This window comes from Neltuma alba, unplaced genomic scaffold (genome assembly GCF_004799145.2).
Source record: "Neltuma alba isolate B1F8T4 unplaced genomic scaffold, ASM479914v2 tig00010858_pilon, whole genome shotgun sequence".
In the NCBI taxonomy this organism is placed as follows: Eukaryota; Viridiplantae; Streptophyta; class Magnoliopsida; order Fabales; family Fabaceae; genus Neltuma; species Neltuma alba.
In genome coordinates, this window is record NW_021635652.1 from 886 (window position 1) to 72,218 (window position 71,333).

Below are 71,333 nucleotides of genomic sequence, written 5' to 3' on the forward strand. Positions count from 1 at the left end.
ATGCAAAAGACTGGGGTAATTCAAATTTCAAGCTCCTAAAAAAAGGACCAGAGAGAGTATTAACTAGCTTGTATTATGTGCACTTGTCTTATTCTTTAATGTCCCATGCTGCTTAACGCCCAAATTAATACTAAGCTAACTCCTTTAATTTGTAGTGTAGTGGCCAATAATTTAAGTCGAATTCTCCTTTTTGAAATCTAGACTAATTAACTCTAAATGGAATTATGGACATCAAAGAACAAATTATATAACAGTGAGGTTTTGATTAAGAAAAATGAAATTAAATGCCAACTAAACTAATATTTATGAGTTTAATAACTTTTTTTATGATGAAATTGAAAGAATTTGACTTTATGAAATGACCAACCACGGGAGTATTGGCAACTACTATTGCTTCCAATTAATGAGAACAGCCGCCTCACTAGATCCCATCCAGCTTAATTAAACCATTAAGCTAGTGCTAATTAAGCTTTATATATTGCCACTCGGGCACTCACTGAAATCCTAACATGTTAATATAAAGTTTATACCAAAATTAAGTGCTTAAGGAATTCAACAATCAACAATTATGAAGCAATTAGCTTGCTTTTTCTTTCTTCTTCTCTCAGCCAAAATTTGAATATCCTAGCTAATAGAGGTATTTGGATAGAACTCAAACCATAATTTTAAAGGTAATTTTATAGTATACGAAGTAAATATATAAAAAAAATTTGTCTTGATTTATAAAAAGTGTTTCTTAAAAATATTTTTCTCAAATCCCAAACTCCCCTCATATGTGAAAAAGTTACGATCGATGAATACGACTTTTTATGGCAGACAAAACAAAACCATCACTTGGGGATGAGATCATCAAATTAATCTATTTTTTTTCAAAGGCCGTGTTCTCCTGACCACACAGTGAGCCCAATTGAGAGGTCCTGTCCGGCCCATTACCCATATCAGGCCCATCAGCAGGCCTTTTTTTTTTCTTTGCCTCCTGTCTTCCCGCATCAATGCCCGTCGCCGTCAAATCTTCGAACACCGCAAATCGCCTTTTTCTGAGCGCAGGAGGTCGCTTTCTTAAGGTTGCATGATAATGATGAGCAGTGAACGAGGACCAAAAAATTGTGAAATCTGAGGCAAAAATTTTTTTTTTGGTTATAATCCCATGTCTTTTTAAGATTAAAAATTAATGTTAAAACTAATTAAAGGTCAAAATTTAATAGGATACGTTTTTATTTTATCATGTACAAAATTTAAAATAAAAACAATATGCCAGCAGACATTTTAAAAAAGAATAAATTTAATCTTTTAAAAATTGACAAATAAAAAACTTTCAATTTAGATGATTTCAATCAAATTTCGATTTAGACATGGTTCAATTATAATCTCATTGCAGTGGTGACTTTTTGGCATAATCTCATAGATCAAGATTACACACACAAGCACACATGATGCTAATAAAGCCATTGATTATGTGATTTTTCTTGTGACTTCTTCAACCTTCTCGCTCTTCTTTACTCCAAGCCAATGAAATGAAGCTTCAGGTAGCATTAGGGATTATGGGATTGCAACTTGAGCATGGTAAGGTTATATATATATAATTGGAGGATAGATACGTGTTGACTGTAATTTTTATGGAGAGTGCTTATTAAGTTGTCATGGAAACACATTCTGTGACCATCATTAATTTTTTATTTTAAATAATGCTTTTATTTTAGTTTATGCAGAATCTAAAATAGTTGTGTACTATCAAACAAATAAACTTATTATTTAAAAAAATCAGAGATTTAAAATTTTAAATTTAAACCATTCAAATTAAATTAAAAAACCACATATTAAAAGTCGTAATTAAATGACGAATCCAAAATACCCTAATCCTACTTAGATAATAAATCTGGTTTTACCTTGATTTATTCTGTTTTTCTCATTTAATTTCCCCTCTAATTCTTTTTTGTAAAATCTTGTTTAAGAGTGTTTGAATATTAAATATATTTTTATAAAATTTTCCCCTAATTTATATTCTTTTATTTCTTCTCATATTTTTTAATTACATTTTTAATTTTTAATTTTATTATTAGTATTTTTTTCTTATTTACTATCTTATTAAATAACAACATACTTTAAGAAAATTCAATTTGTTAATATATTTATTATTTTTAACCAATTTTAGTTGTTTTCTTAAATTATATAATTTAGTTAAAAGGATTTTATTAAAAAAAGAGGAGGGAGTATTATTTTTCACAATGCCCTTATTAATTCCATAGTTTCTTTCTCTTAATTTCTCACATTTAAACCCTCGTTAAAGAGAGGAGCATTTTAAGACATACCTCTCTGATCTTATTTATAAGACAGAGAGATAAAATATTTTTAGTCATATTTATAGGATACTGAAATTTTTTTTTATATGAATGTATAATTTTATCCTTTATTTATTATTGTATTGACTTTATTTACATGTAGTATAATGTATATTAAATAGGAATAAAGTTGAAAAGTTATTAAATTTTAAATGAGAATTAATGAAATTTAAAGTTTTCTTTAGTTTGTGCGAAACAAAGTGCTTTATAAATAAAATTAACAAGAAAAAAATTGCAATTAGGTCCCACCCAAGAAAATTAAATACAAAAACGTCCCTTAAAATTATGAAATTATTTTGAAATCTCAAGAGACTTTTTTGTAATAAATTTTATTTGTTTAATTACCAAATTATCCTTCTTCTTTTTTTTTTAAAAAAAAGTTTGCATCGACAACTAAAAAAACAGTGGTTAACAACTTAGGATGTAAGGATTAACAACTATCGCAGTTGGTTTGACAACTTAGGGTGTGATATGTTGAGAAAATGTGTTGTGAATCCTTACACTTTAAATTGTCAACCACTGCTCTTTCAGTTGTCAATACAAACTTAAAAAAAAATTAATAATTAAACAAATATAATTTATTACAAAATTTTTTTTTAACACTTCATAATAATCTCATGATTTTAAAAGATTTTTTTATATTTAATTCATTTGACTGGGCTCTAATTGAATTCCCCTTTCCTTTCAGAGCCCCTCGAACTCCGCATACTTCTCCCGCTGCTGCTGCTCAGCTCGTGTTCTCAATCCCTCGGCTCGGCTCGCTGTCGCGTCTCACCGTCACGTTCGCGTTCACTCTCAAGTCTCAGCCTCTCTGCCGTTCTCGAAGTCTTATATGACTGCCGTTCTCAGCGCCGTTTTTGCCCTTTAGCTCCTCATTTGGTAAGGTTCTATTCTAGTTCCCTCCATTCAAGCCCACACGTTCATTGTATTGGTGTCTTCTCATTTGACCTCGGCCTTTTATCTAGATTTTTTAAGTTAAGAAATAACAATAAGAGTAAGAGGATGACAAAAAGGTGCGTGCTTTATAATATTCTGCAGTATTCGAATCGAACAGAAAATGAAAATGTACCACCGCTATTTTCTTGGCATATCGAGAAAAAGTCTAACTTTGGGCATATTTGGTCATCAAATTAAGTTATTAGCATATATGTGTGGGAAGGAATCATCAAATGTCATGGCATCTGAACAGAAAAAAGTAATTAGACAGCATTGGAGATTGAACAAGTGGCATTGGTTTGTAACTAAGGTGAGGTTGACATTCATGTTGCTGTAATTATCGTTAAATGCGGTTCTTTTTACCTACCTACAAGAACCTGTTTGTAAATGCATATGAATGATGGGAGAGGCAAAATGGGTGGTTAAGAAAGTAATTGGACCTTTCGGGGAAACTGGGGAAGAGTGTTTGGGTAAAGAGCTTTAATGATAGGAAAAGCATTTAACTTTCGCCAACGTATATCTTTTTCTTTTCTTTTCTAAAATGAAAGAAACGGAAGAGCAAATTAATGCACCATGTTAGAGAATTGCTGCAATCTCACAAATGAGAGGTAATCATGTACAAGTAAAAGCAAAGTGAAGGAACTGAAACAAAAGAAATGATGCAGCAGCAAATGTAAGGGTAACCATTATGAGTGTTTGATGCTGTCCTTCCTTGATGCTTTTTGTCTTCTTTGATGATGCTGTCTTTCCACATAAACCATAGGGACTGATTTCAAAATTGAGGACAAAAGATCACTTTTCCCTTACCCTATATTTATTTTGTTGACGCGCGCGCGTGTTTTTTTTTTTTTTTGGCATTTTCATTTGTTTTCAAAATGGTGCGGTATAGACTTTGCACGCTTTTTATTTTTGTCAATGCTTAAACCCCATTGCAGTTGAAGGGTTTTGGTGTTGAAGGAAGTCAAGATGGGTGAGCGGAAGCAAAGTGTGCCAGTTCTGCCATGGATGCGGGACCCTGTTGATGTGACTCTATCTGAAGAATGCCCTCTTGAATGTGTTCCTTGTCTTCACCCCAAGTACTCATTCATTCTATTGCCTTGCTTGTTTGCAGTTTTTTCTTAATTGTGCCACAGATTGTATCCTTTCAACTTTTCAATATTAGTATAAATAGAAGTGTTATTCTGCATGGTTGGGTTCTCTGGGTCATTTTTTCCTTACTAGGATATTACTTTCTTCTTTTGCCATTGTTGGACTTATTGAATGTAAAAAGCATCTCTTTGATGAACTGTTGATGTAGAGAATGCGGAATTAGAGCCTCCATGTTCTTGTTTGGAAGTTGCACTTTTGGGTCACCTTTTCTTTTCTTTTTTCTCTTTTTAGCAGTTTTCGTGTTCAATTTTCTTTTTCTTGTTAGGGATGGCTCATAGACTCTGTGATTTGTGGAGCGACTAACTACTGGATGGGCTCATATCAATCTGACCTTCCAGTTTGTAGGAGGGTTATTTTCATTGATTTTCAATGACATGTGATCAAATTCCGTTTCATGAATGGCCTATCATCATAAAATTGCTTGATATTCATGTTCTGTGGACATTTACTCTCTTTTTGGCACTTCGTTGCATTTGGCTTTAGCAGAATGTGGTCTCTGCTTAGGATAATTAAAGAAGGGAAAAGAAGGGAAGGGGGTTTCTCTAGAAATGACATGCCTATTTGCTTCTCTTGTTTTAAATGATATCATGAACTTGAGTTTTATATAAACCAGAACTTTATATTTGTATAAACCAGTATAGGTTGTTTTCTTGAAATGAAGGCATACACATGAAAACTGATGCAAAATATGACACTAAATGAATAATTGTAATTTGGCCGTGGAACATGATGATCTTCATTAAGACTGCGTGTTTAGCTGATGATTTGCACTCATATTGGTTCTTGAGCAATGGATGACATATGCTGAGGGGATCTGGGGCCTTGCCTTGGGTGAGTACCTGGACCAAAATCTAAAGTTTTTTAAAGGTCCAATGAAAGATCTTCTCTGCCATGTAATCATTCTAATCCTGCAAATAACTATTATCCAAGATTCTCGAATGCTTTTTGACAGTTTTAATCCCCCCATATTTGGGTTCCGTCAGTATCTCATTCCCTCTACTGCATCATTTTTAATCTCTGGAATAAAACAAAGTTGGTTCTGTTTCTTGTGAAGGCTAAGCATTCTATTAGTCCACATATGATGCTACTCTGAGTTTTCTTAGTGTTTTTACTTCCGGTTCATTTTGTTTTTGTTTTTTTATTACATACATCAGGCTGAAGTTGGCATTGCAGAATATGGGCATCTCTAGGCTCTTTCCTGTGCAAATTGCAGTTTGGGAGGAGACAGTTGGGCCTGGTAATTTTGAGCGAGACCTTTGTATAAATTCTCCCACTGGAAGTGGAAAAACTTTAGCTTATGCTCTGCCAATTGTGCAAATGCTTTCAAACCGTGTTGTAAAATGCTTGCGAGCTTTAGTGGTGGTGCCCACTCGTGATCTTGCTTTACAGGTTGGATAGCTTCCTTGATGTCCTTTTAAAAATATTTTATTTATTTTTATTTTTGGTTTTTTCCCCCCTCAATGCTACTAATTCAACCCATCAATCATGTATGTTCTTTTAAACATCAACCTTTTGCATTTCATCTTTGTTTGTGTTAATGTGAAATCAAAGATGAATAATCCATTTTGTCATTAAAATGAACCATCATATTATCCCTAATTTCCATTGTCACTCAGGTCAAAGAAGTTTTTGATGCCATTGCGTCTCCGTTAGGTTTACATGTTGGCTTGGCTGTTGGTCAATCTTCAATAGCTGATGAGATTTCTAAGCTTGTGGACATACCAGGATATGAGGTAGGCATGTGTTACGATCCAGAAGATATATCTCTTAGTTATCAACTGGGCTTCCAAAGTAAGGTGGATATATTGGTAGCTACCCCTGGAAGGCTCATGGATCACATCACCACCACTAAAGGGTTTACACTTGAGCATCTTTATTATCTTGTAAGTTGTGGATACATATTACTTCTAATATTTGTATGTCGCTTCTTGATTTTGTATTTCATTTTTTATTGCAGAAAGAATATTTAAGGACATTGTCCTAATTCATTTCATATTGCTTCTCATATTTTATTAAGTGACAGGAAAGAGTGCTTAAGGATACTTACTCCTTTCAAGAGAGATGAAAATATCAGATAACTATATGAAACATGATGTCATAAAGAATTTTTTTTTGTTGCATTTAGTATATTTGAATGTTAGTTGTGAAACTATCTATAAGGCCATAGTCAGACATTGAAGATATCAACAGCAATTTACTCTCTCTGGTCCTTAATATAACACACTTTTTTAATTACTTGTTACAGATTAAGGAAATTAGTTAAAACTTGAGAGTAGTTTGTATCATTAAAATTGTTAAGAATTATTACTACTTTCCACGATTATCCTTCAATTAAAATCAATCTATCTTAAGCACCTTTAATTTCTTTCTCATATCATCTCTCTCTAAAACACAGTCAATAAGGGCATTTGTGGGAAAAGAGGATTTAATGCCATTGACTTATTACAAAATTATATTTAGGGCCATAGAGACCTTCTAGAATGTGGCTCGAAATAACCCCTAAAGGCAATAGGAAACAGAGGAACACATAGGGCTATTTATTTATAATGTTTATTTATCAATTATTGTGTGTATGGAACTGTGGATGCAAATTGGCTATGAAAATGAAGCACTTGGCTATTGTGTATCATATGTAGAATTAAATGTTGATGTACGTTAAGTCGGAGTTCTTTCATTGTACATTGAACCATGTGAACCAAGTAAATTATGTCAGGTGGTTGATGAAACAGATCGGCTTCTCCGGGAGGCCTACCAATCGTGGTTACCTACTGTATTGGAACTAACTCGATCTAAGGACAAGAATAGTTATCCACTTGCTGGTTCAGTTCTTCGTAATTCATTTAGTGCATTAAGCACTAGAAGGAGATGGTAAGTTCTAAGTTCATTTACCTGTCTTTTGTTGTGTTCTTATCATAGAAAATATTGTCTCATCAGATCATAAACATGATTTTGGATTCTTTTCTTTAAAAAAATCTAGGTTAAATAGACAAATTGTAGTGGTTTACCTTGATTCTTTGAATTTGTGTTAATGACTATATTAGCTAGAAGAAATGCTTCCAAGATGTACAAACTAGAGATTGCCTTGTCGGTTGCTTTGTTGAATACTATATATTATTAATGTATGGTTTATCAATAACGTTTTAGTTATAATGGGGTTTATTTGAGAGATCTTATTATCTGGGTTCTCAGACTCTGCTATATGGGCTGTTTTCAAATAATTGAGTGGCAACAAGAAAAGAGTAAATAAACCATTCTCCACCACAAGACTATTCAAGTCCTGCCAAGATAATTGGTTGGTATAAGTCGGCCTTAACTATATTTTTAAATTATCTATTTTATGAATTATGAATCCTTCTTGACGCTTATCAGTCTGCTCACACTGTTACATATAGTTTTAAGCGGGACATGAAGTTTCTAGTAGTACTCTTGGGCCACTGATCCTGGAATGCTGTCACTTCTTGAACTATTGAAATCTTAGCGTCTTTTTTTTTTTTTAAACATTTAGCCTATTTACAATGTTAGCTCTTGTCCCTTTGTTATACTTTCTTCCCTTTGATACAAGAGAAATAATAGCTCATATATGTTCTTTTTCATAATATGTTTATTTTTATCTCCTGCAGTGGGGTTGAGAGGGGATTTAAAGATAAACCTTACCCCAGGTTGGCAAAGATGGTTCTATCTGCAACAATAACCCAGGACCCAGGAAAGCTTGTTCAACTTGATCTACATCACCCAGTATTCTTGAAAGCTGGGCAAATGCGTTATAGGCTTCCAGAAAATTTGGAATCACTCAAAGTGGTATGACATTAAAACATGAATATCATGTGTATGAATTTATGGCCATGAATTCATTTAAGTTGGAATCATTCCTGTATAATTTAATTTCCAGAAATTAGCATGGCTGCTTGCTTTTAGCTTCTTCTATTTCAAATTATATTTTATTAATATGGATGGTTGAATTTAATTTATAGGATGATATGTACCCCTCACCCCCGAATTCTTTGGAGTCATTCTTGAGTGATGGTGATCACTTGATAGCGACTCGCAATTTTAAATTTAATTTCTTCACTTCGTGTGTGTAGATCTGCGAAACAAAGGTCAAACCCTTGTATTTGGCTGCCCTTTTAAAATCACTGGGAGGAGAAAAATGCATAGTTTTCACAAAATCTGTGGATTCAACGCATCATCTATGCAAATTACTGAACTATTTCAGTGATCTTCAAATTAAGATCAAGGAGTATTCTAGTCTTCGACGTCAACATGTGAGAAGGTAAGTACACTGTTTTACTGTAAACTGTATTCTGAGTTGTGCATGATCTCATATCAAGCATTGACACTTAAAAACATGCAGAAATGCCCGTTGCACTAGAAACTTCACAAGTCACTTAAATTGTGATTATTCAGCCACATGGTGTCTTGGACATCCTTTGGAATGCCTTTATGAAACGGCATCTTTTGAAACCTCTTGTTCAACGACACTCTCCAAGCTAAATCCAGTTCATTGTTACATAAGCTTGTTGGGACAAAGGTGCAATCTTTTGTTTGTCTTGTGCTTTTAAGGAGGAGCAATGTGAGCGCATGTGTTACACATTTCGGCAAGGCTCAGTGAATGTGTGGGTTAGTGAAGGTAGGAAAAAAGGAGAAGGGGGAAAATATGAAAACGGAAATACCATGAGTTAGATCCGACTGATGACCTTAAATGAAAGAACGAGATAGTTTGGGGAAAGAAACTATGGTGCCATCTTTCTTGTTGTCATCCTCGTCATCATCAAAGAAGACTATATTTGAAAATTGATCAAACTTGGCGTGCTGGGAAAGAAATTAGCCCTCGTGAAAGAAAAACAAGGAAAGAAATCAGAGACTTTTTTCTTATAGTGAACTAAAAGGATTATATATTATTGTTTCTGCTTGTATACCATAACCCACAGTGTTCTGCATTCTATTTGCCACTATGATACAGATTATGGTTGAAATATTGTTTATTTTTTAGTTTTTAATAATTTTGGTGCATTTTATTATTCGGTATGCTTAGACAGTTATGAAAATTATATTCTATGTGCAGTAAGACATTGAAGGAATTTCGGAAAGGGGAGTTTCAAGTGCTTGTGTCTTCTGATGCAATGACTCGTGGAATGGATGTTGAAGGGGTGAGAAATGTTGTTAATTATGACATGCCAAAATACATAAAGACTTATGTTCATCGAGCTGGTAGGACGGCAAGAGCTGGGCATACTGGGCGTTGCTTCACACTGCTGTCCAAAGATGAGGTATGAAGTCATCTTCAGTCATGGTTGGTTGAAGAGTAGTTTCTTTTAACTTTGGTCACTATTGTTCATGTTCAGTCCATGTTGTATGGCTCTAGGATCCAATGGAGGAAGTTGATCTTAGTTTACTTAGGCATGTGTTCAAGCTTAAATGTAATTATTATATATCGGGCTTGATGAATTGCTCCTGGGAAAGGACGTCTTGGTGCTCCTTACATTTCCTGATAAAACTTGCAGGGGGGAAGAGTCCATATAGTTTCTTATGTTGTCCTTTTGATATTTGACAACTGCACCCATCTCAAAATGGTGTGAACTCATGACCATGTGGCAGGCTAGACGATTTAAGAAGTTGTTGCAGAAGGCTGATAATAGTTCTTGCTGTGAACACTTTCTGCCCTCCAGTTTGATTGAAGAACTACATGCTACTTACCAATCAGGTATATGTCTATTGATTCTTGTACTTTTGTCCTTCACAATCAAAAAATGGGAAATATGTCTTGACTTATACCAGAGTGATTCCGCTCATCTATGAGATTTGTACTTTTTCTTATCAGTGTTGTCAGTATGCCAGTGTTGATCTTCTGCAACCTTGTTTGTTACCTTAGAAACGCATGAAAATATGGTATTGCATTGATTTGGTTGAGAAAGAGCATAATTTCTTGCCACATTATTTTTATGTAACTTGGGCAAATCAAACGTTGCTTGATATTCTTTTACTTTTTGCCCTGGTGGGAGTAGCATCACCTTTTTCATTTCACCTTGGCTGTGTTTCTCATTCTCTGATGCAGCACTTGTTATGAATAAAGGGTAGTCACTAACTAACATTGGGTTGGTTACTTGAAGGGAGTGGGTGTTTTTCAGTTGGGCTTATAAATAGAACATTGTCGTACAGATCGTTCCTGTTGATGAAATAAACCTGGTTTTGATTTCTCTTTGCTCAGCGCTGAAAAAATTTAAAGAGACAGTTTCGGAAGCCCGAAAGAAACCCAAGATCAGTTCAGAGACTTCTCAAGCAAACAAAACAAGTGAAAAAGATCATAGAGGGGAATAGCTGCTCATCCACCGTCACATAAAAGAATAGCTTATTATTTAGAGAAAATCTCAGTAAGCCATGGAGAATGTCTGATGGAGTTTGAGATCCTATCCCACATGGCATCCCATGTGGCACTTACGTGGCAAGGGGCAACATATATGGCATGCAAATCAAGGGGCATTTGCGGAGATGAACAAGTAGGAGGTCCAATGACCAAAAGAGGCCCTCGAAGAACTAAGATGCTAAAGGGCTGTGTTCCCTAAAATATTTTTCAAGCTTCATGATTTTTCAAGTGTTGTTACCAGATCTAAATGGTATGGAGCACCATATAGGAATACTTACAAACAAGCTCAAGTATAAAAATTCATATGTTACACTTATTTTTAAAGTGTTTTAAGATTGTTGATAGAAATTTATTTCAAGTCCTTTATAGATTCTAAATAATTGAATTAAAATTTTTTTTAAAAAACCCCTTATAAATTCACACATTTATAATCATTAGATGTATTTTTCTAAGAAAACAATGATTTTATTTTTATCTTTAATAAATAATGCATAATTAATTATTTTGACCGGAAAATTCATTCAAAGTTTTGATAACCCTTTCCTTGTTATTGATGTGAAATAAACTTCATGTACTAATTGTGGTCCAGCAAAACTCAGCAAGCCCCTAGCGATGTGCATTAAATATCTGCTCCTATCAATCGTGGGCTGTATGAAAAACGTGGAGTGTTTTATTTTTGAGCAATTTTACAATAAATTGTGCTGTCAAGGTTATGAATCTAATGGTTGTTATTTGCAGCTCTTTCGCCAAGTTTATTTGTTGGTCCACAAATATTCAGTGATTTTCATTAGCATGACCACACTGACCACTGCTCTAGAAGTGTCTGAGATGTTCTCGAAACCACTGCTCTAGAAGTGTCTGAGATGTTCTCGAAAGTTTTGGCGGTGGCTTGGGAAAGAAAAAACAGGGATTTTGTCGAAGTAGTAAAATTGCTTCTGCTCTGATTCACTACAAAAGCATAAATATACTCATATAATATTTCCGCTCCTAATTATAAGGGTTAGTTGATTAATTTGAAAAGATTAAGAAAAAAAGTTTAAGTTAGTTATTTGTAATAAATAGGTGTTATCTTTCTTAAAATATCTTTGCTAATCAAATTTATTAGCTAGAACTATTATTGTTAGAAGGACTATTTTGAGAAAAAATACATAAATATGAGAGACAGTGGATTGGGATATTATATTTAGAACCAAAATAAAAATCAAACAAGGTTTTATATTAAGGACCGGAGATAATATATATATGTACACTTATCCTACACTTATATAGTACATTTAATACTTCTTTTTAAATTTTTCCTTTGTTTAATTTTTTTTTAGAAAGATGAAAAATGGAGACATATGAACATATATATAATTTGTAAATGTAAAAAAAATTTTAAATACGAATAAAACTGAAAAACTGTCAACTGAATGTATTTCTTAGTATGCAAGAATGTGTTAAAAGTGATACTCCTTTGGTTCTAAATATAGGACCTTACAAAAGAGGTCCTATATTTAGGACCGGAGGAGTATTACAGATTGTGTGTGTACGTATTCTACAACTTATACACAGTACAGTTGACAATCGGGATGTAAAGCAACAATTAATAGAACAGCCGACGGTAATTGAAAGTACATTAACAAGAAACTCGGGTTCTTGACAACTGGAGGGAGACTTTGTTTAATAATTTCCATATTTTCTCCTAAAATATCCTTGTCAAATCTCCTAATTTGTAAGAGTATCTATGTCTTTGACATCAAATAGTGGAGTATACGATTAGTTGCTTCGGATTGTTGCATGTTGCCTCTGTTTCTCTTTCTCTTCAGAGATATGATTTTTTTGGGCTGAAAAAACAAACAAAAAATTATAAGATTTAGTTTTTATAATATAATACTTCTGGTCATAAATATAAAAAACACACAATGGGTTCCGTTGATACTAAGTATAATATTTTAATTCATTTTTTCTTCTGAATTTATAATTTTTTGTTCAAATATCCATATTGATGACATATACTAAGAAGCTTCTAACCAAGAGCTAGCTCCAAAATGCATATAATGGAATAATTCAGAAAAAATAAGATACAATTAACTAATCTAACTAAATAAGTTAACTGTAACTTAGTTATGAGCGGAGGTAGTATTAGTATATTGACTATATTACATTGACAATGTTCAGTTTTCGTTTCTCTTGACCTCAACAGTGCGAATCCGAATTCTCTCTCTCTCTCTCTCTCTCACACACACACACATCTCTCCGAAAGGAATTAATGGCATTCATCTTCTGCTTTGGGACATATAACAGATAACTTAACTCATCAGGACTGAACCGTCAGGTATTCTTGTGAACGGCGAAGGAAATAAATGTGCAGATTTGCTAGGTAAACAATAACATGCATGTGGTAGGATTTAGATCACTCATCTAATTTGAACGTAAGCGAACTGGGTGGTTGTATTGTATATATCTCATGATATGCATAATAAATCGTGTATATGCATGTATGCCTCGCAAAATGTGTAATCAGCCAGACACTGATAATTAAGGCTCCTTTGATTCAAAGAGAAAAGAAAAGGAATTAGACATAAGAACAGAAAGCTATGATAAATAGGAAAGAAGAGTGAATCACATAGAACATTTCTTTATTCGATACCACTCTCCTTTGAATTACATGGCCGTAGAAGAAGATGAATTACTACGTACTATATTTGTTATAACATGGCTCATTGTGAAAAAAAAAAAAAAAAGGCCACCAAGTACATTATTATTATTTGGGAGATCCACTGAAGTAAAGAGTTCCTGATAAGTTTTCTGAAATAAAAAGGCAAGTACTGGAGAATTCATACTTTATGTCGGAGAGAAAATTTTTGTCTTATATATACAAAGAAGGCTGAACATAAAGTACTAGCTCTTTCTTTTCATTAAAGAAAAAGTTCAGAAACTCTCCTTTGCGAGGATTTGGATTGCGATATGAATCTCTCTGCCGGATCATCTTCTTCCAGAAGTTTCTCACTGGATTTTATCATCTCAGTGGTTCAAATTGGAGAGGGATCTATGAACCTCCTTGAGGAAGTACTTGCTATCAGCACTTGGAATTGAAACTGATGATGAAGATGCTGAAGCGGATGATGAAGCTTTAGGGAATAAGGATGAAGAAGTGGATGATGATGAATCATGAGAACGATGATCGTTGTTGGGACTTCCGATTTCCCTCTGGTCCTCTTCAGTAATCGTATCCAACGACATCTTGGAAGTTCTATGCCTCATCACAGTCACATACTGTGGTGGAGCCACCTCCATGATGAACCTGGCAATGCGTGAATTCGCCATTGCTATACTCAGATTTGCTGCAGAAGTTGATGAAGAAGAAGAAGGAGAAGAAGATGGAAGATATTGAAGGGCTAAAAGAGTAATGAGTGAATCTCAAGGAATGTTGTTGGAAGGTTGATTTGGTGGTGGATAGGCAGAAACACAAGACATGGATGGGTTTTTATAGTGGAACGAACGTACAGGTTCACTAACTAGGGTTTACATTGAGTTAGGTTAATTTTGATTTTACTGAATTGAAGTTTTCATTTATAAGTCAGTGCCGCCTTTGTCTTTTGATATTAATGATGAAGCCGAAGTGATTGAGGGGACAGCTCCGTGAGATAAACCTGAGAGCAGTGAGAGTGGGACTTTGTTTAGCAAGTGGCAAAACCTGGGTGGAAAATTCGATATCTCTAGAGATATGGTTTTTGGAAGCTTCAATGGCTTCTAAATTTACACTTTTCTAGGGTTTTGACGGACCAGACATTCACTCTGCCACGTTTCTGGAGATGAAGGGCCGATTTGAACTGTGATAATGGCTTCAATGGTTTTTCTCGCCGTTCCCTTCTTTTTCCGGGAAAATTTTTGGTTGGCTGAAATATAAAATCAATTTGAAGCCGTAAATTAGGCAAGAAAGAAAACAAAAATCTTAATATAGTCGGTCAAGCTGAACACTGGAAAGCATGCCAAGTGTGCCATTGGAAGTTGCTGAGAAATTGCAGCATTGATTATTTGATTTGAAGTTTCTTCTTCTCAGTTCTTGTCCTCTATAATATCTACGTCACAAAGTCATGGACTATATATTGGACTTCATGATTTTTGCTTATGATACGTAAAAATCATATATTTATAGGTTAAAAAAACATGATAATATATAAATTAAGATATAAATTAATTTCTTTTGGCCATTATAATAAATTGTTATTTGCAATTTACCATTAACGACCTAAAATTAGTTAGGGAGAAAAAGAAGCACATGTATCGTAAAAGGATTGAGGTTGACAGTGCTGCCCCTTCGTTATCACAGACCAACAAGGTACCGTGTGCTTCAAGGCATGCATACGCTATTTTCTTATGCCTATTAATTATTGTGGTCCTAAATTCTCTATTAAAAAAAAAAAGATTATTCTAGTTAAGATATCAATTCGAGGACTTTTCTATTGGGGTTAAATTACTTCTTTGACATTTAAATTTTTATTTGGTTTTGAGGAACCTGTGTTTCTAATTCATTCAGATTTTCGGTGGTTATGAGGTTTTACATATATATCTTGTAAAATAGAGGATATATAGTCCAAAGTATGTGATAGAATTCAAACATGAGATGGGGTACCTAGTTAATAATTAAGTTAGTTTAGGATTATGCTAATGTGGTTGGGCTGAGTAGAATAGATTTCATATGCCTTTAAGTTATGTTTGGTTCAAGGTTCAATAAAAGAAGTGAATTTCTTTTTTTTTGGGGGGGGGGGTTTAGGGTTTAGAGGAAGAGAGGAGCAGATTTCCTATTCGATTTTATTGAAGAAAAGAGAAGAGGGAGAGATTTTAGGGAAAATTTAGGAATGTAATATTATTATAATTAAGAATAATATAATCTTAAAATGTTATAATTAAAAGTGCCTCCTATAAAGATTTCAACTTTTATAAAGAGTTGCTTTCCTTTCCTTGCTTTTAAAAAAAAGTCACATCCAAATGAAGGCTCCCACCCTTTTCTTCCACGAACCTTAGCTTGCATTACGTTGACAAAGTCATAGATTTCTTCTGAGCTCCTCAATACCTAAATTTCATTTATTTGGCAATACCAAAGTTTAAAAATTATAAAAAAGTTATTTTAATTAAGAAAAAGCTTGATTAGTTTTTAAGTCTAAAAGTGTGGTGGAATATTATTTTTAGAATATGAAATCAAATAAATCTACATTTGTTGATAAATAAACTTAGAAGAGTTCTACTTACGTATATAAATCAATAAATCAATTTGAAGACCAATTCAAGATAGAATTGCGCACAAATTTTGAAGTTCCTTTTGTTGTGTTACTTAATGGCCGTAGTTGGGGTTTTTTTTTTTTTTTCAAAGTCATAACTCACACACTCATTATGTTCTTTATAAGGTACTAATCCAACCAAAATCTCATGCTTGAAAGAGATTTAAGGAATATGTTCAATGTTATTGAACTACAAAAACCCGTCTTGGAAGAGAATCTTTAATATATATTGTAAATTTATTTTGTTGCATGAGACTGAAAAATGTATGAATATATATATATATATATATATATATGACATGGGTGGACCAACATTTTTGGTAGCAAAAGGAAGAAGAAATAGTAGAAACAAGAAGAACCATATGGGTGTATGGATAAGGATTGACCAATCAGAGACATGTCGTAATTTGTTTGTGCATGCGTGAGTGTTTCTGTGTTTGTTTGTGTGTGTAAAATTGTAAATTTAGTAAACACACACAAATGCACATCACCATTTCGTAAGGGTCATGGCAACATGTCTGCTTGCTCACATGGGCAAGCTGCTGCAGCTCACGTGGACACTCCACCCATCCTTTTATATTAAAATAATAAATGAGCAGTAATTTCTTATATTGAAGTTTTTTTTCGTTACTCCCACCTATTCTTGTTATAAATATTAGATAACTAAGTTATGAATAACAAATAAATAGTTAAAATTAGTTAAAACTAGTAAATAGGTTAGAAATATAGTTTTATTTTCAAATATGCTCTTATAATAAATAAGAAAAAGGATGAAAGTTAATGTATGAGAAAATGTGACAAGAGGGTAGGTAAAGGAGAGAAAATAAATAATTAAAGGCAAAATAAAAAAATGCATTAAGTGTTTAAATAAACTCCAAATAAAATGAATTACATTCCTTTCCAAATTTGAAGTTTATAAATAGGATGGAAGGGAGTACATTTTACTCATTTATTATAGGAATTACAATTTTTTTGAGACATATCACTTTGATTTTAAATTTAAGTCACTTATATAGGGGGAAGTTTTGGTCTTAAATTGTAATTCACTTGTAATATATTTAATGTTTGTTTTTCAATTTTACTCATTTAATTATTATGAGAGAGAGAAAAAGAGGAAGCAGATATGTGAATGATTTGTAAATATATATATATATATAGAAAACTTTAATAATGATAAAATTGAACAATTTTAACAATTTAATGTATATTTTGGTATGCCAAAATGTGTTATAAGTGACTTATATTAAGGATCACAGTGGTAATAATGATTCTCTTTATTAGTTATTTCCTTCATTTTAAAATATACTAGGCCTTTTAAAGGAATTAAATTAGTACTCCAACCAGATTATTTTACCTAAGAGCTAGCTAGGAATTGAACCCTTAACCATTTGTTTGAAGGACAAGAGTCCCTACGTATCCTCACATTAATCTAAATTGGTAACAAACAAGTTTATTCTGTAATGATGCATATTAAATCTTAGAAACTTATTAATCGCATTATAATTTATACAATGAGTTGTAAAATTATTAAATTTATGTATAATAATAATACTTATTTAAAATATTAAAAAAAAGTTAAGAAAACTTATTAAAGATGATGTGAGTTGTGACTAATCGATAATGAATGATATAAAAGCTTAACCACTTGGAATGCGAATTTCAAAGGCAAATACTACTACTAAATAGTGGTATGTGGTCATGCTCTAAGAATTATTGGGCCAAATCGACCCAACCAGTTCAATCAGTTTGACTCAAAATCGGTTTAGTTCGGTTTCATAAGAACGAGGGAGAATCGGGAAACCCAATAATCAATAAAAAGACTAAACGTAATTCCAAAAGCAACATCTCAATCCTAATTTACAAAATATGAAGTGAATATGTGAAGGAAATTTTATCTCACCTACAAAACATACTATAAACACTTAACATAAGCAATTCCAAACAAGTAATAATTGAACTGGTAGGCCTCAAATTGGTGAAAATCGATAGAACTGGTGGGTTGACTAGTCATTCTAGCTAGTCACAATTGGTTTTATTTTTAAAGATTCTAATCCATATTTTTAAGTTATAATTAATTTGTGTTTATCTATACTAAATAAATAATGGGGGGAAAAAAGAAAAAAGAGTGATTATTGAAACATATATTATATAAAATATATGAATTTATTTATAACTGATTCAACTTCATACACGGTTGAATAGTATTTGAGTGGTTTGGTCCTATATATGTATAAGATTGGTACGTAGTAGTGATAATAACAAAGGGATAAGTGATAACGATGCACCCATAATGAATGCCAAAAGTAGTGGCCTCATCATTTATAGCTCCTCATACGGAATCTTTCTGCTGCCACCAAATTTTCATTTTTTTAATGAAGCATACATCAAGTTTTTTATACTTGTTATGTCAATTTTTCTAATCATACATAATCATATATAATTAGAGAATTTTATTTAATGGATATAACAAACTTGATTCTAAGTATTTTTCTTTGTTAATTTGTAATGCATTTATCTTTTTTTCCTCATTAATTTTCATTATGGTGGATTTAATCATCAACATTTATTTTTTTAACACACTGTTCTATCATCAACAATCATGTGTGTGTGAGGCAATGCTGGATAAGAAGAACATGTTTTTTATCTTCCATATTATCTCAAGAAATGAATTTTTTTTTTTAATGATTAAGAAGACATATACTTTGTGAAGATTAAGATAAATAATGATTCGAAGATTAAAGTTTAAACAGTATGCTGTTTCACAATATACACATTGTAAATACTATTTCCGGTCCTAATTATGAGATATTATTTATAGACTATAAACTTTAATGTTCGAATTGTAACATCCCAAATTTTTTATTTATTATTATTCCTAGTGTTTAGTTAAGTTTAGAAGGAGTTTAATGCTTGATAAATGAGTTTTATTCTCTATTTATTTAAGAAAAGAGAATTATTGAAAATAAGATTTATAAAATACGTATAAGGAAATTTCTGAATAATAATAATAATAATAAAACGGATTAAAAAAAAATGAGAAAAAAACGGGGTACCAAACTATAATTTTGTCCCATTTTAATATGGGGTCTTTAACTGGAATTTTTGCCAAAATATTATTTTAACCGTTGGGGGCCAGAGAGAGAAACATTTCGACGTTTTTCTTTTTCACCTTCTCCGGCGCCTCCTCTCATTTTTCCAGTAGGGTTTCAACTTTGCAGATCATTTTGGTAAGCCAAATGACTTCTTTTCATTAAACTCTCTTCATGAAAGTTTTTCCACTCATCTAAATCTATCTAATGATGGTAGTTTTATACTGTTTAGAGATAATTTTTGGGTTTAGGGTTTGAAGCAAGTGTTGAGTTTTGATGATAGGTAAGCATAATATTGTAGAGCTATTTTAGTAGATCATTTCTATCAGTTTAGTTTTATTTATTGACTGACCTAATATTTTTAAATGAATATTTTAGTTAAACAGATATTTATTTATGAAAAATATGATATTTATACCATGAAACTGTTGATTAAATTATTTACTTAGATGCATTTGATGTATAGTGAATTTCTAATGGTTGGTTTTTGAGATTTAAAGTTAAAATAGGATTTTTGAATTTTAAATATGATAATTTCAGATTTAAAAATTTGAGAAAAATCTGTATTAAAGTAAATACCTTGAAATGTTTAAATGAAAATTTTGGATTGTGAGGATATATAAATTTTGTGCTAAAAGACTTAATTATGGGTTATGAGAGGTTTGGGTTTAGCATAGAATTAGAAACTTTAACTTATATATATGTTTTAGTTTAAGTAATTAATTAAATAGCTTGTGTATTGATATGTAAATGTATTGGTTGTGTAGATTAAATTATTGGGCTATTGGTATGAGCACGGGGTTAACCTTGTGGTAATACTTGTTCTAGACAAGAGGTAACCACTTTCCACTTATTATTCATGCTCGTAGGTTGTTTGTGATTGATTTTGAATTATAAGGAATTTATGAAATATTATTGAATTACGATGTGAGCTATGAAAGTATGTTGTTATTGAAATTGTCTTGTGAGACTTTTGTTGCAAAATATATATGTTTACTATTATGATGATCTTAGGTATTATGAGTCAATTGAAAAATGGAAAATCCCAATTGATTTTTACATGTTGATGATTGTTTATGAATGCAATAATTTGAGTGTTGATATATGAGGGGTGGCGGATGTTGATGATGGGTACTATAACAAAGAGGATATAAGGGGGTGAATTATGTACATTTGAGGATATAAGGTGGTAGGGCCATCAGGTGTACACTGATTGGTCCTTTGGCCCAATTATTCATTATAGGGCATTGACACCCTACTAGTAGACTAGAGGGGGAACCCATGGTCCGGTCTGGTGCTCTGTGGATTTTGGCCGGTCCATATCACTTGATCGATGAGCTTGTCTAATTACCAGTCACATGGATGAGGATTTAGCCCATGGGTTTAGTCAGAGGATATAAGGTGGGTGGATATAAGGGAGGTGAAAAGATTATTGATTATACTTTTTATATGCTTTGACAATATGAAATTTGTTGGAATACTATGAATTTGCTTTTGTCTCACTTGACACGTCACGAGCACTTACTTGTATGCTTGATAAGTAGGATTGCTGGTTACTGAGACTTTTGTCTCACCCCGTTGATTTAACACTTTTCCAGGTGATAGTTCCCGTTCGGGTCAGTCAGGGAAGGCTCCGGAAGCTTGAGCTGCTATTGCAAAATTGTAGCGCTTCCACTCTTTTGATTGTGTTGGATAGATGTATATTGCCATGATAGGGCCCATTCCACATACTCTGATATGTTTGAGATTGATTATTTTGACAGTGTACTTTTGAGAACTGTTACTGGACTGTATGCTGGTAGAAGGCCGGAGGCCTTTAGGCATTTGCATGTGATTTCTTTTGTTTGATATGAGTGGTGAATCCACAATGATCTTTGACATGAAATGACTTTTGATTTTGTTGAAAGTTATGAAAGGTACTATTTAGTAAAATCGTGTTATGGGCTTATGGTTGAAAATGATATTCTAGATTTATAATACCCAAAGCCCTATCCATTATGAATATCTTTTTGCACGCAGTTAATTTAGGAAAGTTCTTTTAACCATGATAGACATATTTATGGATTGGTTTAACTCTTTTTCTATCATGGTTAATCTCATATGATTTAGGATATTTATATAACCATGATAGTATTTCTAAATATTTTTACAAAGTTTCTTTTCTATCATGGTTAACTTTTTGATATTGATTACTTTATAAGTGTAGTAGTTTCGTTGTTACACGAATCATTATTTATCTTAATCTTCACAAAGTACTACAAACAATATCTTATAATTAGGACCGAAGGTAATAATAACTAAGCATAAAAGTTTACCGTTTCGGTCTTCACAATGAAGGTGAAAATTTCTGATCTCTTGTTCAATTAAAACTTTTGAGGATATCTTGTCAGTTTGGTGTGTTTTGTGTCTATTTATTAAAATTTTGAGCGCCTTTTCTATTATCTAAATTAACAAAAAGTAATACGAAATTTTGTTGCTTTTTATTGCTGTTGAAAATTCCTATAAGTTTTAATATTTTGCAGTAAGTTTTACATGATTATGGTTATTTTTTATTATCTTAATTGTGTTTATCAAGTTAAGATATTGCCTCTCATCAAGGGGGAAAAAAGTTAAATTGAAGTTTCATACTACCTAAATCAATCTAAGGAGTCTGATGAATCAAGACTAGTCCATCTTAACCTTAAGTTGGAATCGGATGGCACTTAACAATGGGTTGTCTTGTTCAACCCTGCTGTCTTTTCCAAGTCAAACTTTGGGTCGATGACTGACCCGATTCACTATGCTGCATACCCACCCATAATTTTACTATTAACTCACGTTAATGATTAGCATTAAAACCGTTCTATATGTAGTTCATGTACTAGTGACATGAATGTTATTAGTTTCTATATAATTATCAATCCTATTGACAAAATATTCATAACGTGAGAGATGATATTCAGAACTCTTGCAAAGCTAAATATATAAGATGCAATTAACGTTATGAGATAGATATATATTATTGATATTGTTTCTCCCCATTAAGTAAAGCCTTAATCTTAGGGTGTGTTTGGATAGAATCCAAACCATGGTTTCAGAAGTGCTTTTACGGATTACGAAGTAAATATGTGGAGGAGATTATCTCGTTTTGCGGAAAAGTGCTTCTGAAACCACGGTTTGGGGATACCCAAACAGGCCCTTAATCAAACATAATAATAATTACCACATTATTATCTATTTCAGATCCTTCTATATATGCATCCTTCCCGCCAAAAAGGCCATGTGAAATGAAGATTGGCATATAGCATCCATCCCAAAGGTATGGTGCCCTCTGCCCATAAACATCACATGTGCCGTATAGGGAAGGTCAAGCATTGTGTGTGTTTGTAAACAAAGAGCTTTCGAGGGCTAATCTAATCCATTTTCGTAGGGGGAGGGCCACTCATAGGGAAGCGTTACAATCAATCAGGAGGACTTATAATTTAAATACAAAATAGGAAAGAATGCCTCCAAATACCTGCATTTATTGTGTAAAGCAAGTCATTCGTACATATATGTACAGTCCAAATCTAAATTAATATAGAGGGCCGATCTTTGAAATTAAAGGAGTTAATTTTATATTGTCAGGGATTCCTATATATTACCTTTCATCCCTAATATAAGAACTAGTTAGAAGTTGAATTTGATTTTAAATCACATTTTGCTTTATCTCAAATTTATAGTTTTTTTCTCTTAAAGTATCCAGATTCATTTTGTATATTAAGAAAATTTCTACCAAAAGATAGTTTTAATACACATGATTAAAGAGGATGGTTTAGAAAAATCAACACATACACATTTGTTATTAGTAATCAACTTAAATAATTTTTTAATATCTGCATATTAGTTATCTAGCTCTCATATTGAGGATATCTTAGTTATCTAGCTCTTATATTAAGAATACCATAGATAACTAGTATTTTTTTTTTCACAAAAGATATAAAGAGGATAATGTAATAAAAAGCTTTCACAAATATAATAGCTACCACATAAATTAACTATACGACGATTGTCTTATTTTGATTCTCTTCTCAAAATGATATCATCCTTATCAAGTTGGCGAGAGAGTGTGTGTACTGTGTATTATAAATAACACGGAGTTCATCTCTTTTCAGTAACCCAAACCATAGATGGATATGCTTCCTGCAACCTCCCAGATAAGTGGGTCCCAAATGTTCCTAAACACTCCTTCTTCTTCTTCATTAACGCCAGTCTGTGCTGTTGCACCTCAATATTATCCTAGCTTCTTTAATGTCGTTCCTAAGATTTACAACCTCCAAACAACCATGGAAACTATTTCTGAAGAAGAAGATGAAGATGAGGAGGAAGAAGAATATGACGATGAAGATGAAGAATGAAACCCAGCAAATCAAGCCTTCAGCTGACATAAGATGAAACCCTCTTTTCTCATATATAAATATAGCTAGCTCGACCAAGTCATAAATCTGATTCTGTGTTTGTAATATCTCAATGATTATATTATATTTTTGTTGAATTCCAAGTATATATGTAATTTTGTGAAAAAATATGAGTTGAATCTTATATAGAGCTAGCTGCTAGCTCACCAAATCAAAGCAAACCTTCACATGCAGCTTAAAGAAAGCTCGTACAGATCGGAGTGTGTAAATTTGTTTATTGATCTCAAGACATTTTTGGCTCTTTGCACCATCAAATTAACGCACCGAAATAGAATATATATATATATATATATATATATCAATTGCTCAATTACATATATTAGCACTAACATTTTTGGTCGGATTCTCGTATTCAGTGAAACTTTTTCAGATGAGGTACTATAATGATGCTTACTAATCGATACCCTTCTGGTCCTATTTACAAGTTACTTTCAATATGTTTCACATATATTAAGGAAAACTTTAAACTTTATTAACTTTCATTTAAAATTCAATAATTTTTAACTTTATCCTTCAAAGTTAGCACAATAGTAATAAATTAAGAGTAAAATTGTATATTACAAAATATTCTTAATTTTGGTAACAAAGCGATGCCAAAAAAAAACCCTCATAATTTCTATAACAAGCATTAATTATTGCAAGTTTGCGGGTAATTTTGCTCCACATGATCAAATCTTAACAAAAGGGTGAGAGTATAATTAATTTGATAAACAACCAACACTCCTATATATATATATATATATATATATATTATCATCATCTTCACGAACGTTAATTAATTTTATTTTCAAAAATTATGGTGGGGTAAGTGGCCAACCCTCTTAGACTGCTAGAAATACCGCATTATAAGGCCAACTATACGTACCCGCCTATCTATGACCTTTTCAAGCACTTCATTTGCAAATTAAAGCCATACACATATATGAAACTAATTAACCTCTAACGTCTAATTTTTAGTGTAGTTTTAGAACATGGCTATATATGGATATCTACCCGGTTAGATATCCCAATTTCAGCCAAGAAAAAATCTTTTACGTTTGAGATGTTTGTTATTGAACTTTTCCACAAAATCTGAAAACATGAAGAATCTATTTTTAATGATCAGTCACAATGTCGAGTAGTTCCCACATATTATATACTATCATTAGAAAATCCGGCCTTCATACAAGTCAATTAAAAGTCTTTGTTACCTAATTATTATTCTATTTTAAGCCTCCAAAAGCATATTCTGGAATGCGTAAATTAACTTTCCAACACCTTTTTTGTTATATATTTCTTATATAGCCAACCTAACTGTTTCTTTCTTTCTTTAGTTCACTGACCCATGTATATATATACACAGCTCCATTGATTTGAGATCATCAGCAGAAAAATATTCGGAGTTGTGAAGCAATATCAAAATCTCTCTCTCTCTCTCTCTTAAACCCTAAAAAGCTCTTTTTGATTGCGAAGATGGTGAAGCAAGTGAGAGGCATATGTGGAGAGGTGGCCCCAGCAATGCTGATAAACCCTCAGAAATGTAGCCCTAATTACCTTCCAAAGTTGGAGCCTATCATTGAAGAAGCATCTGAATACAATAATCAGTTTGAGGTTGTTTTACCAAAAAGGATTCTCTTTGTTCTTCCACTCTCTCTCTCTTTTGTTTCCTACTTCTTCTTGTACAGAAATATGAAGCTTTTCAGTACATGAATAAAAAATTATGTTATTTTACTGCCAGAATATGACATCTAAAGGGGTAGTTTGCATACACATGTTGTTTGTGAGGATGATACGCAGATATAAAAGATAAGTTTAAAAAATTATCGTCTCAAATGTTAAAAAAGTTTGTTTTCACTCGCATATTATTCTTCGCCAGTGAAATAATGTATTAACGAACAAGCAGAAAGGGCTTTATGAGCCTACCAGTTTAATTTAGGATTCATGGTTAAGGGATTTTCTGCATATCAAACTCAAAAGACTTTAATTCATTTGTCTTTGATAAAACGAAGTTTTTTTTATTATGTTTTGAAGGTTATAATGTTATCTACATGTAATTGTTCAAAATTCTGCGGAATTGACGAACGTATAATCTTCGGAAAGCTCCCCTTTTCGTGAGGTAAACCTCTCCTTTTTGTATTAACAAGCCAGGTGGTACCGTACGTAATAGCCAAACAAATCAAAACAGAAACAACAAAATGACTTTTAGTCTGTATTAATTATTAATTTTAATAATATTACCTGCAATCGTTTTTCTTCAAGATACATGAAGAACAGTAGTTTTTAATATTATTCCTAAATCCTAACTTCCTATGTAACATAGAGGCTAAAATTCAGCCTCACTAATTTTACAGAAGAAAGAACAGAGCCACAGAAAGTAATAGAAAAAAAGGAAGCAAAGCTTCGTGATTCAGGAATCCAAAGAAATCTGGTTCATCTTCAATGATGGGTTCCAATCTTGGATGACTGGAAGATTTCTGGTGAGATATCAAGAGGGAAGGTGCAACTTCATCCCACTTGCTCCTATACTGAAACTCCATCATCGCAGAAATTTTAATTAGATGTTTTTTTTTTTCTCTGGGAAAGGAAAAGAATAGAAACCTGATGATAAAGAGAAAGAAAGATTTCTGTGACAAAATTGGCGATAGAAAGTGGAAGGACAATGAGAATTTATAGAGTTCCTATGAACAGAAGGAAATATCAGAGAATTGCAGATTACTTGCTTGAAGAGAGATCTGAGCAGACTTTGATTAGAGCTAGGCCGTGATGTGTAGTCATATGTCATTATTCTAGAAAGATTAATAATTTATTTGTAAGGAAAATATGAGAAGTGATTTAAAATTGGGAATAGTTTTTAGATCTAGTCAATTTAATTTTTTTTAAACTTGAAAATTCGATTAAAAAACGAAACTTCTACTAGGGTGACATAGGTATTCACTCTAGAAGGCAATAAATGATTTTATATTCACCGTCGTCTCAGGCGGCAGAATCTGAAGTCTACTGGGTTTCTAGATGCAGATGGCTTGCAAGGCTACGCCTTTTCTGTTTTCAAATGACAATCGGGCATCTTATTTGATGACTAATTCTTGATTCAATTATTACCCCAAAAAAAAAAAAAGAATAATCCTCATGGCTAATAGATCTGATTGTCAAATCAACTAAACATTATCGAATTAATTGAAGATAATTCTATAAAATTTGAACTCTCAATAGAAAAAAAAGATCAAACCACAGTATATAATTATTGTATGTTTGGCCTTAGTCTCAATATTGATAGGTAACTGATTATTATATTTTCATAAATAATTTATAAATTGTATAAAATAATATTACACAGTTGTTTATAATTGAAATTCATAAAGTCGTAAGTTTCATAAGGTGCAGGCAGCAAGCTAGTTGCTTCTACCAAATCCTGGCTTTTGTGTTCTAATTGGTTTCCAAACAAAGAAGTTCCATAAGCAACATTTGTTTTAAACCTGACTTAATTACACACCTTTTTTTAAAAAAAAAAAAATTATATCAGGAGGATTAAATCCTTAACTGCTACTCACACTCCATCCCATCCTTGCTACTTCAGCCAGCCCATGTGGTTCTGAAATAGCAGTTTAATATATAAACTCTATATCGGTTGGTAATACGGTTTGTGTTTCTAAAGCATTTTCTCACTGGGCTATATACTTTTCCATTATCATGTACAGTTAAATACAAAAGCTAACGTAACAAGAATGCCTATCATCTGAGATCAGCGTCAGAGAAAGAGAATATTTTGAAGGGGAAAAAGTATATCTAATCCTTCTTTTAGGCTATCAATTTGCAATGCCTACTTGCTCCAAGATAAGTAAGCTAGGTCCCCACAAGGCCTGCAAACAGAAAAGAAAGAAAAAAAATCAGCTGTGCTGTTTGCAAATTGTACTAACGGGAAAATAATATACAAGCATATACAACACATCATTTGACTCCTTTCAAGAAAGTTCTTCAACGTTTCATATTCCACAGTTTAATTAAAGAACTTGATAGGAAACACCCAGGAAATTATCTTAATCATTTTCTCTACTCTTGAAAATAGTTCAGAATCTTCCAGGAAACTGCATGATAGAATAGTTCGGAATAGTGGGCTAACTGAGGGATATTTCAGCACGGGTAACATGAGGAATATTTGAAATCAAATTTCAGAATCAGGTGGGAAAAATGACAAAAGCTACCGGACTCTTGTCATTTTATGTACTATAATAATTACCTGGGATTTTTCACATGAAGCAACAAGAAGATGACGGAGATCAATACACAAAAGGACCCAACAAAAACATTTGCGAGTCCAAGAAAATCATTCTTTCCACCCAGCCAGCTTGATGTTGACAGAACAATCTTCTTTTTTCCACCAAAACTGTAAGTGTTGTAGTTATTCAATAGGTGGACCACAACAACATCATCTGCATCCAGATCCTCTTCAATTTTACCATACAGCTTCCGGAAGCTAGGGAGAGCAGCAGTGCGCATCCATACTAAAAGATCTTCTTGGTCACCAAGCTGAATGTGAAAAGAAAAATGGGCAGCACAGGTAGACGATGAGAACTCACATCAATATCAATCAAATATATAAAACAAAAACCGAATCCTTATCACTGTTTGAGTGTTTTCTATCTGTACATATAGGGTTTTGTGCCTCTTTAATTTTTTTAAATCATTCAAAAAAAATTCACCTGGATTACACATGAATCAGATCGTTGAAGTGGAAAGATAAGTATTGCACATGAATATATAGTTATGAGATTATAAGAGGGGGAAACATCTATAAGCCTCCACCAAACAACTTAAGGTTTCAAGGTGAATTGGTTCCTGAAGTTTTTTCTCCCCCACAACCCCCTCCCCTTCTCATCCAACATTTTCTGCACATGGTGGGCATACAAAAATTAAGGCTTCAGCTTAACCTATATGCTTGTCAATATCCTCGATTATGATAAATACTGTTCTGATCATTTCCAACTACTCTGCATCGGTATTGACCACGAAGGAAATCTATCAGGCATTGCAGCTGAAGCCACAAATTAATTGTATTTAAACTTTTTTCTCATAGACAAAAGAATATAGAAAATCAACTATGGGCCATATCATAATTAGGAAGGAAGTAAAGTGATATATTGTATGCAAGATTTGGAACTTACAGGAATATGCGGATTCAGCTTTCCACCACCAATCAAGGTCCCATTCTGAAAATTAAAAGGGTAAACATGCTTCCCAAATTTATGATCACGATCACTCTTCCATGCAATGTTTTTCCTGTTGACCTTCAAATCTGATGGTCCTCGACTAAATCTGTACGTATCGTTGAACAAACTCCATGCTATTAACCCGCAAGGTACAATTGGCTGACCATTAGAGGACTCTAAAGGTTTACAAGAACTGGTGCCATTGTGCCCAAGTCCTTGTAAGAGTTGTTGATCACTTCTACTCTTGACATACCTGAACAAATTTCGAGGACTTCAATGACCATAGCAATCATGCAATAGAAACTGATTATATAAGCACTCATGTTTACGGATGTAAAGAAGGAGGAAAATAAATAACACGTTTTATACATCTACTATTGAAGAATTTGAAATGCTTTCGGGTACCCTACATGATATTCATTCCATAAACATCTCAACCAAATGTCCAGAAAGCATACCATGAGGTGGCATGAGCTTTCTCATGGTTCAACTCATAAATTTTGGTGAACAATAACAAAAAGAAATTAAGAAAATCTAAACTTGACAAACAAAATCCGCAACTAATTTTTCAGAGGCGACCTAAAATGTCAAAGGGAACAATTAGAAAATATCATGTAGATCCCAGAGATTTATAATTTGGTAGATCTAAAAGTTGTGAATGGCAGGAAAGTAAAAGTTGCTTTTGAAGGGGAAACAGTGTAGATATCTAAAATCATTTCAAGGGACAATTACCAGCTCTCTCTTTTAAACTTTTTAGCACTTTATTAAGAGGAAGGGCATAACAATATTGTGACTGCATAAAGAAAGAATGACTGTTATATCCATCAAATAACTTAATACCAATTGATAGTTCAATTCTTAATTTAGTTTCCTTTTAGCTCTGCAATCATAACGTAAGCTTGGGCTTCAAGGCCCTTTTGTATCTGACCATTTTATAGCTCAAGGCCTAAAAATTTGGATATGATCATTTTATATGACAATTGACTATGATATCTTCTGCCTTTACATGGAAAAATCATTCTGCACGATTCTTCAAGGGTACTAGAGACATTCAACAAGCAGCACAGATGATAAAGCAGGCAGGTGAGGTGACAACCAAAAACTAAATTGTCTTGAACGGAGCAAAATCCAGCTTAGCTCCAGCATAAATACTCATGATGTTATTGAAATCCCCAAACTTGAGGATATACTTATGAAATACATATTATTTGTAGACCAGGACCAAGAAAAAAATAATAGACGAGAGGAAAAGAAAGTGGAAGAGACTGAAGAAATGGGAATGCAATGCCATGCAAGAGCTCCATGGTATATAAAGGGAAATAAAGCATCCTCACCGTCGGTGGTTTTGGTAATAATTATCAAGCTGATAATAGATATAAATTGGTGCTCTCATTGATTTAGGTACCTACAGACAAGTTGTAAACAAAATTAAGGGACCGTAAGCAAACAAGTGAATAGATGTATGATGAAAGAACTAAGTATCCACAGGATTTTGACATTGCGAATTCCGGAAAAGGTCTCAGAGATCAAACAAAGACTGCAGAGATAGCATGACTAACTAATGCAGTCGAAAGATAAATGACTAATCACCTTCAAGAATCGTGAACAATTTTTGGAGATTGAGTCATCTTTGATATATGCAACCTTGTTACTTCTATATTCTTCTGGAACACATTCAACATCATACCTATCCACAACTTCAACAACCTGACAATCCATAGGTCAAAAGTATGTTCCACCAAGCGTTAAGCTTTTGAAGAGAGAAGAAAAAAAATCACCGCGCAGAATGAAAAGAAAATAGAAATGCATTTTACACTATAGGAAGCACGAAGAGTGACAAGCCCAACAGGAATGAAAATGCAACCCATCAATAGAAATGCAGCAATGACCTGCGTAGTGCATGATTGAGATTTAGCACGCACATTTTATGAAACAAAGCACCTATTAATATTCAAATAATGTCAAAGAACTTACTGTTGCTGGTGTAAGGACAGGTTTACAAGCTGGAAGGTTCTGCTGGGTAAACTGGTAGAATGCTACAAAGCCACCCCCACAATGACATTAAGTTATATTAAAGAAGTAAAAAGGTTAAAGATTTTAAAAAGGAAGTTCATGCGCAGAGACTTATCTAAAAGAGAAACATGAGATGCAGTTAAAAGTAAACCACCGCACAAGACTTTCTAAACTATGCAACAGATAAAATCGGCACCAAATTTGATTCATCCTCCAAGTCAGAGTCACTTTTCACAAAAAGATATATATCATAAAATGCACTGAAACAGTAATGTAATATCAGGCCCTTCAAATATACTGCAACTAAATAAGTACTCTCATTACAATCTGCTGTGGCGGTAGCCAAGCAGACAGTGACATTGAGCAAATGGCAGCCACGCCAATATGCACATCTTCAGTAAACCATAAAAGCAACTTCTTTCTCTCTTTTCTTAAACCCCCCCGGGGGGCGGGGGAGGGATTCAAGGCAGCAAATGAACGCCTGTTGGCTTCTATTTAGAATAGGTGGGATTGTCCCCCTACATTTTATTTTCCTCTTAGTCTCTAAATTCCTTTATTCTTAGTTCTTTCTGGCAATGTGAACCCGAGGCCTGAAGAAGTATATAATAACTAATTTAAATATATGATTACTCTGCCACATCCTCTATAATTGTGAGTTTCTAACAGAGACAAAGGAAAAAAAACCAAATCTCAATGAAGTCAACGAACAATAGGTCCAAAACAAAAATGAACCAACACTCTTTTTGACTGCTGATAAGAATTACATATGCTTAGATCTTAGTAAAAAAAGAAAATTACAATCTAGCCTTGAAACTTGAAATAAGGAGAGATAGCTTAGAGAAACCATCCCCTAACATCTAATGTGTGTAAGTAACCTCCTATAATCTGACATGTCTAGATGATGTCCCAGTAACAACCCAGTCCATTACAGACATATCAAATAGAGAAACCGGAATTTATCAGAAATTATAGAGATAAAAACATAAACAGAATAGTCCTCAACTGTGGGCGTAAAAAAAAAGAAGAAGAAGAAGAAGAAGAAAGAAACAATCGAAAAACTGCCGTGAGAAACAAGAAAAACACACCATTATTTCGCCTCGAACGTACTGAGATTGGTTGGGAAGCATGACCACCCGTGGCAACTGTTGAAGAACTCCCAGCCTCAACTTCCATTGTCACAACTCTCCAACGTTCAAGATGCCGCTCAACAGACTAACAAATCAACCTGCTGCAGCACTTGCATTCTCCCAACACTGCATTGAAAGTCAAAATTCCGAATCACTTAACTAGGAAATAGCTATAATTTGTAATATAATCAACCAATTTTCCACCTTTGCAAATCCGCGTTTATTCTTCATAAATCAAAATATCAAATTAAGCCTATTAAATGCAGATAAAAATTCCCGAAACACAACCTATACTCAATCTGATAATTCACTGCAATAATCTGACCATTTCGAGCTCAATCAAAACAATAGAATAATTCAAAAGATATCCTACTCCAACATAATTGTGATCCTTTATTCGTCTCCCACATATTCTCATAAACTTAATATATTACCTTGTAATTTACGTTGATCCCAGGCTTGACCAAAGCACAAGCTGAACTGAATGTCTTTTCGAAGCGAGATTCGGAAATGAAGAAACCGACTTTACCAGATGCATAAGTTAGCGAGGGAAAAGATTGCTTACCTACAGAGAATTAGGAATCACTGAGCACTATATTCTTCGCTTACAGAGAGGGAAGGAAGCGATCACCTGCACAGCAAGCCATGAGCAAGAGAAGAATCCCAATGTTCCAATTTTCCGTTTACGAAGACGACGACTATGAATATCTACTATTTGTCGCGTAAGAAATACTCATCTCTCTACTTTTCTTCTCTTTTCAGCCTCAGCCCATCCTTATGCTTTTTGAGCTTTTGTGACAATTTTTCACCATCAACGATTTTTAGTCTTTATGAGAAAAGAGCATAAACTATTAAAAAAATAAAAAGAATTCAAATGCACCATTTGAGTTGTATTACCATCTTATTCTAACTAAATAAAGTATAACTTTTTAATTTTAATTTAACAAAATTATGACAGGCAAAGTGTTGATGAAACTCTTAAAAAGATAAGACAATGAGTCGTTTTCAGTGATTTAAAAAAGGGTAAAGATGGAAAAATGATAAACAGGTTCTATTTTATTATTTTTGCCTAACGATAAGTTAATGCATCAAATCAAAATCGTCAGATGTGGAAAAATGATTGTCTGCCCCAAAGGGAAAAAAAAAATAGTGAAAATTGGTTTTAGGTTTTTTATACTTTTTCTTACAAGTTAAGATATAGTGATGTACCGGCATATATCCATTCCAAGCTATTGGAGAATTCAATATAAGTTTTGCTTATAATTTAAACTGCAATAAAATCATATAAATTGATATTGATAGATGATGATCGAAGCTTATTTTTGTTGTCATTTTGACAAATAAAAGAAACATTTATTTTTTTTCTGTTAAATATATGTATTCTTTTATTGAAGAAAATCTTATTCAAAGACACTAAATATTAATACTTTTCCCAACAAAAATTTGAATATTGTTTTATCACTTTATAAAAAACTAGCTATTTTTACTGGACTCAACTTCCGTTAGCAAGTAACATTCATTCTATTCATACATGAATTCATTTAAGAAGTTTCTTTGGACGCTGATGGCCCAAGAGAACGGGCTACCTCAAAAACTAATGATCAGTTAGCAAGTTAAATGGGGAAAGAAACGTGAGTGGAAAAAAAATTAAGCAGGTGATTGCCATAAAATTTTCAGTTGAAATTATTACATCTCACAGTAGGCTTTCTAAAGAGTGAATCATTTGCTAAGTCATGTCCTTCGAGAAGGCCATGAAATTCATTAACAAACCAACCGCCACTTTCAATTTCACTCATGGAGACACTGCTTTTCCAGCATTGCTCAAATTGTGCGTGCGTAGACTAGAACCCAGTTGACTCTCAGTTTCAATCCAGCTCTTACCAGGCATCTTCTTAACCCCTCTATCTTCCATTAACTTTCTGATCTCCACAGCATCATTCCAACGGCCTACTGCTCTATAAATATTACCCAGAAGAACATAACTGAGATGGTAATCAGGTACCAGCTCAATCATCTTCTTCGCGATTCTCTCTGCGGCTATAGAGTCTGAACATTTGGTACATGCTCCAAGAAGAACTGCCCAAAGTGATGAATCATATCTACAATCTGCATTTTCAAGCAAGTTTTCAGCCTCTTCTATCAGCTCAGCACGGCCTAAAAGATCGATCATGCAAGTGTAGTGCTCAATGCCATGTTTAATCCCATAGTCCTTTGTCATTGAGGCAAAAAGCTTTCTCCCTTCATCAACCAAACCCGCATGACTACAAGCAAAAAGAACAGCAAGAAAAGTTATGTGGTCAGGCTTCATCCCGTCTTTGATCATCTTCTCAAATAACTCAAGTGCTTCTCTCCCTCTTCCATTCTGAGCAAGTCCACCAACCATCGAGTTCCACGTTATCAGATTTCTAACTGGCATAAGTAAGAACAATCTCTGTGCAAAATCAATGCAGCCACATTTTGCATATAAGTCAACCAAGGCTGACTCTACTATAACATCTCTCCACCCACCCCTTCTTATGTACTGGCAATGAACCTCTTTCCCGTGTCTTACAGCTGCTAGTGCCGAACATGCCCGAAGAATAGTCCCAAAGCTGTAAAGATCCACCTCTTTCATTTCCCTAACAAGATTGATCACTGTTTTACATTCTCCATTTTGACAGTATACACCAAGCATGGCAGACCAAGAAATTGCATTCTTGTTGCTCATTCTATCGAAAATACTCTTGGATTCTCCAATAGAGCCACATTTTCCATACATGTCCACAAGACTACTCTCGACAACCACATTTCCACATAGCCCTGATGTAACAACCTTAGCATGAACTTCTTTGCCCTGCCTCAACCTCCCCAAGTTAGCACAAGCTGTCGACACAGTCCCAAACGTAAATCCATCTGGAGATAGCCCATGATTTCTGTGCATAACATAAAAAAATTCCAAAGCTTCATCAAACAAATCATTCCTTGTTAATGCTGAAATAACTGATGTCCAACATATAGCATCTGGTTCAAGCAATTCATCAAACAACTGGCGTGCGTCCTGGACACCGTGGTTTCTTCCGTACATGTCAATCAGAGCACTAGAAACAACATGATTCGAATCAAACCCACGACTCATGACCATTCCATGGAAGCATCTTCCTCGCTTTAAATCACCAAGCTCAGAACATGCCTTAATGACGGCGGATAAAGAAAAACCATTAGGTTCAACCCCAGATTCAAGCATTTCCGAAAACAATTGCAGAGAATTTTGGGGTTTCCCCACACGCACATACCCAGAAATCATTGAACTCCATGACACCACGTCCTTCACAAAAAGGCCATCAAACACTCTCCGAGTCTCCGAGAAATCGGGACCCAATTTGAAATGAAGAGCGAGCAAGCTGTTGCCGACAAAACGATCGATTTCAAGACCAGACTTGATAACATGGGCGTGGATTTGGATGCCATGGCCAAAAGAAACGACCTTGGTACAAGTCTGGAGCAAGGAGGCGTATAAAATTGGTTTGACACGGATATCACCAGAACTAATGGTGTTCAGAAGCTTAAGGGCCTCGGGAAGATCACCTGACTTACAGTGTTGGAGGATTTTGGACTCTTTGATTGATGACTCCCTGGAGTTCCTGAGATATGGGACAAGATCGCTGTAATGGCGTTTGATCAAGTGCTTCATTAACTTGAAGCCTTCGGCTCGGAGTCAGGTTCTCTCCCCTAACTAATCCCTCCGCCGCCTCTCCAATCGCCATTAACCCAAAACACAACGTTTTGTCATTTTTCCCTCAAAGGCTGAGCCTTTGTTTTCTCCTTTTTTGTGGGTATGGATCTATGTCCATTCCTATTCTTGTGCATGAAGTCTGAATGCTTAGTAAATCTAGCCACGTACGTCAGAGCTCAATCAGAACAGATGGTCGACTTTCCTTCAGCTGCTCAAAACTTGAAGATAGAGACATCAAAATGCTTCAGTTGGTGATTCTATACGGATGAAAAACCAAACTTCGTCTGAACAATTTTGTTGAAATTGGTCTTCTTCACTGCCACAGTAAATTTAGAAAACGCTTCTCACATTAACTGAAACACTTTCGTAATAAGATGAATAAGACGGGTTTGAACCTAATAAACTGCCAACAATTACTCCATCATTAATAAAACCGAGTCCTGAAAAATGCATACCGAGGCGCATCTTTCACCCAAGCCACATATCTTTCAAGGCAACGAATGGAAATCAAGATGGCACCACACTCAATAATCCCCGACAGAAAAGAAAATGTGAACACAAAGTTGGAACTAGATACAGAGCATCAATAACCTACATGTAGAATTGGAGAAATTCTTCAGATACAAAAGGAAAAAAAAAATCGAACCGAGCAGATCAGTTAAGCATCGACGAAGAAGCTCGCCAAGATCGGTGAAGCTACCCTTCGACTTTCCCGCCTTTTCCTTTGAGGAATCTGGATGCTCTTCACAGGCGGATGCCGAATCTCTTTTTTTTTTTTTTGGAAAAATTGTAATCAAGTTTTACCTAAAAGAATTAAATATAAAAAAATATTTTAAAATCATAAAATTATTTTGAAATCTTAAGAAGTTTTATTGTAATAAATTTTATTTCTTTAATTACTAAATTATCCTTATTTTTTTAATTTGTATTGACAACTAAAAGAATAACTGTTGATAACTTAAGGTATAAAAATTAACAGGTATTGATAATATATTTTTTCAGTATATCACAAAATATAATGCATTAATTGTCAATACCTACTGTGATAATTGTCAATCCTTGCACATTTAGTTGTCAACGACTGTTCTTTCAGTTGTTAATGCAAATTTAAAAATAATAATAAGTGTAATTTAATAATTAAACAAATAAAATTTATTGCAAAAAAATCCTTTAAGATTCCAGAATAATTTTATGATTTCAAGGGATCTTTTTGTCTTTAATTTTCCTGAATGCGACCTAATTGTAATTTTTCTTTTTTATGGACAAACGTTGGGATGACGAATCTGAGCCTTGGATTTTGACATCAGATGGATTTTGACGGAGGGAGGGATTCTTTTTTTTTTTTTTGGGTAATAAGAGGGACTTCTATACTATTTGTTTGAGGAGGGGAGGAACCGTTTTGGTAATCTGTACATTTAAAAAAAAAAATTATCAATTTTAAGTAATTAAATCTAATACGATTGTCTAGAATTGCAGTGATCTCCCATGAGCAGACATCATCGTTGAGCAGTAAGCCAGAAACGAATCTGCTGTTTTTATGTTTAGAAAATTAGAGGAAAAGATTTAGAAGAAAAAACATATATTGAAGATGATTTTAAAAATTATAATTATTTATAATGACTAAAAACCAAAATATAAATATAAAAATATTTCATGCTCCTAACCAGACAACCCCCCCCCAAAAAAAAAACCCTCCCTTCAGCCACCCCTCTTAATTAAAAGTCAAAACACTTATATTTAAAATAGATCCGAAGATGGCAGTGTTCTGAACAATAATCTTGATGTAAATTTGTTATTCTCTCATTCTATGTGCTCATAAAAGAAGGTGTATCATGGTAATGCGTTTCTTTGCCTGTGTTCAAAATTTTCAAACTTGCCACATACAATTAGTCAATATACACAACTATCATGTCCTTGTAAAATTTCCCAACTAAGACAATGGCCTCTGGCTTCTGAAGCCTTCCTTGTGTTGGTTGTAATGTGTACAGTATGACAGGGCTCAACAAAACGTGCCTGCAAATATCACACAAAAAGGAACAATAACCACGTCAAACCAATTGGGCATTTACAGGGGCGTTTGGTTTACCCAAAAAAAACTTTTTAAAATTTATACAAATATAAACAAAACTCCTCTCACATACTTATTTCATATAACATAAAATCACTTTTAAAATCATGATTTGGTTTCAATTCAAACACTTTAGTGAAAAAGACACAGCAAATCCACAAAAGAAACCATTTTACCTAAGCTTTGACTATAGATGACCAAATTTTGTTCCATGAGCTGATCAAACTATGAGTAGAAACATGCCCTTCAACAATTCTTTCAGCTGCGGGTCCCATTTCATGAACAAATTTGACTGATTCAGACAGCCGGTTAAGGAGATTCATCAAGGCAATTACTTCATTTCTTTGCAACTGTAGCTGAAGACAATAAAGTGCAGCATAGTGAGTTTGGTCAGCCAACTGGCCATAGAACACAACTCACAAATTCTTGCAGCAAGCATGCGAATGGTGGCACAGTTTATATACTCGTTAGTTTTTTAAAAGATTCCCTAAATATACTCACAAAAAGATTTTACTCCGTGTTTACAAGTTCAAGATATCATCTACACAGCAAAGAGGAAATCCATTTAACATGCATCCAAGAGTGAAAAACAATAAAGGGAAAAAAATCAGCAAAGTTTTAGAAGCCAGCGTCCTGGTTCTACAAACTTTTCCAACGAAGTTAATAAGGTGATAACCTCTGAAGAATTACGTGTTAAATTATAAGAGAATTTCATTTATTTAAAAAAAATTCATTTGAGTCTCGTATTCAAAACTTAGCAAGGTGGAAGGACCTGTGAATGGATCGAAAATATATACCCCTTCTGAATTCAGGAAGATGAATAGAAGTGACAACCATGAGCAAAATGAATTTACAGGAAATGCACTTACTGTTTGATCCCCATTTTCTTGACCATCAACAGTAAAGAGAATTTTTAGTGCCGTCCCAAGACCAAGAACCTGAAGTTTACCCCACAATCGACATTTCTCACATCCCACGCAATCCATTATTGCACTGCATGCCACAAAGGATGATGTCATTACTAGTGACAAACATATCGAATGAAGCAGGTTGCAAACTGAATCACTAGTAACATATTAGCGAAAGACCAGACATAAATTTATGCTTCGCTCCCATATACCTGTGTTAAATTCCCCATATCACATGGTGTTTACATACAAAACCCGCTTAGGATCATGGGAAGGAAGAAATTCAGTAAATTACCCATGGGATTGGGAAAGCACACCCAGGTACAAAACATAATCTAAACACAGAAATTGTGTCAAAATCCAATCAGTGTCTATTTTTTCCGATAATTTTTTTTTTCTGCGCATACCTAATTATCTAATAGGAGGAAATAGAACCCACTACTAATCAATCTTCCTTCTTAAATATGTATCAGAATTCAGAAAACTAGAGCATTAATTCAAAAGACACTATGCGTCAACAAAGTTCCATTTTAAAAATTTTGGAGTTTCTCAACCTAGAAGATATTTAGTAAAGGCAAGTGTTAAACCTACTATATTTAAGGAGATACCTAATATTTCTGAACTGCTGCTGAATTTTCTGTTTCAGCTCTGGACCACTTTGGCCTTTCCACAGCTTAGCTTCATCAAATGGAACTGGACATGCTGCTTGAAGTTTGGGGTTGTAAAGCATCTGTCTCATCAAGGATTGTGTCTTAAGGTCCTCAATAGGGTTACCTGTATCGTATTCTGCCTGTTCTAGATACTCCCCAGCCTAAAGAGTATTCAGTTGTAGATGGTAAAAGAACTATTATGAACCAGTCGTAAAGACAAAAAAATATCATGGTGACTATTGACTGTATGTAAAAATAGTAGGACAATCTATACTCACTTTGGTTACTGCTCGCAGGACAAAAAGGAAGGTGAAGTACACATTTCTGACACGATCTGGGTACTTTAAGACTCGATCATACATTAGAGTAAGATTCTGACCCCACTGGAATTACCAAAGAAGGGAAAAAAAAGTATATTAGGCAAATGATTAAGTTTGTTTTAATTTAATGCCCACCACTCCAAAAGGTCCATCAGTCAATAAAGACTATTATTCTGAAAGAAAACCAAATCAAAAAAATTTCAGGCTAAAACCCAAAACCAGTTAGCAGTCCGCATGCCGAAATAGAAGATGAACTGTACCTATCTGCAAAAGCAATGCAAAATTTTACTCAAAAAGAGGATCAGGTACTACTGAAAAAAACTCAAATTTACCAAGTTTGTCGCTTCATCAAGTAGATAATCAGCAGCTATATGAATTGATATGGAGGAGTGAAGACCAGATATCAATTTATACAAAATTTTTTCCTCCTGGCATGACTCTTCGGATGGATCTACAGAAGGCAAACATTTTCTCTCATCAGTGGATTATAAAGGATGCAAATAGATATCAATTTCATATAAAAGCACCCAACATCAATATACAGTAAGGAAAACAATTACTCTTTCATTATTTCTTCAAAGATAATCATTTCTCAAAAGTAAAGAAACAAAGAGAGCATGGCTGACATCTTTAAATTTTTAAAGTGCACATCCAAATGGCTAACCTCATCTATTGAAGAAAGATACAGATAAAAAGAGAGAGGTTGCTCACTTTAAAAGTTAGTTTAATCCGGCATCATAGAAATTTACTTGGCTCCAAAATTTAATTAGAGGCCCCATAAACTCCATAGGAGCTCTGACCTATTTTGTTTGGCACTCACTAGGTTGTATTAAAAAATTATGAAGAGGGTGAGAAGAAATGACCGAAGGGTATAAGCTTTTAACAGGCAACTCACATTTAGGGCAGTTCTCAGAATAGATAGCATCCCATATCCTTCTTGCAGACGGACCACTGTAACCAGTATATCTTTCAGGATTTAGTTGAAGGTTCACATAAGTCAATTCATCTGTACATCAAAAAAAATTGAAAATTGGCATCAATTGAGATGCTCTTTATTGAGTCTCAAGATAACCATGAAGACCAAAGTCAATTGCGAACACTAGCAACAGTACTCCAGCATAAATATATAATATTTTGGAGATTAACCAGGATAAAATGCAATGTTGTTTAAAAGCATTCATACATATAAAGTGACAAACCATTGTCAGTCTCATCATCGCTAGTCCAGGGATTGTCAGTTACTGTCCATCCTCTGAAAGCTCTTCTATCTACGGTTCGATCAACAGCTGCTTGAGGTTTTCCTTCTTGACAAATAAGGTCATCCGCTGGAAGGCGACGAGGCTTCTTGAATAATTCTGGAAACTCATTCTCTGGACATTCACATACACTGCAGTCCCGCAAGCGGCACATGCCATCGTCAGGCCAAAAAGGACAGTCGCACCATAACTTAACCTACCACAGAACAACCAACCTTTGTCATTCATTGCATGAGTCCGGCAGCATACAAGCATTAACATTTCAAATAATCACATGCACACTGTCTACTGGCCAAAAAAAGACGCAGACATACTCCCCTTCTCTCTAGAAAGACTTTTCATATTCTGCCAGAGGTTTAACTAGCATCCAAGCTAAAACACGGATATGAACTAATTCTAACAAGACACTCCAACACTAGAAGATCTTCTTCAAACTCAATTGTAAAACGTATTATTGGGACATCCTCGGTACTTGTAATGGAAAGTCAAGATATTCTCGATTTAAGAGAAGACCGGCAAACCTTGAAATATCGAAAGAATGGGGTTTTCACAAGCTCCTGAAGCGATGGATGCAACACTTCCACGTTAATATGGTTCACGGTCTCATAGTCACAACAACAATCCTCCACTATGCCACTATACTTGTGCGTACCCTGCAAGGGGGGGCATATGCAGATCAGAAAGAAAAAATATAAACCACAAAATAAGTGATTATGTAGAACAGAAAGGAATTAGCATTAAATCACTTTCTACATCGCACCAAGCATCTGAATTTTAACCAAAGATGAATCTTCTGAAAATAAGATTTGTCCAGAAAATAGCTTCCAATCGGAAATTTGATTCCTTAAGTATAATACAAAGGAGAAAATATTTCCTTCGAAGCAATAAAGTTTTCCAAAAGGCACGAAGCATGCTATAAACCACGTCATGACTTCCAATGTAGATAGGAAACTCCATATTTTCACTTTAATCAGAAGAATCGTGATGCAATTCGACGATCCCATATAGGTACTCTGTGATCTTGAAGTCAACTGAAGCACAGACAAATTACCTGAGCACACTGACAAGCTCCGTTGATAGCTCCAAAAAGAGCCATATTGGGAGAAGTTTTGTATAACACTGCCATGGCAACAAAGATAGCAATAAGAGGACCCAGCACCCAAACACATAGGGTCCAATAGCCCTTCTTCTTGTCCTCCGAACCCATCTGGTCCGAATCTGAACTAATCTGCGTGCTTTCAACACAAATAGCCAAGATTTTCCGAAACGAAGAGTTATTGTTCACTGGCCGAGAGAAAAACCGACCAAGAGAAGAAAGGGAAAAATCTCAGACAGCCTTGTATGATCACGGAAGCGTGAGTTTCGAGGAAATGCAATGTGGCGAAAGAGTTTCACGCATTTAACGCGGGTCGGGGGGTTAGGCGAGGTTTAACTTTTCTAGTCCAAGGTCTACTCAGAATGGAAGAAAATCAAATCTCAGGAATTAATGTTGAGGACGATGGGCGCTGTTGATGGTTTTCCTTTTCCGTTAAGACAAACAATGGGCAATAGGCAAGAAAGAAATGTGACCCGTTGAATCCACAAATAAACAAATTTAATTTTTATATTTAATTAATATGTATAAAAGTAGAATGACAGGAATACCACCGACCGAGAAAACAAACCCCCTCCCTGCCGCCTTTCCTCGCCGGCGACGAAACCGGTTTAGCTATATTTAACTCACACGAAGATTAACAAATTGATTTCAAGAGACTTAAACAAAGCTTCAAACGATATCAGATTAAATGGCATAAACTAAAAAGATTCAAACAAACAGATTAAATCACAACCCCGCGCATGGGATTTCAAACAACGATTTCAACAATGGATCTCAAATCAACTCATGTTCACCGGCCAAAGATTAGAAGAAGATTGTCGCCGGAGAGAGTGGAGAAGGGTATTGGATTACTCGACTAGAGGAAGGTGGAGAGGAAAAGGGCCGGTGGTACTCAGTTCGAACAGGTCGACGCTGGTGGTGCTCCGCCCGAGGAGGCCGACGCTGGTGGTGTTCAGTTCAAAGATGCCGCCGCTGCTGGTGCTCCCGCAGGCCCAGATTCTCAGAGAAGAAAATGGAAGCGGGTGAGGACAGCGAAGAAGAATTAGCTGGCGTCGGATAAGTATGAGGTGAGCAAGGAAGAAGGATGAAGTAGAGGAAGCGGTGTCGCCGGTGGCGGTGGTGTAGAGTGGGAGTCGACGAGGAGGAAAGGGGAAGGACGGAAAGGGAAGGCAGAAGCCTTCGGAAAAAAAATGATACGCAGAGAGAGCAAGGATATTTTTGGCAATATGATTAAAAGAGAATTACAATGAGTTCTTTTTTTTTTTTTTTAATTAACCGGAATTACAATCAGACTCTAAAACTACTAACAACTTCGAATAACAAAGCAACAAGTTTCAGAGTAAACAATAAACAATCTGAAACTTCTATTGTAATTTTTTTTGAATATTATTATAATTCCCCTTTTAATCAATTATTAGTTTTGATCTTAGAACTTCCAGTTTCGAATTTTCAATTTTATTTTAAAATCCTATTTATTTAAAATTCTTTGTTTGTTGGATAACTTATTAAAATTATATTCATATTATATTTATTTTAAAATTAGAATAATATTATATTTATTTTATTAATAAGTAATAAGATTACATAAACAAACAACGCTAGCTTGAATTCAGATTTCTCTAGAGAGGAATGTACAATTTTATTCATCATATATTTGGGTAGATTTATTCTTATAGAATATAATATATATTAAAAATGGAAAAAAATTAAAAAATTGTTAAATTTTAAGATTGATTAATTAGGTTTAAGGTTATTCTTGATTTCAATAAAACATATTAAAAAGTGATTTATAAATAGAATAAAATGAATTCAACCATAATTAGTCATGAAGAAATGAATAGATATATCATATATTGTGAAAGAAATTTTATCTTATTGAAAGCATTATTTTCTTATTAAAAAAGCTAAAATGTGAAAATCTCCTCTCTCTTTTTTGTTGCCTACCCAGTTCACCGGAGCTTTACTTCGACTACATCCGACTTGCGTCGCGCATCGGGCTGTGGTGGGTGAGTCACCCAACGAGGATTTCTGCATACATTGAGACTCAAACCTGAGAGCTCACTTAAACGATATCAAGCCGTTTACTACTTAGATCAACTCTTATTGGTATGTGAAAATCTCTTTTGAAGATTGGTTGTGGGGAAGCTAGCTTTTAGAGTTAGCTAGACCCAACATGGTGAAACCATGCGGAGCCCAAGAAAGAAACTGCGAGAAGATTTCTGCTGGACGCGGTCACGCGGCCGAACTGGTCGGCGAGACGGTGACAAGGAATCAATTAATGCCATTATTTTGGGCCTTGAGGAGCCCACATCACTAGCTCACAAACAAGTTTGGGCGATTCAGTGGCCCACAATAATAAATGAGCAGACCGTCAATGATCATCGCGGCCATGTAAAAGGACTTTTCATGTCACCCAAAAAGAAAAAGGACTTTTCAAATCTGACCCTTTAAGAGCATTTTTTCTTTCTTACCAGGCATAAGCAATATCTTATTGATTCGTCATACACTAATCCTTCTACTAAACTTAACTTTATTAGTGAGGAAGCCTTTATTGGCAACACTAAGTTTGAGCTACGTGCAGTAATCATAATTACCGGGAGCTATAGGAGTTGATTCAATTAAATTTGTTTTGGCCAAAAGTTTATTCAATTAAAATACAATCAAACAGTCAAAACTTTTCTGGGAGACAATATATAAGACACTATAAGTTTTTTAAATGCAAATCTCTTTTTCTAACTATTTGTATTAGAAACTACTCTCCTAATTAAAAATTCTTTTAATAAGCGCAATCAATAGAGAGTTCAGAAAAATATTATAAATTTTGGAGGTAAAGAGAATTAAATTTTTTACAATTAGGACCCAAATAAATTCCTATACTAAATCTTATATTTAGGAACTAATGAAGTCTACCTCCGGTCTTAAATATAAGAGTTAGTTGACTTATTTGAATAAATAAAAAAAATTAAGTTAGTTATTTGTAATAAATAAGTGTTGTCTTTCCTCAAATATCCTTATTAATCAAGTTTATTGGCTAGAACTATCATTATTAGAAGGACTATTTTGGAAAATAAATGAATAAATAAGAGATAAAATAAATTAGAATTTTATATTTAGAACTAAAATAAAAATCAAATAAGATTTTATGTCAAGTACAGCAGGAAGTATTAAACAACACCAGTGATACTCTTGCCCGAAGAATTATAAAGGGAAGAAAAGAAGGAAATTGATAGCTAGTAAGAACCTAGAAAATGGCATAAAGGTGATCCGTTTTCCTCTAATGTTTGTGTTCATGACTCCATGTGTTTGCACTATCATAGTAATTACCATATACACATTTCATATTTCGGTATCTATAAAAAAGACTGCTGCTAATTGACATATGCTCGACAACAATTATTTATTATTAATTACCTTTTGTCTTAAATATAAATTTTAGTTTAGAATGCAGTTTGTATATAGATTTTATATTTAAAATTGGAAGCAGTATATAATTATATATGCAATCCAGAACGCTATTTAAATAGAATGCCTTGGGCCCTTGGTTACAAAAGTTGAGGCAAGCAATTAATTAACATTAATCAAGCATGATCTTTAGAGATTCATGTAGGATCGCCTCAATAATGGAGATGGATTGTTACTTATTGATCTGAGTGAATCGCATACATGCATGCATTAATATATACTCCCTCTAATCTATAATATAAGATGCTTGTAATTAATACACACATACCATTAAAAATAATTAATATATACTCCCTCTAATCTATAATATAAGATGCTTGTAATTAATACACACATACCATTAAAAATAATTAATATATACTCCCTCTAATTCATAATATAAGACGCTTGTAATTAATACACACATACCATTAAAAATAATTAAAATTTAAAAGCATCAAATTTGTAATTAAATTAAATTTAAGTAATATTCAATATTACCTATTAACCATGCTAAATTGTAATATCATATTAATTTATACTCTTTCTCATATTTGTATTAAATATAAGCATATATGGAAAAACAACATTTAATAGTTATTAAAACTATCAAAGCGTCTTATAAAATAGATCAAAAATACCTTCTAGAAGACTTATTATTATGTAGACCTAGCTCTTAAAGGAGTACTCATATGTTCGACTGTTGATATTTATAAATTACTTTTAATATATTTTACCAAAATAAAAAAAAACTTAAATTTTCTTAACTCTGTCATGAAATGTAACATCTGTTTATCCCTATTAAACTAAATCTCATGAGAGCAAAGAGCAAAGTCTACACAATAACAAAGAAAAAGTAAAATTATACACTCATATGAAAAATTTAATGATATAACTTATGAATATGATCAAAATATATCTTTCCCTTTTTGTGTTATAAAGATGACTAGAGGAGTAGCAGCATATTTTATTTAGCCTTAAATATAAATCAACTCTAACCATCTCACCTGTTTTAAGGAAAACAATTAAAGGTTAGTTAAAATATTATCAAAGTCGTAATTTGATTATCATTGGATAAAAAAATAGGTTAAGTGTGTGTGTAAGGCTAGGTACATAAATCTTGTTATTATTTTAATTAAAACACACAAAAATTTCAAAGTGACAAATGTTCTAAAATAAAAAATACTGTCTCTGTCTCTTATTATAAGATCCAATTTTTTAAATGGGTTTGTCCTTTTTTATAAAATCCTCTTTGAATTTGTCTGAGTATTTAATACAATATTATCTATTTTATCCCTAATTGAATGTACTTAATACATTCTCTTTCATCATTTATCTCACTATTACTTTCTCACATTTATCCATTTATATATAAAGGTATATTTGGGAAAAAAAAACTGCATTTGCTACATATTAATTACTTTTAATTAATTTTAACTGTTTTTTTAAATCACGCAATTTAGTTAAAAAGATCTTATAATAAGAGACGGAGTAGTATATACTAATTAAAATACGTAACTAAGACATGATTAGATATTTGTGAAGTGCCTTAATTAGTGCCCCCTCAAGAAAACCACCCCAGCTTAGTGACATTATTCAGAATCATTAATGAGGATAATTATTGCGTATATGGAACAATCTCTAACTGGCTTGCTTTCTGATATTCTCCATTAAAGAGGGGCAGCCCCAGGAACCCATGTGATCCGAGTAAGAGATGATGATGAGAAGAGGGCACACGTTTCAGAAGCTGAATGAACAGCAAAAGCAAGAGGAAAAGTAATACATATGGGTAGTGGAGGTTTATCATGAGTGATAAGGACCATGAGGAAAACAAGACTTTAGCGTTCTTGTTTGTTTCCATGTTGAGGAAATTAAAGAAGAAACATCCACATTAGGGTTTGACAGGAAAAGAGAATATATAAAAAGGACGAAAGGAAGTAAAAGAGGACGTATATTTTGGATAAAGTAGTCTCCAAAAGCAAAAAAAGAGGGAAATAACAATGCTTTTTATCCTTTGACGATGACCGCGAGAATAATCCAGAACCTCATATGTACACACAATTTTATTTACCGATTAAGTTCTTCAAAATTAGGTTCTTCTTATTTTAGTCCTTCCAATGTGCATAACAATATAATTAGTTAGGATAATTAGGCTCCATTCTCTACAGGGTGAGATCTTTATCCCTATACCTTCGGTCAAAATATGTGGGTGAGAAATACCAACTCAGGTAGTTTTTATGTCTAGTTTTGATGTGAAAAATAAGTAGTACTACTTCTTGTCCTTAATATAAGACCTTGTTTAATTTTTATTTTGGTTCTAAATATAAGACCCCAATCTATTTTATCTCTCATATTTACTTAATTTTTCTAAGATAGTCCTTCTAATATTATAGTTCTAGTCAATACACTTGATTAGTAAAGATATTTTAAGAAAGGCAACACCTATTTAAGACAAATAACTAACTCAACTTACTTCTTTAATCTCTTCAAATTAGTCAAGTAGCTCTTATAATTAGGACCGGAGGTGGTAATAAACATTTATGAGTTCATATAGAGGATCCTTACAAATTTAGTATGATTTATAAGTGGTATTAGTTCTCCCACTCTACAAGATAGTCTTTTGGACTTGGATTTTCTCTTTAAATTTGTGCTCATAGTATCAGTATTCACCCATGTAATTTTCTTAAAAGGAAAGGAAACTCACATTACCCATGAGAAAGGTCACCTAGAGAGAAGTAGAAAATTTTCAAATCTCAATAATTATAAATTGCGCAAGTGATTTGCTAGCTTATGTGATGCATTACAATCAGCTGGCAGCTGGAAATTAAATAGTAAAGGTCAATAAGCACCCAAAAAGGAAAAAAAAAGAAAGAATATATGTAAGAGCAAGATCACAAATGAAATTAAGGGGAAAAAAGGCACGTAAAAACGTTTAGTCCTTTCGACATGGAAAAAGAAAAAGTTATATAGAATAATTAGGTTCTTGTTCATAGAATATTTAGGTTCTACCTTCTCGACGGTGGGGTATAATCCCTAAATTGGTGAGAATTTAATTATATGAGCGTGGTATATATAAATAGTACATTCTATTGCCTGACTATCAATAATTGGTTGTGAGGAAATATATCCGCTAGAATTAATTAATTAGTATTTAATTCTAGCATATTTCCACAGGTTGGTTACTTTTCCATTTGTTATTTGCCCTTGGGAAAAAAAAAGGAGTGACTATATTCTTCCCTGATTTTGCACATAACAATGATTGAGTATATTACTTTGGTTGTTTTAGTTTTCCATTTGTTATTGTTGGCCCCAAAAAAGAATTAGATGGCACCTACTCTACCCCGATATTACTGAATTTTTTTTGTCAAAAGTTGCCTGTGTGTGAAAAGAATCACATTTAAATAAAAAAAATATTACTTTATAAATAAATAGAGTATTCATATATAAATCACACATAATCCAATAAAAAATAGCTAATGAAGCACAAATATGATAGGCCACTTTTTTTAAAACTCAAAACAATGTCATTTTAAAATTAACATTAGAAAAAAAACTACATCCGGTCCTAATTATGAGACATCATTTAAAGACTACAAATAAGGTCTTATAAGTAAGACCGGAGGTAGTATACAAAATCCAATCTAGTGAAGCAGTCTCAAACTCTAGATCAAAGCAATCGTCAAATAACTAATTCATTAGTTTACCAGTATGGTGGTGAGTGCGCACCCGCGTGCGTAGGACATTTTATCATATATGTATCACTTTGGTTGGTTTTCCACTTGCTATTGTTTCCAAAACAGGTTAGGCTTAAATTGACATCTACCTTTGATGATATAAATCCTCTCAATATTTACAAATTCAATTTTGGATCATCACAAGTATTTCAAAGAAAGATCATCGTGATCATTTTGAATTATATAATATGTTAAAGCCTAACTCAATATATTTCTTCGATCGTGAGGTATCAGGTGCAAAACCCAGATTCGGACGATTTAATAAAAGTACATATTTTGGAATCTGCTTTGTTTATTGGATATTATGGTTCATAAAAGTTCATATTTTTGTCATCATACATCAATATCATAATCGGTCTGTGATAAGAATCACAATATAGAGACATTTAATTAATACACATTGTCGTGTTTAATTATATTGTCATATAAAATTGTTTCCCAATAAATTAAAAAAATCAAGTTGCATAGGACACACCCACACACACACACATATATCTACATATCAATGACTGTATTTATCGTTAATACTGAAAAATTATTTTAAAAAGATCTCCAATTCTCATCCATTACAGCGACATTTAAAATAATTAGTAATGCAATCATATAGGACGCATTGTTGCTATACATAAATTGACTATTCGTCATCTATGTACATTTTTTTACATGGATTAAGGGTAATTTTATATTCACGAAGGAGTTGTGAATATCCAGAAACTTTATTTATTTATAAAAGTGAAGAATGAACAATTTCACTTTTTTCATAAAAAATGTTAATAGTCAATGTTAATATTTTAACAGTTAACTTTAGTTTTCACTAAAAAGATGGTATTACTCTTTTTTTTAATTAATTCAGAGCAACATCATTAAACAAAAACACTTTTAAATACTCCCAGTAGTATATACTCCCTTTATTTCTTAATATATAAACTAGTCAAGGAATTGGATTTGGTCCTAACTGTAAGATTTTAATCTTATTTTATTTCTTATATTTCTTATTTTTTCAAACTAACTAGTTTATCTAACTTATAAATTGATATCTAATATAACCAAGAGTATTTTAAAAAAATCACTTCACATTTCTTATAATGAACTCATTTATCTAACTTTCTTAATTTACTGAAATTATTTAAATAAATTTTATAATAAAGACTAAATGTGTTATATTATTATTTTTTACATTCCTACCATTAAAATTTTTACAAAATTTTATATTAAATATTTGCTTTTCAGTCTTAACCATCTCACAATTAAATTCTGACTCCGATCCTATCAGCAGAACTTTCTAGGTAATGGAATTTATACCTTGAACAGGTGATTACCAATCTAGAATCAAACTTTTACATGGTGCAATCCCACTTCCTTAGCATTGATATGTTTGAACATCTAGAAATATATTGGATATGTATAACATTCAAGTTGCGTTTGTTTGCATACATATAAATAAAGTTTCAATAACATGCAACTGCAATTTGCATAATCACATTTTTCAATTTGCAGCTTCAAGTTGCCATTTTAATTATATAATGGGGTCGCACGCATGATATACATATGTATTGGTTGTACTGCAATTGCGCAAATTAGATTAATAAAAATGTTGTGTGATGTTAGGATCTTATTCTCTGTGTAGTGGGAAATCAATCATTATATCTGTGAATGCAAGTTGTGGTATTTTATTCATCGTACCCCAAATTGAAAACACATGATTGTATTGGGTCCGTGACATCATAGGACTAATCAAGATGAAATGATACTGGCATCTTATCTCCCTTAAGTGGGAAATTCTTTTCAAATATCAGCCTACATCATAATTACTTTTGATGCGTGCGGTATTCAGATTTTTTTTCCCTTCATATGATGTTCTTTTTATTTATTTAATGTGCTGATCAATTTTAGTAAATAAAACTGCAATAAACCAATTCACACTCTCTCCAAAATTATACGATTTTTTTTTGAAAAATCATGTTTAAAAATATAAGGCATTTTTAATAAGGATAAATATGAAAAAAGATGTGTAATTGTAAAAGCAATTAACTAGTTTATATTGGAGTATATAAATTATTTAAAAGTTCGTCCTTATAATTTTGAACGGAGGATTTATTTGTACATGCGGTCCTGTATTTCTTCAGTTTATATATACTAATAAACCCCTGTCTTAATTATGACATGATAAATGAGTTACATTATTTATATAATTTGTAATTTCTATAGATTTTATATTTTATACTGCTCAATTGACATCAATTTTCTTTAAATTTTTTTCCGAATGAAATGTTTTATCAATTAACTTTTTAAATCTTTTTATAGTACACAAGAAATCCCTCTTGTAATGATTTATTTTCTTAAATGTTGCATCAAACTTATCTTTAAAGCGTTTTAGTGGATTGCTTAGTATCGTTCTTCCATATAAATATATGTGGCTAGTTTTGTCTTAAGATTCTATGGTTTTTGTCACTATCATACAATGGTTCAATGTCGACGATTTGCAATTTGCAGTTATTATTATTTTTTATATTATTCTTTTTGTTGCTCAATCGTTGGCCCCAAGATTTTGGTTGTTTGATTTTGATGATGAGAAAGCTGAATTCCAATTGTTGTCTGTTTCTTTTGGCCAAAATTTATTATCTGTTGATTAAATATTTTATTATTCTCTCTTCGTTCCTATCTATGAGTTGTCTTTTACAATCTTATTTATAAGTTATTTTGAAAAATCTACTAAGCTTAACAAACAAATGCCCTTGATATCATGATATGGATACTATATATACAAGTAATTAAGATGGAGAGACAATGGCCAAAGAAAAAAAAAATTAAGATGGAGAGAGGGATTAATTTAAATTAAAGAGATGAGAATTGAGTTATGATATGTATTATTTTGTAAGGATAGTTTTGAAGAGATAGGTAATTTTAAGCATTCAAAGAGATAAGAATCCCTCTCCTTAAGAGAGTAATATATATATATATATATATATATATATAAGATTAAAAGCAAAAAAAATTGAAGGATTATTTGCATTCATACATTCTGATGAATAATAGATATGAAGATTTGAATGAATCAAACCAGCAAACGAATTATTTTGGAGAAAATCTCTAATAGAAACAGCTCTATTCTCTTTTATCTTTTATTCCAAAAGATACTTTCTCATTGTTGTTAATATAAGACGACTTTTTTTAATCCTCAAACATTAACTTTTTTCCAAAAACATTCTTTGTTTTTATATTTCTGAGCTAATTAAACAATATCTTAACTAATTAAACAACATTACGTAATTAATATATTTCATTGGGAATAGAAGTTTTAAAAGCAACAATTACTTTTAACTAAATTTCTCCTCTGATCCTATTTATAGGGTAGCTAGAAACAATTTTTTTGCTCTATTTATAAGGTGGAGAGAAATTTTTTATATGATTGTACACTTTTACCCTCCATTTATTATTATGTTAACTTTTTTTTGGTGAATTATTTTTATGTTAACTTTATTTTTATATGATATAATAGTATATATTAAATAAGGATAAAATTGAAAAACTGTTGAATTTTAATATAGAGTTAATGAAGTTTAAGATTTTTTTTTTTTAGAAAATGTCTTACAGTAATGTGAGCTTTATTACTCCAAAAGACGTGTTAAAAAAGACAAGTTCAAAGCAGCTATGGCTGCGTTTAATAAGCTAGAAGATTCTTGTAGTGTTGTGAGCTTTATTACTCCCTCTGTTTCATTTTCACATTACCTGTCGTGAAAATAATTTTTACGGAGACAAAACAGAAAATTATTGAATAACATTAGATGTTGCAAGATTAATCTACTATTTTCCTAATTCACAGTATTTTTCAAATAAACACTGCTCCTAATCTAATGCATTCTTGGAATCTATGATTAACAAGGGGCAAATCAGAAAATGAAAAATTCAATAGATTTTTAGAATCTAAAATTGACAAGTACTCGTGTGTTTTTTTTTTTTTTTGGCCAGTGACCTGTAATGCCAGTGATCCTCCATAGTGAGGCTAGAGACCTTATGTAATTAAAAAAAAAACAAGAAGCTAGTATTGGCCTTTTATTGCATCTCTTAATAAGCAAATTTCTTCTATTTCAGCTAATTAAGTTATGGGTAGACTGATGGGGAGTAAACCCTTTGGTTTAGTGTTCAGAAATACCATTTTGAAGGTAGCTGCGGTTTTTTCATTTTTTTAATCTAATATTTGTGTGTTTTTTCTCATTAATTAAATATTTTAATTTTACTTTGTTAGAAGTTTTAGTTTTTGTAACTTTATCTTGTTAGTACGTTTGCCACCAAAAAAAAAGGGGGAATTACAACCAAGTCCCACAGAAGAGAAATAACTACTAAAAAGTCCCAATAACAACATCAACAGCCTATAATGACAAGTCCTATAATAAGAATGACAACCTCTGGGACTTGTTTTTCAATTGTTTTCCTTGTTTGGGACCTCATTGTCATTCTCCCAAAAAAAAATACAGGTATCAAATTAAAAATTTAAAAAAAGGTACCTACCAAATGATTTTTCTTTAATGTTTGAAAAGTTTGAGGATTCCGAACGCCTCAAATTCAGGGGAACTTGATGTTGTGCAATTTTTCTTTAATTGTTGTTATTTTCACAAATTACTTATTTTTTTAATAATAAAATATATTCCCAAAAAATGGCAATAGTTTTTTTTGATAAAGTACAGGTATCCTCTTATTGTAAACAATCTTATTCGAGGCAGTGTCGAGCATTAAATATAAGCATATCTCGTAACAGGGGTTCGAACCTTAATTCATCAAATTGTGAGGAACTAGCCCATTCTGTTAGATTTAATCCTTATCGGTAAAAATAGCATTAGTTGAATTAGGCAGTTGGAATCTGTCACTCGAACAGTGACAACCTAACTAAGTATGAGTGATTTACACTATGGGGGGCAGAGCTGCCGACTTGCACATGCATGTTATAGTCCTACCTCTAATTTTTAATATAAGAAGTAGATGATTAATTCAGAGATATTAAAAAAAATTAATTAACTTAATTATTTATAATAAATGTGAGTTATTTTCTTAAACTATTTTTTTAATCATACCCATTAGAATTACTTTTTATTAAAACTCTTTATAATCACTGGGGACTGTTTGAAAAAACTTATAAATTTGAAAGATAAGTGGATTGCATCTCATATTTTAAATCAAGTTCAACCTCTCAAGTGACTCTTATATTAAAAACCAAAGGCACTATTTATTTATAAATATTATTAAGGAATATTTGTCGCATATTTCCAGACACGTTTTCTTCCATGTATATTTATATTATTAATATACAAAATTTGAATATTTTCTGTAACAAAATATTTTTCTGATAAAACGACAAAATATTTTAAATAAAGAGGTTGGACCAGTATATATGAAACAATATGCCGTGAGGCATATCGTGACATGAGTTGTTGTCTCGTACTGCTTCTTTAAAAAAACGAAAAGAAAAGAAAAAAATTATAAATACTTTTTTGGCTTTTTAAACCAAATTTGTGGTTGTGGAGCTGAGAAAAAATGGACCACAAGAACAACATAAAAATCGTAGTGCGATGGGGTGCCACATGGAGGAATCTCAAACTTGAAAATTGATATTTTGTTTAGTATTTACATTTTTTTTATTTTCTTTTTCGACAATTTTTTGGAAAGCAACAAAAATGTAACTCTCTTCTTTAACAGATCATATCTCCAATTTTGTTTTTTTAAAAGAAATAAAGAAGGTAATATAATTCAAAGGTGTTGGTTATAAGGCCAAAAAAGAAAAAGGTGCTGGGCATGAACTTATGGTCTTCTTTCGTCCATATCTTTTCAATTGTCCCACCTACTTACCTCCCAACTTTATCTTTAGCTGCCAAATTTTACTTTTTATTGACTTAGTTTTAAAAAAATATTTTTCAGATAAATATTTTTATTCAGGTCATCTCATGCGAGCTCAGATAACGATGAGATCAGATACCCGTGTGTAAAATAGAGGTCCAAATTCAAATATAATTAAAAAAAATTCCATTTAAAATGGTCTGATTGAAAAGGTACTTAGTGATTCCCTAAAATTTATTTTATTTTTATTTTTGAAACAATTGAACAAACTTACATAATTTATTGATAATTAACAGTTATGCCGAGTCCTTTTTACCGAACTAAAATTAATTTATTTAAAAAGTGTTCGTTGGACTGAACTGTTTTTAAAAAAACGTTAAATCAGGCAAGATGAAACTAAAAGAATTACCTTTAGAAAATCCAATTAAAAGAATTGCTATTAAAACCTCAAATCGTCCCACTTGCAACTTTCCACCCTTATAAATATCACTGTCCATCTAATTTACCTAAATATTTTCAATTACTTTTCCAGCAACTTTTAAAGTAATTTACTTTGTCGTCATTTATAATTCTTTAATTTGGATCAAAAGATTGTCAAGATCAATATCTCTATGTCTTACATTTGGTACAATTGAATTGATGAAACATAATACTCTTTTTTTTTTTTTTACCAGCAATGAAACATAATACTCAACATGGGTAAAATAATGTTTAGGATTTTCTTAGCACACGGAGCATAATTATAATTTCATTTTTTTATAAAGAAATAATTAAAATATACGTTAATATGAATATCATAATAATATATAAATAATTTTATTCAATTAATGAACTGCACAATATTGTTAGAAGCTTGCTCCAACATAATGAAATTTCTAAAAAAAAAATAAAAACAAATTAATTCTCATTTTAATACTGTATTTATAAAATTTAGAAAAAGAATTATATACATTTTTTGCTTTTTGTCAATTTTTAAGACCCTCCTCTAGTTAGATCTAAAATATAATATGTACAAGGGAGAAGTACAAAAATAATTCAACTAAAAAGTAGTTACACATAAGCTAACACAATACCGACATCACCTTGTATTGTTAATAAAATAAAAAAAGCAGATAACTAGGGTTGAAAATTTTTAGTCAAAAAAACACAAAGCTCTCCACGTTGAACAAATTAATTACTATCATGTCACGGATTATGTTTATGTTAAGTGAATTAATTTAATTTATTTGCTTTCATGGGATCCACATACTTGAATTTATTAATTAATATCCATAAAATTGGGGAGCAGTGTCAAAGCCAGATTGAAGTGCCAAATGGTGACTCAAATCAAATAATTAAACTGGTAAACGCTTGACTTTGGAAAAGCCAACAAACAAACATGACGTTACCGGTTAATTTAGTTTATTCCATGCTGCCATATTAGATTGAGTGGCCCCACGCTTTGGACTTTTCTCATTTCATCTTTTCTTTTCAAGTCGGCAACGGCTCCTTTGCGTCCAAACTTCTTATGCATTGATTAAATTAAATTAAATATATTTGCTTTTGTCGTCCTAATTACTTCACATCCACGTCAGGTCAAATGTACGCCCGTACTTTGGAATTGCTTCTAAGTTAGTAAATTCATCATAATCCCTCTTTTATTTTATATTTCTATATATGTGTGTGACATTATCTTATCTTTGGTTTTAATTTAGACTATTAAAAATGTGATGTAATAATACTAACAAGGGTGTGAGAGTGAGATGTGCTTATAATTTACGTATATGAAGCTGACCTATGAAGATTCAAACGCTTTGCTTTCATTTAATTAAGATGCTAAACCAGTAGAGGTCTTGTACTTTACATGAAATATAAGAAAAGTTTGTAATGTTTGTGACCCATGAATAATGTGATTTCTTAAAACTTATAGAGAGTGCGTATTCATTTTTTTTTTTTTATATTGAGGAGTTATACATTTACCGATAATATTTATATCAAGTTCTTTATATTTATTATGTCAAGTTTTCTGATAAACATAACCATATGTATTATTTTTAAAATATTAGTATTTAATGACATTTAATTATAAATTCACATAAAAAAAAAAAAGATACATAGCTATGTGTGATTGAAAAATTTGACATAATTGATATAAGAAAATTGAGGTAAGACTTTTCCCACATTAACTTTATATTTAAAAAATTTGAAGATAAATTTCTCTGAATTTTTAAACTCACTTGGATAAATCATTTTCATTATAGCTACTTTATTATTTTTATTAATGAGGCACAATCATGTCATCAACAATGAAAACCTCAAATTTAATTATGCTATTGTACTAACAACAACAACGATAAAATCTTATCTTAGTTGGTGAGATTGACTATATGAGTCATGCAATACTATTGCATTCTATCAATGACTAAATCTCTGAACAGATTGTTAATCAAAAAGTTTCGCTCAATAATTTTATAACGTGCTCTTTGACCTTTCTGTATCTCTTTTTAGAAGATTTCATATTGTTTAATTAACTCTTCTCATTGGCACATCTAATGGTCTTGTTTGAACACGTCATATACAAATGATTACATTTTGTAAGTAAATAAAAGAAGTAATGTAATTAACTATGTGTGAGTTCGTTGCAGAATTTTCTGCTAAAAAACTAGCTATTCGTATAAAACTCTAAGTTATATTCAATCTAGCCTAAATTGTTTTCCAAAATTTCTAACAATCGAAGCACATTTCTTAGTCTTTACCGAGATAATTACATGATATCCAGTATTATTAGATTTATATTCAAGTATTGTTAAATTCAATTAAAAGTACTTCTCTAAACATGGTCTTTTTCATCCACAATATTTGAACTTTGAACTTGCTTGAGAGAAATACAGTTTCTATTCTATTCAACCTGGTTAATTTTACTTTTCTAATACAAGTTTAAGATGAACAATTATATTCCTTTCCAGATTCATCAATATTCAACTGCGACAGCACGTGAATCCAATATCAAAGTTCCCCACGCGTGTGTTTATAAGCTCACATGTAACTTGACACCAAAATTACCACTTTTATACATTTCAAAGTACAATATTATATACACACACACACACACACACACACACACACGCACGCACACGCACACACATTTAAGATCATGGCATCATATCTATGCATAGAACCAACACTTTAAATCACAATCTGAAAAGAAATAAACTGTCTTGACTTTTGAATTGCCGTCAAATGGTACAATAATGGAAGGCACACTTCCTCAGCTAATCAATTGTCCCCTTTAGTATGATTAAATAATTTTAAAATAACCTCAGGATTATTATGATCAACTAAAAAAATAGCGAATTATTAGTGATGAAATTTACAAAAGCTGTCACTAATTTATTAGCCATAGAATTCCATTGCTGATTAGTGACAAGAATTTCATCACTAGTTCACCATTTTTTTTGTAGTGCTAGCTAGTTTTGACCAAAAAAAAGGTACCTCTTAGAGTTCTAAATGTAGGAGTTACATACTAAATTTATAGATATTTAAAAAATTACTTAAGTTAGTTATATGTAACAAACTGTTTCCTGAGCCATTACTCCTATTAAAATTTCTAAATTTGGGGATAAAATTGATTGAAATCTTGCACTTACAACCAAAACTAAACCTCAAATTACTTCTGAAAAGTAGTTTAAACTGTATCAATATGATATGTCGCACGGCTAGACAAAACAGTATGAGACATTACATGTGCTTATGTATATATGATCACTTGTCATTGTCACTTTTCATTGTGAATACGATCATTCAACTTTATTGTGTTTGGATAAGAATATTATTTGTTTGAGAATAAAAGGAAGTGCAAATTATGCAACATGTGGATTTGATGGGGGAGATATATATGAGCTTTTTAATTATACACACACATATATATATATAGAAACTAAATTTTCATGCATGCTTTAGAATCTTTCATATTTTATGTTTATTGGATAACACCTGGAAATGATCAAAACCATAAGAATCATCATATTGCTCCGTTTCTTTTGGGGGTGAATTTCGGGTAAAACTTTTCTTGTTTGGTTCCTTTCTATCTATATCCCCAGAAGAATATTTTTGACAAATTAAAGTAATTAAGAATCATGGGGGTTAATTAAGATCTTGAACAAACAAAAGAGATAAAAAAAAGATGATCTTTTAGATTGAATCTTTAAAGAAAACATCATATTCGAATTTCTTTCTTAAAAGGAAAAAGGCCTTCATACACATTAACATATCAATGTATGGAAAATAACATTTTTCCATGAGAACCTTATCTATCTCCATTTTCTTATAATTAATTAACCGTAAGAAGCTAGGTAGAACCTCATCTTGTATATTAAATATATTATCTATTATGTGAATTATTGCATTGGAAAAAAAATCCCTCAACTCGAAATAAAAAGATTTCATGAATCTTTACAGGGTTTTGTCCCTTTATTTATTTTTAATGAATTTTCATTTCATAAAAGATATTTTCTCACTCATTTTTAAACATATAATATCTATTCCGAATATTGTACCAACTTTTTTATTTTTAAGAAATACAGGATCAAAAACTAAGCCAAGAAGGCTTCAATGGCACATCTCAATTTAGGATTAGTCCAAAATGATTTGATAGCTTTTAACGAGATCATATATTTCAAAGTTATTATAAAATTAAAAAGTCTTAACCCCATCATCTTCTATATGTGAATCAGAGTCTTCGTCTTGCTCATATAATTGAGCCACTAAAAAATAAACATGATGTAATATTTATAGTGATTTTTTAAAAAAAAAATTATTCGATCTGTATCATTCGATCGACTGCCCAAGCCTGTGCATGAAACAAGTCAAAATTCAAAAATATTTTTTCTGTCAGAAACGGTGATCAATGATCTATCAATAACACTTATCCTAAGAGATTGCCTGGTGTGTTTGACCCTTCAGGTTGCCTAGGGATTGCCATTTTTCAATGTTTGGAGTTTTGTGTTGTAAAAAAATCGCATTTTTGTCAGTTAAGATTACTTAAAATATTCCCCACATTTCAAACCCTTAGAACTTTATATTTTGTCTCCATCCAAATGCCTCAACCAATCATCACCATTATTTTATAAATATATATGATATAATATCTTGTGAACATCCTGCTTAAGCTTCTGAGTTGTAAGAACAAATGGCCACCTTAAAAAAAGAAAAATATTTCTGGGAGAGCTAAAACCTTGAAGAGCTAAAAAATATTGTAGTTCAGAGTGGTTGTTCTAAGAAATAGTTTTAACTGATGAGTAGCAGTCAAGGTGATTGTTGATAAACTGACTGGGGCTGTCGTTAATTTTTGTTGGACACTTGCATTATATACACTATAATATTAGGGAGACAGAGAGTTTCTTTTGTTTAGAATAATATTTTTTGCCAACTACTTTAAGCATTTAGAATTACTTTTTTTTGGGTAACATATAATTACTCTTATAAGATTAAAAAAATTAGTTAAAATAAAGTTACTTAAATGTAAGAATTTTTTTCCCCCAAAAGTATCAATTGATTCATATAGTTTATAAAACAACAAAGAAAATTAGTGGCAAAATTTTCCGTCACTAAACAATAAAATTCCATTGTTGATTAGTTTAGCAATGAAATTATGTTACTAAGCCGTTAACCTTATTGTGAAACTTAATTGTTTTTATTCGTTAGGACCAACCATTGTTGGTGAATATCATACTTAAGAATTGATGATACAACAACAACAGAATTTTAGCCTACTGAATAGGATCAACCACATAGATCATACAATATCATTAAACTCTATTAACAATCAAATTTTTAGAGAGGTTGTTCATCAAAATATCTCACTTAATAATTTCATTGAGTGTTTTTTTTTTTGAGCCTTCTTCTAAAGCTCACATGGGTTGAAATTGTTGAAAGAATTGGGATTAAATGAAATTGTGTTTCTTTTGACACATTGATTAACATTCCACCCCTATTTTTACTACCCTTGTTCATGAAGTGTCTCCTTAATTATCTGTTAATTTCACATGCATCCAGCAACTGATAGGTCATAATTGACTCAAATAATGAACAAACTATAGGAAGCTAAGTACTAGAACGAACGAAGCGTGGACATCATGATGAACTCAGATATCAATAAGTGAGGAGAACACATGTACACCAACAGAAGTGGAAGCATGAATGAAAAGCATCCTGGAAATTAAGGCACACTACAGGGATCCGAGAATGTGGAAAAGTAAAAGTAAAAAGAGAGAGAGGGAGGGGAAGAAAAGTCATATTCCATTCATCATGTAGAAAAGCAACACATGTACAAAACGGAAAAGAGGAGTTCAATTCTCACTTTGGCTTTGAAAATGAAAATACACAAACAATAATAACTATAATTATAATAATAGTAAGTGAGAGTGAGTGAATCTTGGTTGTTACTTGTCACATTTTATTACAGACAATAAGGCCTAAGAGCCAAGTGTCTCTCTTCCTATTGTTAGTGTCTTAGCTTTCGTTATTATTGATCCCACACCTCACCTTTTGAATTTTAGGTTCATTGCATATTTGCCTTTCTCCGACGTACCCTCCCTTCCCTTTCCTTTCCTATTTCTTTTCTGCTTCTTGCTCTACTGTTTTTTCCTTTAATACTCTCCTTGTCACGTGATTTTATTATTAAAAAATTATACTAGTATTCGTTTACAAAAGACTTATATGATCCTTAATATAAAACCTATTTAACTAATTTGATTAAATTAAAAAAGTTAGGTAAGTTAGTTAATTATAAGAAAGATGACATATTTTTCCTAAGATATCATAATTATCTTTCTTGATATCCTCCCTCTCCATTCTATTTGATCATAGTTGAGGGAGTATCTATAGAGATAATTTAGAAAAAATTAATAAATATGATAAATAGATCTTATATTTAGAATCAAAATCAACTCAATAATTATGTCTTATATTAAGGACCGGAGGAGTATTATATTCTCACATACTAACTCAAGCTCTAATTGTGGAGGTAAACTCATTTTTATATATTTTCTTATTCACAGAATCCAAATACAAGGCTTTGTTTAGCGGATACTTAGTGTCTCATTATTAATCTCAGTCTAAATATGTTTTTTTTAAAAAAAATGGCCATTTCTAGTAAATAATTGATTTCAATTTTTAAATAAAAATTATGTATAACTTCTTACACGGTTGACAAACTTTGCATGCCCATATCAGTTGTGGGGTAAGAGAGCTTTTTGTTTTAAAAAAAAAGATTTGTTTTGAATAAGATTTATAAGAGAATATGAATAAATAAATTGAAAAGAACAAAAATAAGATATGTAAGTCCAAAAAATTACGCTTCTATATGATAAGCTCTGTAATAATGAACGGCTATCATAACAAAGTCAGAATTCAAAATTGACAACGAGAATCAAAGACAAGAACGGGTTATTTTGATGAACTTCTCTTGCTTAAAGTTGGAAAACGTTAGAATGTTTTTCCAAAATCGAACAGGAAAAGAAAAACAAGCTGAATACCTGTTTTTTTTTCTTTTTTAAATTTTAATTTTCAAAATTAAAAAAAATTTAAAAAAAAGAAAAGAAAGCGATTGGTTTTGAAAATTGATTTGGAGGCGAAGACGTGGGGTATCTCTCAACCCAACCTACCATCATCTTCGGGGTATGTTCTCCAAAGTCGGTCAAATAAGAAACCTTCGGATGTTTCTGGTTCTCTTGACCTGTCCCTCTTCATCACATTTCTTTCCTTTTTATTTGGGGCTGCATATTTATTTTCTTCTTTATATAGTAAGGTTAAAACAATTTCAACCATATGATTTTTTTATTTTTTTTAATTCGTGTAATTTGTACCTTGTTTATATTATATTTGAATTATTAAAATTCATAAGTTTTTAACATTATTATTAATGCAAAATATTTTTTTAAAAAAAGTTATAGCTATAGTGGTTACCAAGTTTCCCCCAAAAAAATTAATACAAAACATGGAATTTTCTCTAGCTATGATCATTTAAGAGAGTTGAATTTTGACTACTATGTATTCGCATATCATATATCATTCCGTTTGAACTGTCATAGTGGTTGTGTTTACATTTTTTCTGTTTTTGTTTGTTTGTAATTTTAGTATTTCTGATTCATGTTGAGTTAGTTCATTAGCTCGTCACTTGAACAAAATTAATTAAAAATAATAATTTTAGTGAAGTGTAACGCAGAAGGAACAAAGAAAGAAATAGAGGGGGGGGGGGAACTCCAAATGATTTGAAAGATTCTTCAACCGCGTTCATCATCACGAGCGTTTTCTTTGTGTCTATAAATACATTACCTATCAGGGCTTCCTTATCTCACTCTCTCCCTCACTTTCTCTCTCTCTCTCTCTGGTATCTTCTTCTTCTTCTGGGCTCTTATCTGTTTGGATAGCTACAGAAAACAAAGAACCCAGTAGCCACCAAGCATTAAGCTTCCTCCAGAATCCTCAACATGGAAGGCGGAATTCCAGAAGCCGATGCCTCTGCTTTCAGAGAATGTTTGTCTCTGTCGTACAAGAATCCTTATGTTCTTCAACTCGCTTTCTCTGCTGGAATCGGTGGCCTCCTCTTTGGCTATGACACTGGTAACTGCCTGCCACCCTCTCTCTCTCTCTCTCTGTATGCGTGTGTGTGTCTTCCTTCATCCTTCCTCTGTTTTCCTCTGTTTCTCATAACATTCCTCTGCTTCTCTTTTATCTATCACACACACACACACACAGAGTATAAATCAGCTCTGCTTCCTTTTCAACATACTATTTCATGTATTTGCATCCAATATTTTTTTTTCCATCTTCCATGGTATTATTGGTTGGTGTTCTTTCGGCTTGTGTGGTTACTTGTCCTCTGTTTTTTCATATTTCTTCTCATGCTCTCATTTTCTCGGTTTCTACAGTCGGAACAAAAAAAAGAGACAATATTTGTGTCTCACCCACGTCAAGTACACAGAAAACACACACACACACACACACACACACACATTCATGTTTTTCTTTTTCTTTTCTGTTTTTAAATCATGATTTGAGACTAAAATTGCTGTTGTTTGTGTTGGGAATGTGCAGGTGTAATATCAGGGGCTCTTCTGTACATAAGAGATGATTTTAAAGCCGTGGATAGACAGACATGGCTGCAGGTAATTAATGCTTATCTTCATTTTCATTTTTCAGTAAGAAAATAGTAATAAATGCTCTAATTTTATTCCTATTTTTGTTAATGGAAAATAATGCCCCTTCCTATATCCTGCGGTTCCCAACCACAGGCCTGAACCCTGAACATAAAAACAAGAGCATGTGATGGTTTGTTCAAAATTTCAAATTCAACACAAACAAAATAATACCTGGATTAATTAATAAATTAATTAAGTTCTACTGATATTTCACTGTTTAAACATAATTTATCTGGATGTCTAACTTAGGGCCAACTCATTGCAGTTATTAATTAATTAGATGAGAATTCAGCGTACGCTCCATGCCTTTTTAAAATACTGACTTAGTTACTTACCATACAAATAATTCCAAATTAGTGTTCCCTTATTCTTAGGATACTGCAGATTAGATTAATCTCATTATTATTATTATTATTATTATTATTGAACTAAACTATTATGACAGAAATAAGCTGAACAATAGAATAAATACATAAAAAACATTTTATTTATTTTTTATTTGCTTCATATATTCTATTCAAAGAGTTTTGCTGTGAGTGTGAAGAATATCGGCTAACTTTGTCTGTTGCCTGCCGGGCAAAAGGATGATGCTTGCTAATCCTTGCTATATTATTATACTACATTCAGTTCTTAAGATAAGAATTAGTTGATTAATTTGAGTAGATTATGAAAGTTTGTTAAGTTAGTTATTTATAATAAATAAGTGTTATATTTCTTAAAATATCCTTGTTAATCATATATAATAGCTCAAACTATTATTTGAAATAGCTCAAACTATTATTTGATGTAACATTTAATATATGCAACTACTACAAGAATTATTTTAGAAAAAATAGATAAATATGAGAGACAAAGTAAATTGATATCTTATATCTAGGACCAAATTAAATGTAAAACTAGTTTTTATATTAAAGATCACAAGTAATATTTTGAACGGTTATTGTAGGTTGCATATATTTTAATAAATATGTTGTGCTATTTATAACTCATACGTCTTACTAGGCATTTTATACTATATATAGACTAATTAATAATTTCTTGATTAATAATTAATCTTAGAATTTTTTTTTTAGTGAATATCTTAGAAGGTTTATTATTCTATAATCTGAACGAGGTGGTCAGCTTGAATTTTTCTTAAAGATGTATTCCTCAAGTATAAATATAAGACCTTGAGTTCTCTCTCCAGAGGAGTATCATGGGGGGAAGGGTGCTTATTCGGTGTATCATATGAAAAAAAAAAAAAAAAACAAAACAAAGGATGTTAGGGCATTAGTAATAGAAGTTAGTAACAAAATTCCAAGTTAAGAAATATATTTGTGCTTCGATTGAACTAAAAAGGCACGTCTTAAGATTTGTATCCTGAAAAACAGATCAACATGAGGCGTCCAATCCTCAGAATACAACAAAAAGGGGGCAAATATAGAATCTAATTCCATTATATAATACTACAAAAAAATAATTTTCGCTCTGATGTAACGATGTGATGATGAAACAGGAAGCGATAGTGAGCATGGCACTTGCAGGAGCCATAGTGGGAGCAGCAGTAGGAGGATGGATCAACGACAGATTTGGAAGGAAGAAGGCCATTCTGCTCGCAGATTTCCTCTTCTTCGCCGGCTCTGTCATCATGTCTGCCGCTACCGGCCCCCCCATTCTGCTTGTAGGCCGAGTCTTCGTCGGCCTCGGCGTCGGAATGGCTTCCATGGCTTCACCTCTCTACATCTCTGAAGCTTCTCCTACCAGAGTTCGAGGCGCCCTTGTCAGTCTCAATGGCTTCCTCATCACTGGCGGCCAGTTCCTTTCCTATGTCATCAACTTGGCCTTCACTAAGGTAATGAAGCCGTCTCACGTCAAAAAGAGTTGAATTAAGAATGACCCATTCAATGCATTAAAATTTTGGATAACAATGATCTGATAATAGAAATCATTTGTTGCAGGCACCGGGAACATGGAGATGGATGTTAGGAGTGGCAGCAGCACCTGCTTTGATTCAGATCGCGCTCATGCTAATGCTCCCTGAATCACCTCGTTGGCTATTTCGAAAGGTTCCTTCATCATCTTTGCTATTTCAAAACACTCTTTCACAAAACGCCACCGTGAAAAAATCTGATCTTTGCTTGTCTTTCATGGATGACACAACAGGGAAAGGAAGAAGAAGCAAAAGCAATCTTGAAGAAGATATACCCACCTGGTGAAGTTGAAGATGAGATCAATGCTTTGAAGGAATCAGTTGAAATGGAAGTCAAGGAATCTGCATCTTCAGAAGAAGTAAGCATATTGAAGCTGTTGAAGACCACGACTGTGAGAAGAGGATTATATGCAGGAATGGGACTGCAAATTTTCCAGCAATTTGTGGGTATCAACACAGTGATGTACTACAGTCCCACCATAGTTCAACTTGCTGGTTTTGCTTCAAACCAAACAGCACTTCTTCTGTCACTGGTCACAGCCGGACTTAATGCATTTGGGTCAATTCTTAGCATATACTTCGTTGATAAGACTGGAAGGAAGAAACTTCTATTGGTGAGTTTGTCTGGGGTTGTGATGGCTCTTGTGGTTCTCACTGTTGCGTTTCATGAGACCACCACCCACTCACCAATGGTCAGTAGCGTTGATACCTCTCACTTCAGTAATTACACATGCCCAGATTATTCTTCAGCTTTCAACCCTTCCTCTTGGAATTGCATGAAGTGCATCAGATCTTCTCCTGAGTGTGGCTTCTGTGCTTCACCATCCAATAAGGTACATTTTGCTCTTTTCAACATTACTTTCTGTTGGGTATGCGTATTATAGCATTACATTCTCACTGAGGTGAATTATTGTACAGCTTTTACCAGGGGCGTGTTTGATCTCAAATTCCACCACGAAGGATTTGTGTGGGAAAGAAGATAGACCATGGTACACAAGGGGATGTCCCAGCAAATATGGGTTTCTTGCCCTAACTGGGCTTGGACTGTACATCATCTTCTTCTCTCCTGGGATGGGCACTGTGCCTTGGGTGGTCAACTCTGAGATTTATCCTCTGAGGTACAGAGGGATCTGTGGAGGGATGGCTTCCACTTCCAACTGGGTCTCCAACCTCATTGTTGCACAGTCCTTCTTGTCTTTAACAGACGCCATAGGCACCTCTTGGACCTTCATGATCTTCATTTTCATCACCATCGCCGCCATCATCTTCGTCATCATTTTTGTCCCGGAGACCAAAGGCCTTCCAATGGAGGAGGTGGAGGCCATGCTTGAAAGAAGGTCTCTTAACTTTAAGTTTTGGCAGAGAAGTTCTGAGACTCAAGCTGTAAAACAATGAAGCCTCAATCATATATGGCCTTCATGACTTCAGTGTGTCTCTGTCTCCCCTGATTTGTGTCTCAGTTTTAAGATATAATGTGTAATCTATGAAACCATGTGAATTGGAGAGTGGTTTCATTTGGGAAGAATTATTGGCGTAGAAAGTGAATTAGGCATTGTAGTTCAAGTGCATTGATTTTCTCTTTAAACTGCAAGCATTTGTATTTTTAGAAATAAGATTCTGTTACTGAGTTGATCTGTTGGATTGTTGAAAATCTTGCATCTAGAAGAAAATTGCTTGAAAGGGAATCAGCTGTACAAATTATTCAAAAATAATGCGATATGTCCCAAATTTCTTTTAATTGCCAAGTTAGAGAGTATTTTTCTCCTTTTGTTTCTCTGGCATCACCCACAGAAATAGCAACATTAAAAAGGCTTGGCACATTCTATTTCATATATAATACGAGTAAGAAGTAATCAAGGCCCCAAAAAGACATTACATCAAATACCAGATAAATTAACCAACGAGAACTTAGCCCAGTATATAGTTCCTTGATATTTCTTTCGTTTTACACTAGTAAGCACTACACTACTTATAATTTTAAAAGCATAATCGCAAAAAAAAAAAAAAAAGCCCATGGGATTGCCAGAACAAATCATTTCAGCATGTCCCTTGATCTTCAAGGAATTTTTAAAATACAATATGGATCCCTTTTGAAAATTCCTTTTGTCCATCTCCCTCCCCTCACAAACAACTTCTCATCTGGAAAATTTTCCATTCTGCAGTGCCCACCGCTTCAAGGTCTCAAATTGTCGCTTTTTTTGGCTGTTCTCAAGAGGGAGCCTATGGAACATCTTTTTATACACTGTTCTTAGGTGAAAGCTCTCTGGTTTGGTTGTTTTAGCAACATCCTCCCAGATTTCAACTTTCCCAGCTCCACCATCTGGCTTTAAAACACTCCGTTGGAGTTGCACAAGGATGGTCTTGACAATTTATTGCCTGGAATCATCATTCTGATTAATACCATCTGGCACAAACGGAATATTGCACTTCATGAAGGAAAGATTTGGAGCTATTGTTTATCCCTGCCGGATTCTTCAATCAGACTTCTATTGTCAGACCTCAAGGCCAAAACTAGAAGTCTTATGTGTTAAGATATTTCCTCTACGCTGAAGCTTTCTCATCCACACTAGTTCATATGGTGCAGCCTTATTTTTCGTTGCGGATTTCTTTTTTTCATAAATTTTCTTTCAGCTTTCTAATTCTTACGTTTATCCTATTTCATTCTCTGTATTGTAAGACGTTTCTTTTTTAGAATATCACTTTGCTTTTTATTTTTTTAAAAAAAGCTTTATCAATAATATCAAATAATCAGTAAATACTTATAAAGTTGAGAAATACAATTCGGATCATGCTTTGCCTTTTATTTTTACAACAAGATATAATTGATTCTCTGATTTGTTTGTTTGTTTCAATTGACTCTTCATCTTTTGACCAAAAAAAAAATTGACTCTTCATCCTTCAATAGTCACTCTTTTTTTTTTTTTTGATTCATCGGAAAGGTCCTTCAACAGTCACTCTTCTTCTTTTTCATAAGCAAAGATATTCTTTTAATTTTTAAAGTATTATCAGGTATTAAATATGAGTACTTTTTTTTAATAAAAATTTAAATATTAGTTTATGAGTAATTGCATAGTCACTCTTCTAATGTCAATGGTTCACGTATCAAAAGGATCGCTGGAATTTTTCCCTCTGGAGTTAATGACACCTTTCGTTTTGTTTCCGGTTAGTTGAAATCTGGCCTCTGTATAGAAAGATCCATATATATGGGCCATTTCTCAGCCCATGAATATTTGTCGAAAAACGGGCCCTAGGCCTAGAGACTATTAATTCAGAAGCCTTACCGACCTGATGAAAAGCGTAGAGGCGTAATAAAGAGTTGCGGACGGTAAAAAGAGAATTACAGCGGGCTCCCAAGCTAAAAAAAAATAATCATAAAAAATTCTAATAACAAGTTAGAAATTATCATTTCCTATTCTCTAACTTATCGTTACAAACTGCTCAATTGTTATTAAGATTTTTTAGTTATTATATTTCTTTCTTAAGACTTTATCGTAATTCTCCTATAAGTAAATCTAATACTCTAAGATATATACTGCGGCCTATAATTTTTAATGTAAGATCTAACTAATTAATTTGAGTAAATTAAAGATGTTAGTTAAATTAATTAATAATATGTTCTTTTTAAAATACTCTAAACATCTCTATTAATTTCTTCTCTTCTTCTCTTACTTAATTATTATTAGAGATATTAATCAGATTAATTTAAAAAAATTAATAGGTGTAGGGAGTGTTTGGGTTAAAATAAAACTATGGTTCAGAAATAATTTTACAATATACAAAATAAATATATGAATAAATTTATTTGGATTTATGTAAAAATATGTCTAAAAAGTATATCTGAGATAAGTTAAGCACTCTCACTGAAATGAATGTAACAAAAACCACTGCGTACTAAATGTGCATGTTTTGTTTGTCAGAACTCAGAACGTTGGCGCAAAAAGGTTTGTCAGAAGGAATCCTTGTCTGGCTCTATGTTTTCAAGTACTTATTAAAACATTACTTTAAAACCAGGCATTTCATTCTTTTTTACTCAGAATAATATTTGATCTGTACTTTATATTCTCCATGTCTGGTTAAATGTAATAATAGTACAGACTAAACAATAGATTAATAAAACAAAAATAGATTTTGTTTGGTCTTGTCCATTCGAAAAGAAGGGTCCTCAACATGCCAGCTTTATATTAAAAATGAAATAGATCATATTATCCTTATCATTGCGACGTTGATTTCACTAATCTAGGGGCAATCAAGTGAGATTTTAAACAAATGCTACGTTGATGATCTAATATAAGAGTTAGATAATTAATTTAAAGAGATTAAAAAATTAGTTAAGTTGATTATTTTTATCACATATGTGTTTTCTAAATTATCCCATTTAATCATATGTATTAGAACTACCTCCTGGTAAGAACCTTTACAATTAATAAAAATGTTTTAAGAAAAAAATATGAATTTGAGAGAAAAAGTAAATTAATGTATTATATTATTATTTAGAGTCAAATTGAATTTTCAATTAATTTTTATATTAGTATATGTCACTGTTACATATATATTAGATTGGGATGACTCTAAGCATGAAAGGTAGCTTAAGTTAGATTGAAAAAAAGAAGAAGATATTTTATATAGTTTCGGGAGTAATTGACATTTTATTCGAAAATTGAAACAACTTTTTTTTTTAAAATCTTAACTTTTTATTCAAGTTAGATTTCTTTTTATTAATTTATTTTTGGTAGTAGTTAGATTTCTTTTTATAAACATATATCTTAATATAAATCACATTAAATTTTAGTATTAGTTTGCAAAAAATCAGTTGAAATAAAAATTATTTTTTTGCTAAACATTATCAATCCAAACAAATCTGGAATGTTATTTAAATGACATGACGCAAGGAAGACTGATCACGGGCTCAAGTGAAGCGTGGATGGATACAGTGGGCACGTGCCCATGCGGGGCCAGATCACGTGCCACATGCGAGGCACGAGATTGGGTCCGTCTTCCTTACCCAAACAAGGGCGAGGAGTGATCAAGACGGTCGGTGGAAGCGGTCATAGTTGCAAACCATCTCAAATTTTGCAACGCAAGTTATACTGTAAAATGAATTTTACATTTAAAATCAGAATAATAAATCAAAACTCTAAAATCATATTATTGTCCACTCTTTTTCACTGGCTTTATTAAATATGAATGTATATAAAAAATACTTAATACTCCTCCGGTCCTAATTATAAGACCCAATTGACTTATTTGAGGAGATTAAGGAAGTAAGTTAAGTTGGTTATTTATAATAAATAAATATTGTTATTCCTAAAATATCCTTGCTAATTAAGTATATTG

General features: G+C 32.6%; 6 protein-coding genes and 1 long non-coding RNA gene across 14 annotated transcripts; 3 read left to right on the top strand and 4 right to left on the bottom strand.

Moving 5' to 3' along the window:
- The first annotated feature begins 3,055 nt into the window (after nucleotides 1–3,055).
- Nucleotides 3,056–11,133, top strand: LOC114759519 (DEAD-box ATP-dependent RNA helicase 1-like). Of its 4 annotated transcripts, none has more exons than XM_028948707.1 (10): nucleotides 3,056–3,218; nucleotides 4,211–4,351; nucleotides 5,579–5,813; nucleotides 6,041–6,307; nucleotides 7,138–7,292; nucleotides 8,045–8,222; nucleotides 8,507–8,694; nucleotides 9,487–9,691; nucleotides 10,020–10,125; nucleotides 10,630–11,133. In XM_028948707.1, the coding sequence occupies exons 2-10, from the start codon at nucleotides 4,242–4,244 to the stop codon at nucleotides 10,737–10,739; spliced, it is 1,554 nt and encodes a 517-aa protein (XP_028804540.1). In that variant the 5' UTR covers nucleotides 3,056–3,218; nucleotides 4,211–4,241; the 3' UTR covers nucleotides 10,740–11,133. The 4 variants fall into 4 exon arrangements, with proteins under 4 accessions (XP_028804540.1, XP_028804543.1, XP_028804544.1 ...); XM_028948710.1 differs by having other exon boundaries at nucleotides 4,233–4,351; XM_028948708.1 differs by lacking the exon at nucleotides 3,056–3,218 and adding an exon at nucleotides 3,437–3,585.
- A 2,366-nt stretch (nucleotides 11,134–13,499) lies between these two features.
- On the bottom strand, nucleotides 13,500–14,235 carry LOC114759524 (uncharacterized). Its single transcript, XM_028948715.1, has one exon. It carries the CDS (start codon nucleotides 14,092–14,094, stop codon nucleotides 13,792–13,794), a length of 303 nt encoding a protein of 100 aa, XP_028804548.1. The 5' UTR covers nucleotides 14,095–14,235; the 3' UTR covers nucleotides 13,500–13,791.
- Nucleotides 14,236–19,241: 5,006 nt separating this feature from the next.
- LOC114759521 (uncharacterized) lies at nucleotides 19,242–20,921 on the top strand. The gene is made up of 3 exons (XR_003741927.1): nucleotides 19,242–19,276; nucleotides 19,906–19,973; nucleotides 20,737–20,921. It is a non-coding gene; the product is annotated as an uncharacterized LOC114759521 (long non-coding RNA).
- A 6,142-nt stretch (nucleotides 20,922–27,063) lies between these two features.
- On the bottom strand, nucleotides 27,064–32,659 carry LOC114759530 (putative ALA-interacting subunit 2). Of its 4 annotated transcripts, none has more exons than XM_028948722.1 (10): nucleotides 32,529–32,659; nucleotides 32,332–32,462; nucleotides 31,856–32,023; nucleotides 30,732–30,793; nucleotides 30,572–30,646; nucleotides 30,348–30,464; nucleotides 30,092–30,162; nucleotides 28,713–29,010; nucleotides 27,788–28,077; nucleotides 27,064–27,410 (listed from the first exon to the last, which is right to left on the bottom strand). In XM_028948722.1, exons 3-10 carry the CDS (start codon nucleotides 31,941–31,943, stop codon nucleotides 27,371–27,373), a joined length of 1,041 nt encoding a protein of 346 aa, XP_028804555.1. In that variant the 5' UTR covers nucleotides 31,944–32,023; nucleotides 32,332–32,462; nucleotides 32,529–32,659; the 3' UTR covers nucleotides 27,064–27,370. The 4 variants fall into 4 exon arrangements, with proteins under 4 accessions (XP_028804555.1, XP_028804557.1, XP_028804556.1 ...); XM_028948724.1 differs by having other exon boundaries at nucleotides 32,332–32,355; nucleotides 32,463–32,659; XM_028948723.1 differs by lacking the exon at nucleotides 32,332–32,462 and having other exon boundaries at nucleotides 32,463–32,659.
- Nucleotides 32,660–33,529: 870 nt separating this feature from the next.
- On the bottom strand, nucleotides 33,530–36,336 carry LOC114759527 (pentatricopeptide repeat-containing protein At1g03540-like). The gene is made up of 2 exons (XM_028948717.1): nucleotides 36,205–36,336; nucleotides 33,530–35,925 (listed from the first exon to the last, which is right to left on the bottom strand). The coding sequence occupies exon 2, from the start codon at nucleotides 35,565–35,567 to the stop codon at nucleotides 33,690–33,692; it is 1,878 nt and encodes a 625-aa protein (XP_028804550.1). The 5' UTR covers nucleotides 35,568–35,925; nucleotides 36,205–36,336; the 3' UTR covers nucleotides 33,530–33,689.
- Nucleotides 36,337–37,324: 988 nt separating this feature from the next.
- On the bottom strand, nucleotides 37,325–42,097 carry LOC114759529 (endoplasmic reticulum oxidoreductin-2-like). The gene is made up of 10 exons (XM_028948720.1): nucleotides 41,863–42,097; nucleotides 41,333–41,464; nucleotides 40,755–41,007; nucleotides 40,451–40,561; nucleotides 39,888–40,006; nucleotides 39,514–39,618; nucleotides 39,194–39,396; nucleotides 38,547–38,670; nucleotides 37,854–38,033; nucleotides 37,325–37,622 (listed from the first exon to the last, which is right to left on the bottom strand). Exons 1-9 carry the CDS (start codon nucleotides 42,016–42,018, stop codon nucleotides 37,854–37,856), a joined length of 1,383 nt encoding a protein of 460 aa, XP_028804553.1. The 5' UTR covers nucleotides 42,019–42,097; the 3' UTR covers nucleotides 37,325–37,622.
- A 7,494-nt stretch (nucleotides 42,098–49,591) lies between these two features.
- LOC114759528 (probable inositol transporter 2) lies at nucleotides 49,592–67,737 on the top strand. 2 transcript variants are annotated; one of them, XM_028948719.1, is made up of 7 exons: nucleotides 49,592–49,602; nucleotides 63,326–63,512; nucleotides 63,987–64,057; nucleotides 65,586–65,921; nucleotides 66,028–66,135; nucleotides 66,233–66,832; nucleotides 66,918–67,737. In XM_028948719.1, exons 2-7 carry the CDS (start codon nucleotides 63,380–63,382, stop codon nucleotides 67,392–67,394), a joined length of 1,725 nt encoding a protein of 574 aa, XP_028804552.1. In that variant the 5' UTR covers nucleotides 49,592–49,602; nucleotides 63,326–63,379; the 3' UTR covers nucleotides 67,395–67,737. The 2 variants fall into 2 exon arrangements, with proteins under 2 accessions (XP_028804552.1, XP_028804551.1); XM_028948718.1 differs by lacking the exon at nucleotides 49,592–49,602 and having other exon boundaries at nucleotides 63,252–63,512.
- Nucleotides 67,738–71,333: the final 3,596 nt, after the last annotated feature.

Excerpts from the sequence above, each read along its gene's own strand:
- LOC114759519 (XM_028948707.1), top strand. The coding sequence starts at position 4,242 with ATGGGTGAGCGGAAGCAAAGTGTGCCAGTTCTGCCATGGATGCGGGAC. Across the intron at positions 6,308-7,137 it reads TTGAGCATCTTTATTATCTT|GTGGTTGATGAAACAGATCG; the intron begins GTAAGTTGTGGA and ends AAATTATGTCAG. Across the intron at positions 8,223-8,506 it reads ATTTGGAATCACTCAAAGTG|ATCTGCGAAACAAAGGTCAA; the intron begins GTATGACATTAA and ends TCGTGTGTGTAG.
- LOC114759524 (XM_028948715.1), bottom strand. The coding sequence starts at position 14,094 with ATGGCGAATTCACGCATTGCCAGGTTCATCATGGAGGTGGCTCCACCA.
- LOC114759530 (XM_028948722.1), bottom strand. The coding sequence starts at position 31,943 with ATGGAAGTTGAGGCTGGGAGTTCTTCAACAGTTGCCACGGGTGGTCAT. Across the intron at positions 30,647-30,731 it reads CTGTCCTTACACCAGCAACA|GTCATTGCTGCATTTCTATT; the intron begins GTAAGTTCTTTG and ends TGCACTACGCAG. Across the intron at positions 30,163-30,347 it reads ATTGTTCACGATTCTTGAAG|GTACCTAAATCAATGAGAGC; the intron begins GTGATTAGTCAT and ends ACTTGTCTGTAG.
- LOC114759527 (XM_028948717.1), bottom strand. The coding sequence starts at position 35,567 with ATGAAGCACTTGATCAAACGCCATTACAGCGATCTTGTCCCATATCTC.
- LOC114759529 (XM_028948720.1), bottom strand. The coding sequence starts at position 42,018 with ATGGGTTCGGAGGACAAGAAGAAGGGCTATTGGACCCTATGTGTTTGG. Across the intron at positions 41,465-41,862 it reads GAGCTTGTCAGTGTGCTCAG|GGTACGCACAAGTATAGTGG; the intron begins GTAATTTGTCTG and ends CCCCCCTTGCAG. Across the intron at positions 39,397-39,513 it reads TCCTGCGAGCAGTAACCAAA|GCTGGGGAGTATCTAGAACA; the intron begins GTGAGTATAGAT and ends AATACTCTTTAG.
- LOC114759528 (XM_028948719.1), top strand. The coding sequence starts at position 63,380 with ATGGAAGGCGGAATTCCAGAAGCCGATGCCTCTGCTTTCAGAGAATGT. Across the intron at positions 63,513-63,986 it reads CCTCTTTGGCTATGACACTG|GTGTAATATCAGGGGCTCTT; the intron begins GTAACTGCCTGC and ends GGGAATGTGCAG. Across the intron at positions 64,058-65,585 it reads ATAGACAGACATGGCTGCAG|GAAGCGATAGTGAGCATGGC; the intron begins GTAATTAATGCT and ends ATGATGAAACAG.